Source organism: Sapajus apella, unplaced genomic scaffold, assembly GCF_009761245.1.
Source record: "Sapajus apella isolate SASKATOON/1434 unplaced genomic scaffold, GSC_monkey_1.0 scaffold15, whole genome shotgun sequence".
NCBI lineage: Eukaryota > Metazoa > Chordata > Mammalia > Primates > Cebidae > Sapajus > Sapajus apella.
This window is the reverse complement of record NW_022436955.1, coordinates 2099286-2168196: the sequence shown is the minus strand read 5'-3', so window position 1 is coordinate 2168196 and position 68911 is coordinate 2099286. Positions and strand designations below refer to the sequence as shown.

General features: G+C 53.2%; 3 protein-coding genes across 7 annotated transcripts; 1 reads left to right on the top strand and 2 right to left on the bottom strand.

Annotated features, from left to right (window-relative positions):
* Positions 1-19529: 19529 nt before the first annotated feature.
* Positions 19530-41587, bottom strand: MMP15 (matrix metallopeptidase 15). Its single transcript, XM_032284054.1, has 10 exons — positions 40623-41587; positions 29290-29438; positions 28586-28714; positions 26785-27092; positions 26278-26439; positions 25120-25364; positions 24634-24772; positions 23623-23773; positions 23353-23468; positions 19530-21395 (listed from the first exon to the last, which is right to left on the bottom strand). The coding sequence occupies exons 1-10, from the start codon at positions 40782-40784 to the stop codon at positions 20956-20958; spliced, it is 2001 nt and encodes a 666-aa protein (XP_032139945.1). The 5' UTR covers positions 40785-41587; the 3' UTR covers positions 19530-20955.
* A 4305-nt stretch (positions 41588-45892) lies between these two features.
* USB1 (U6 snRNA biogenesis phosphodiesterase 1) lies at positions 45893-61869 on the bottom strand. Of its 2 annotated transcripts, none has more exons than XM_032284052.1 (7): positions 61667-61869; positions 60588-60754; positions 55340-55523; positions 51362-51415; positions 48548-48653; positions 48108-48191; positions 45893-47052 (listed from the first exon to the last, which is right to left on the bottom strand). In XM_032284052.1, the coding sequence occupies exons 1-7, from the start codon at positions 61762-61764 to the stop codon at positions 46948-46950; spliced, it is 798 nt and encodes a 265-aa protein (XP_032139943.1). In that variant the 5' UTR covers positions 61765-61869; the 3' UTR covers positions 45893-46947. The 2 variants fall into 2 exon arrangements, with proteins under 2 accessions (XP_032139943.1, XP_032139944.1); XM_032284053.1 differs by having other exon boundaries at positions 46915-47115.
* Positions 61870-62584: 715 nt separating this feature from the next.
* ZNF319 (zinc finger protein 319) lies at positions 62585-68545 on the top strand. 4 transcript variants are annotated; one of them, XM_032284048.1, is made up of 3 exons: positions 62585-62852; positions 63603-63780; positions 64697-68545. In XM_032284048.1, the coding sequence occupies exon 3, from the start codon at positions 64954-64956 to the stop codon at positions 66700-66702; it is 1749 nt and encodes a 582-aa protein (XP_032139939.1). In that variant the 5' UTR covers positions 62585-62852; positions 63603-63780; positions 64697-64953; the 3' UTR covers positions 66703-68545. The 4 variants fall into 4 exon arrangements, with proteins under 4 accessions (XP_032139939.1, XP_032139941.1, XP_032139942.1 ...); XM_032284050.1 differs by having other exon boundaries at positions 62613-62852; positions 63608-63780; XM_032284051.1 differs by lacking the exon at positions 63603-63780 and having other exon boundaries at positions 62613-62852.
* The last annotated feature ends 366 nt before the right edge of the window (positions 68546-68911 follow it).

Genomic DNA, 68911 nt, shown 5'->3' with positions numbered 1-68911 from the left:
CCTCCCAAAGTGCTGAGATTGACAGGCCAGCCTAAAGTACCACTTTCAAAGTCATCTTTAAAGGGCCTGTTTACAGTGTTATTTAACACTTATAATTGTGAAGTCATATCCCCAGCAAAAATTACTAAAACTGGGTTAAATTTGCCTCTTTTTTGCCCCAAGTAATTCTTCCGGATGACTGTCATAAACATCCAAAATTAGAATTCTCTGAGGTCATTTCAGGCTATTGTGCCTTCCCCAGATAGTACTTCCTTGTTTAAAATAATCAGAAAACGTCAGGTAATGCAAGACCTTTTGAGAACTTGTGCAAACGGGGACTCCCTCTTTTCTGAGGAATTATTTTCAAAGAGGAAAAAAAAGCTTGCCTAATATTCAGAAATAGCTGGTCTGTTCAAAAGTGTTTGTTGTTTCATTGTTGTAATAGAAAACCACTGAATGTTGGGGGCAGTGGCTCATGCCGGTAATCCCAGCACTTTAGGAGGCTGAGGCGGGCAGATCACCTGAGGTCGGGAGTTCGAGACCAGCCTGGCCAACATGGTGACATCCCATCTCTACTAAAAATACAAAATTAGACAGGCGTGGTGTCGAATTCCTGTAATCCTAGCTACTCGGGAGGCTGAGGCAGGAAAATCGCTTAAACCCGGGAGGTGGAGGTTGCAGTGAGCCGAGACCAGCACATTGCATTCCAGCCTGGGCAACAAGAACAAAACTGCATCTCAAAGAAAGAAAGAAAGAAAAAGATTGGAAATGCCCAAATATCCTAATTGAGTTATTTTATTCAATGGAATACTAAAGAGCCATTTAACAAAAACAAGGTGAATTTATGCAGAAGAGTATAGACTTAAGAGGTGTGGTGTGCGTGTCTCTTTTTGTATATACACAATCTATTTGGAAGGAACTGCAGTCAGTGATAGGACGGGAGTAGTTGTCGAGGTGGGAGGGAGAGTTATACCTTCGCAGATAATTGGGGGCTTTCAAAACATGTTTTAACCCACATACATTTATTATTTATTCAAAAAACGAATTTAACATTTAAAAGACTGGGCATGGTGGCTTAGGCCTTAATCCCAGTAGTTTGGGAGATCGAGGCAGGAGGATCGCTTGAGCCCAAGAGTTTGAGATCAGCCTGGGCAACAAAGTGAGCCCTCCTCTCTACCAAAAAATTAAAAAAAAAAAAAAAAAATTAGCCCGGCGTGGCCCGTGCCTGTAGTCCCAGCTTCTTGGGAGGCTGAGGTGGGAGGATCCTAGGACTTCGAGGCTGCAGTGAGCTGTGACCATGCAGGTGCACTTCAGCCTGGGTCACTGAGCGAGACCCTGCCTCAAATTTTTTTTTAAATTATGAAATATAGGCATTTGAAAAAGAACAAAAATTTCTAACCCAAGACTTGTATGCAATTATTTTGTCTAAGCCCTTAATGGGTCCCATCAAAGCTGTCAAAAACTCCTCCTGCCCCTTACTGTTGAGATAAGGACTAAGGCACGCGACTAACACCGTGGCTGTCTCCTTTGGGGGCTCTGTTCTTAGCAATGGGAGGACCCCCGTGTGAGGAACTTAGGGTTCACCTCTCCATGAGGTCCAGCAGGCCCAGTGTCTAGGGCCTATGATATTTCTAGGGACCCACAAACATGTCGTAACTTTTTTTTTTTTTGGAGACTGAGTCTCACTCTGTTACCAGGATGGATGGAGTGCAGTGGCATAATCTCGGCTCACTGCACCCTCCACATCCCAGTTTCAGGCGATTCTCCTGCCTCAGCCTCCGGAGTAGCTGAGATTACAGATGCTTGCCACTGCACTTGGCTAATTTTTGTATTTTTAGTAAAAATGGGGTTTCACCATGTTGGCCAAGCTGGTCTCGAACTCCTGACCTCAAGTGATCTGCCCACCTCAGCCTCCCAAAGTGCTGGAATTACAGGCCTGAGCCACTGTGCCCAGTCTATAACTTTTTTAAATCAGCTAAAAAATAATAATAATAATTCGGCCAGGCACTGTGGCTCACGTCTGTAATCCCAGCACTTTGGGAGGCTGAGGTGGGCGGATCACAAGATCAAGAGATCAAGACCATCCTAGCTAACATAGTGAAACCCTATCCCTACTAAAAATACAAAAATTAGCCAGGCGTGGTGGCACGTGCCTGTAGTCCCAGCTACTCAGGAGGCTGAGTTAGGAGAATCTCTTGAACCTGGGAGGCAGAGGTTGTAGTGAGCCGCAGTGGTGCCGCTGCACTCCAGCCTGGCACAGAGTGAGACTGTTTCAAAAAAAATAAAAAGAATTCAATGCACCCTGAATTGTTTTTTGTTTGTTTGTTTTGAGATGAAGTCAACTTCTGTCTCCCAGGCTAGAGTGGCATGATCTTGGCTCACTGCAACCTCCACCTCCCAGTTTCAAGCGATTATCTTGGTTCAGCCTCCTGAGTAGCTGGGATTCCAGGCATGTGCCACCACATTCAGCGAATTTTTGTAATTTTAGTAGAGATGAAGTTTCCCCATGTTGGCCAGGCTGGTTTCGAACTCCTGACCTCAAATGATCTGCCTGCCTCGGCCTCCCAAAGTGTTGGGATTAGAGGTGTGAGCCGCCATACCCGGCCTGGGTTGTATTTATTTTGATATCAACACAGTCATAAGATATGATTTTGTTTGTATATGCATACAAAAATTATACAAATTGTATATATTTATAATTTAAACATATATATAAAACATATATTTATAATTTTTTTTTTTTTGAGACGGAGTTTCACTCGTTACCCAGGCTGGAGTGCAATGGCGCGATCTCGGCTCACCGCAATCTCCGCCTCCCGGGTTCAGACAATTCTCCTGCCTCAACCTCCTGGGTAGCTGGGTTTACAGGCACGCGTCACCATGCCCAGCTAATGTTTTGTATTTTTTTTTTAGTAGAGACGGGATTTCACCATGTTGACCAGGATGGTCTCAATCTCTTGACCTCGTGATCCACCCGCCTCGGCCTCCCAAAGTGCTGGGATTACAGGCTTGAGCCACCGCGCCCCACTATAATTTTTTTTTTTTAACAAGGAAGGGCTCATGAAAACAAAATGGCCTAGAAAATCATAACGTGGTTCATGGGCAATTTTTTTCTGCAAAGAGACAGATACATGTTTTAGGCTTGGAGGCCAGATGGTCTCTGCTGCAACTCAGCTCTGCCATTGTAGCAGGAAGCTGCTGTAGACAATATACAAATGCGTGAGAGTGACAGTGCTTCAACCAACCATTTCTATAAAAGCAGACAGTGGTCCCGGTTTGGTCAGAAGACCATAGTTTGCAGCCTCTGTAGCTGGTACTCAGTAAATGCTGGCACAGTATTTGCCGAATGCATGAAGGAACTGGAGAGGGAGGTTGCTAACCAGGTCTGATCCCTGGCCGGCAGCTGAGTTAGGGGAGGGAGGAGATAGGGAATGGCTACTGGGCTGGCAGTTTTCTTTGTGTTTCTCGGTCCCTAATTTCCTCTGTGACCTTGGCAAGCTGTCGCCCCTTGCTGAGCCTCAGCCTCTATCTGGAGGATGAGGGCGGCACCTCTCATGTGCTGGGCAGTGTGGAGAGGATGAAACGTCGTGGAGGATATGGAAGTGCTTGGAATAGGAAGAGGAGATTCCCCGTGGGCAGCGCAGGGCAGGAACTGCCCGCTTCCGGGAGGCCTGGCAGCCTGGGGAATGTCAATTTGGCAGAGGAAAGAAGTGGGTGGGGGCAGCCAACAGTGTGACCCGAAACACAAACAGTCCCCAGAGAGGGGCCGAAACTCAGGCTGGTGAAAACACCCTCGTCAGGTTTCTATCCTGCCTCTGAGCAGGACAGGGGAAGGTGCCTGGTGCCCCAGTGTGAGGACTGTTGATTGGCCCGGACACCTGCTTAAAGTTGGAGTTTGCTTCTCTGCAGCCAGAGTCTCAGCCCCATGGAGGAAGCCCCATGTCCCCGTCTCACTGCAGGGCCACCTGATGGCCTGGTCAGGCAAGCTGTATTGTGACCTGGACGGGCAATCTGGAAGCATTATTGAAATTGGCAACACACCAGTGTCAGGTGTATGACTTAGAAGAGCCCTGGCAAATTACACAGTTCACTCCAGGTGGGCCAAATGAACAACAGAATTTTCACGACTCATGTGGTGTGGGCAGGGTCACCAGACCCTGCAAAGGTTGTCAAGGTACCCACCTCCACCCACCAACCAGCACAGCGGGGTGCCATTGTCACCCCAGGCCTAGAGGGCAAGCAGAGGGGAGACCCCAGTGGGAGCTGCAGCCGGCTGTGGGCAAGAGTCTGCCTGCTTGGAGCTGTGCTCGTGGAAGGCATAGCCACTGCCAGATCCACAGGGAAGCCTCTGTGAAATGGGAAAATACCCTGATCTCCCTCTCTAGCCTTCCAGTCTCCTGCCAGCACCTCCCAATGGTAGAACCCAACCAGAAGCCAGAGGGCAAGGGAGCTGGCTGGGAAATGCAGCCCACAGGGGCCTAGCTCCCAGGACGGTGGAGCAGAGTGGAGATGCATGCAGGGAGGTAAATGGAAGAAAACCTTAGAAAGGCACTTGAGAAGGCATGAGGAGGCGCAGACAGGAAGATTACTTGTACCTGTGTCTGTAATGCTAACAGGAGCAACCAATCGGTGAAGGGAATTGTTTAAAAAACGATTACATCCAAAACTGTGTCAGTCAGGATAGACAAGGTTAAACTGCAGAAACAAATTAACTCTGAAATCTCCACGGTGTAACACACGAAGTTTTATTTGGCTCAGGCTATGTGGCCAGTGCAGGCTGAGGCAGTCTCTTCTATCTCATAATGACCCGCCATCTCAAGAGGCTTCAGGGATCAGGAGACGGGAAAGCCTCAGGGGAAGAGGAGAGGGCTGAAACTCACCTTTCTTCTAACTGCCTTTCACTAGAAGTGACCCTTGTCACTTTTGCTCATAGCCCATTGGCCAGATGTAGTCATTTAGTCCCCTACAAAGAAGGTGGGATACCTTCCTCTATACTTAGGGAGGGAGAACTTGCTACCTTTATCCCTAATAATCTTTATTGCACAAAACAGGTACCAGCTAAAAACAATGAGGTAGGGGCAGGGTGTGGTGGCTCACACCTGTAATCCCAGCGCTTTGAGAGGCTGAGGTGGGATCACCTGAGGTTAGGAGTTCAAGACCAGCGTGGCCATGATGGGGAAACCCTGCCTCTACTAAAAATATAAAAATTAGCTGGTTGCCGGGTGTGGTGGCTCACGCCTGTAATCCCAGAACTTTGGGAGGCTCAGGTGGGTGGATCATCTGAGGTCAGGAGTTCGAGACTAGCCTGACCAATATGGTGAAACCCTGTCTCTACCAAAATTACAAATATTCACGGGATGTGGTGGCGTGTGCCTGTAGTCCCAGCTACTCAGGAGGCTGAGGCAGGAGAATTGCTTGAATCCAGGAGGCAGAGGTTGCAGTGAGTTGAGCGAGATTGCACCATTCCACTCCAGCTTGGGTGACGGAGCAAGACCCTCTCAAAAAAAAAAAAAAAAAAGAAGAAGAAATTAGCTGGGTGTGATGGTGCCACCTGTAATCCTAGCTACTCAGGAGGCTGAGACAGGAGAATTGCTTGAACCCTGGCAGGGCGGAGGTTGCAGTGAGCCGAGATCGTGCCACTGCACTCCAGCCTGGCAAGAGGGCAAAACAACAAAAACAACGAGGTAGATCCTTAGGTGCCGACACGGAGATATCCAGGATTTAATATTGGGTGAAAAGATAAGTTGCAGAACACTGCACACAATGATAACATTTCTGTTAAGCAAAAAAAAATCAATCACAAAACAAATGCTATGCACGTTATGAATATATAGGTACATAATATATAAATGAATAGACAGGGTCTGGAATGATGTATTGCAAACTGAAAAGGGGGTTACTTCTGGGGAGTGAAAGAGATCTGGGTTTCAGCCTTCTCGGTAATGTATTAACTTTATTTACTTTTATTTTGTTGAGATGGAGTCTCTCTGTGTCGCCCATGCAGTGGCACAATCTTGGCTCACTGCAACCTCCGCCTTCCAGGTTCAAGCGATTATTATGCCTCAGCCTCCTGCGTAGCTGGAATTATAGGCGCCTGCTATCGTGCTGGCTAGTTTTCATATTTTCAGTAGAGACAGGGTTTTGGTATGTTGGCCAGGCTGGTCTCAAACTCCTGAACTCAAGTGATCCACCTGCCTTGGTCTCCCAAAGTGTTGGGGTTACAGGCATGAGCCACCACACCCGACCTCTGTAATGTCTTCACTTTAGACACACAGAATGTATGCATATGCCACACTTGAGTCAGGAAGAGTGGCAGGTGCACCCTCCTTGGGGCCAGAGACCAAGTCTGAATCTAACGGCCACTCACTTTCTAAGTGACCCTGGGAAAGTCATGGGGTCCTTTTGGACCTCAGTTTGCCCAATTAGGAAAGTGGGCCAGGTGCTTTTGAAGGTCCCTTTCCACTTAGAGCCCCCGTGACACTCATTTCCCATCTCCTCTCCCCTCTGTCCTCTGTTAGTCCCCAGCAGAGCCCTCCTTCCCTGGTGGCCCCTTGGCATCACACACAGCCCAAGCACCAAGCACCACTATGGGACTCTGTCTGAAATGGGTCTTCACTTGGCCCAGTCCTGCAGGGCCCTGGGGCCTCCCTCCCTCCCAGTCTCTCTCCTGGCTGCTCTGGCAAGATGTTCAGGGAGTCAGCCCCAATCAGAGCTGTGCTGCACACTTCTGAGAATGGCGGTGGGAGTGGCCAGGGGCTGGCACAGCCTTGAAGACCCTGAGGACTTTGGCCTCATTTTACATGTCCCGAAGTGCCTCTGATACGCCAGTGGCACGAGCACTGGGTCACATGCAGCCAGGCTGCAAATCCCCCGTTCATTCCTGCTGCCACGCACTGACCTGTGCCGTTCCTCTACCAGTCTCACCTTTCTCCCTAATCTTCCAGATCCTTCCACCCTGCAGAACTCAGGCCATGAAGCCCTTCTTTAGGGCTTTCTCACACCCAAAACCTCCCTGCTTGCCAGCTGGAAGTACAAATTGAGCACCCTGAGAACTTTGGTCTTCAGTTACGTCTACACGTATTGGTCTTTTGTTTTATTTAGATTTATATATCAAAGTATTTATGCTGTCTCGTTCCATGAAATAACTGAAGCGTCATTTTGCTGATATGTCTGTATAAAAGACCTAATTATAACTAAAAAACAAAACGAGTGGGCGTTTTCCATAGTAAAAGCAGCAAAAGCACATTATTAATAGTTTGGAAAAGATCAAAGAGGGAAGAAGTCCCCCTATTATTCCACTGAATCTAATACAAAATCTAACACTGCCAGCAGTTTTTCTTCCCAATCCTTTTCCTGCTCATTTGCACTTTAAAGATCATCATTGTTCAATTTCTATCCTGTTTTTTCACTTAAAGTTGTATCAAATCTATTTCCATGTTGTTGCATAAACTAATTCCAGAATCACCATCTAAAAATTATTGTATGGGGCCGGGCAAGGTGGCTTACACCTGTAATCCCAGCACTTTGAGAGGCTGAGGCAGGCGGATCACCTGAGGTCAGGAGTTCAAGGCCAGCTTGGCCAACATGGTGAAACCCCATCTCCACTAAACTACAAAAATACAAAAATTAGCTGGGCGTGATGGTGGGTGCCTGTAATCCCAGCTACTCGGGATGCTGAGGTGGGAGTATCACCTGAACCCGGGAGGCGGAGGTTGCAGTGAGCTGATATTGCACCACTGCACTCCAGCCTGGGTGACAGAGCGAGACTCCATCTCAATAAATACATTAATAAATATTGTTGCATGATATTTCTTTTTCTTCTTTTTATTTATTATTTTTTCTAAAAAAAAAAGAAGAAAGAAAGAAAAAGAATTTAAAAAAAAAAGAATGAAGGAGAGGAAGAAAGAGAAAGAGGAAGAGGGAGAGAGAACGGGGGTGTTGCTTTATTGCCTGGGCTAGAATGCAGTCTAAAAATGGGTATGCCTGTAATTGTGCTTAATAATAGAGACATGAAAAAAAATGAGGGAAGAAAATAACAAACAAGCAGCCAACCAATATTTCATTTAAACCTGTAAATAGATGTGATGTGGTAGTGATAAGAGTGTATATTTTATGTATTTAAAGTGGAGAGTTCTATAAATGTTAATTAAGTTTACTTGTTCCGGATCTGAGTTCAAATCCTGGATATCATTGTTAACTTTCTGTCTCATTGATCTGTTTAATATTGATGTTGAAGTCTCCCACTATTATTGTGTGGGAGTCTAAGTCTCTTTATAAGTCTTATATATCTGGGTATTCCTGTATTGGGTGCGTATATATTTAGGATCTTTAGCTCTTCTTGTTGCATTGATCCTTTTATCATTATGTAATATCCTTCTTTGCTTCTTTTGATCTTTGTTGCTTTAAAGCAACTCCTGCTTTTTATTTATTTATTTTTGCTCTCCATTTGGTTGGTAAATTTTTCTCCATCCCTTTGTTTTGAGTCTTTGTGTATCCTTGCATGTGAGATGGGTCTGGATGCAGCATACCGATGGGTTTTGGCTTTTTATCCCTGTCTGTGTCTTTGGATTGGGGGATTTAGTGGATTTAAATTTAGAATTAATAATAATATATGTGAGTTTAATACAGCCATTTAATGTTAGCTGGTTGTTTTGCCTATTAGTTGATGTAAATTCTTGATTATGTTGATGCTCTTTACTTTTTGGAATTTTTTAGAAAGGCTGATACTAGTTGTTCCTTTCTATGTGTAGTGGTTCTTTCAGAAGCTCTTGTAAAGCAGGCCTGGTGGTGATGAGATCTCTGAGTGCTTGCTTGTTCACAAAAGATTTTATTTTTCCTTCGCTTATGAAGCTTAGTTCGGCTGGATGTAAAATTCTGGGTTGAAAGTTCTTTTCTTTAAGGTTGTTGAATATTGGCCCCCACTCTCTTCTGTCTCGTAGGGTTTCTGCTGAGAGATCTGCTGTGAGTCTGATGGGCTTCCCTTTTATGGGTAACCTGACCTTTCTCTCTGGCTGCCCTCAGTATTTTCTCCTTCATTTCAACCCTGGTGAATCTGGCGATTATGTGCCTTGAGGTTGGTCTTCTTGAGGAATATCTTTGTGGTGTTCTCTGTATTACCTGGAGTTGAATATTGTCCTGCTTTGCTAGGTTGGGAAAGTTTTCCTGAATAATATCCTGAAGCGTATTTTCCAGCTTGGATTGATTCTCTTTGTCACATTCAGGTACACCTATCAAGTGTAGATTAGGTCTTTTCACATAGTCCCATATTTCTTGGAGACTTTGCTCCTTCCTTTTTATGCTTTTTTCTCTAATCTTGTCATCTTATTTCATTAAGTTGGTCTTTGACTTCTGATATCTTTTCTTCTGCTTGAGTGATTTGGCTGTTAAAACTTGTGCATAGTTCTCGAAGTTCTCGTGTTGTGTTTTTCAGCTCCATTAATTCACTTATATTCCTATCTAAATTGTGTATTTTTGTTAACATTTCATCAAACCTTTTTTCAAAGTTCTTAGTTTCTTTGCATTGGGTTAGAACAAGTTCTTTTAACTCACAGCAGTTTCTTATCATCCACCTTTTGAAGCCTGCTTCTGTTAATGGAACACACTCGTTCTCCATCAGGCCTTGTTCTGTTGCTGATGAGGAACTGTGATCCCCTGTAGAGGGAGAGGTGTTCTGATTTTGGGTATTCTCAGCCTTTTTAGGCTGTTTTCTTCCCTTCGTTATAAATTTATCCATCTGTGGTCTTTATAATTACCGTCTTTATAATTGGGTTTCTGAGTGGACGTTCAACTTGTTGATTCCCAGCGCTAAAATCTGAGCAACCCACTGTGCCAGCCAAAACAGCGGCGTTATGATTAATGGTGCTTTTCTGACTTTGCACCAAGAATCACCGCACCAAGGCAGCGGCAAAACTGCCTTGCCGGCCACAAGAGTCGCGCTGGCGACCCGTGGGGCCCCTCCGCTGGGAATCTCCTGGTGCGTGAGCAACAAAAATTCGTCTGAAAGTGTGGTGTCCTCTCGTTCTCGGCGCTTTCACTGGGAGCTACAATCCCGAGCTGCTAGTGATCAGCCATCCTGGATCTCTCTCCCTCTTTTTCTTCTTTATGTTTTGAGACATGGTCGCACTCTATTGCCCAGGCTGGAGTGCAGGTGCCATGGTCACTGCTCACTGCAGCCTCGACCTCCCAGGCTCATTATTCCCTCCCCATACCAAAAAACCCCAAACCCAAAAGAGTTAACAACAAACATAGGCAAAAATGTTGATTCAGTGGCAACCAAAGAACTGCAAATAAAACCCACAAAGCATTATTTTTAGCAGTCTCACCAGTTATGTTGCTAAAGGTGATCTCACAACTAGTGGAGAGGATGGGTACTCAGCCACTTCAGGGAGGAATAAAAACAGGTGCGATTTTCTTTCTGGGAGTAATTTGTCAGTGTGGAGTAGAAGCCTTAGAGCACTGTGGGCTGGCAATTCCACTTCTAGGACTCTCTCTGGATGTTTGCAAAAGTCGTTTAGCGAAACAAAAGGAATGCATCTTTTTTTTCTTTTGAGATTGAGGCTCGCTTTGTCACCCAGGCTGGAGTGCAGTGATGCAATCTTGGCTCACTGCAACCTCTGCCTCCTGAGTTTAAGTGATTCTCGTGCCTGAACTTTTGATGTAGCTGGGACTACAGGCATGTACCACCACGCCTGACTAATTTTTGTATTTTTAGTAGAGATGGGGTTTCACCATATTGGCCAGGCTGGTCTCGATCTCCTGAGCTTGTGATCCACCTGTCTCGGTCTCCCAAAGTGCTGGGATTATAGGCATGAGCCACCGCAGTCGGCCACAACTCCAACTCTTTACCACGTGGCCTGGTCCTGGTCCTTTCCTCCCACCTCCACCCTTTTCACCCCCTCCCTGTCTCTTTTCTGGTCCTCAAAACTAGAAAGGTCAGGCCTGGTCCAGCCTCAGGATCTTTGTGCTTGCTCCTCCCTCTGCCTGGATTACTCACCTCCCTAGAATGTGACCTCAGGAAGGAGGGTCTCTGTGTTATTCACTGCTAGACCCCTGGCCTGACCCCTGACATCAGTAGATGTTCACTGGATACATGAAAGGTTAAGAGCAAGAGCTGTGGGGTCAGAAGCAGGTGTGGGCTTGCGTCCCAGCTCCAGCACTGGTTAGCTCTGTGGCCTTGTGCAAGTTCCTTCACCTCTCTGAGCCTTGGGCTCCTCTGCTGTGAAGTATAAGCAGAACTCCCTTATAGGGGTGCGGAAGCATATCAAGCCTGGTGCAGTGTGAGCCTGGAGGATCATTTGTGATAATTATAGGCCTCTCTGAATTTTATATGTAATTGTCCTGCTTCGGGTTGAGGAACTCCAGTATCCATAGAGTGCCTCCACAAAAAGGATGTCATAGGAAATGATCTGTGGGCCGGGTGTCATGGTTCACGCCTGTAATCCCAGCACTTTGGGAGGCCGAGGTGGGTGGATCACCAGGAGTTCGAGACCAGCCTGGCCAACATGACGAAACCCTGTCTCTAAAAAAAAATTACAAAAATTAGCCAGGCATGGTAGCATGCGTCTGTAATCCCAGCTACTCAGGAGGGTGAGCTGGGAGGATTGCTTGAGCCCGGGGAGTGGAGGTTGCAGTGAGCTGAGATTGCAGGACTGCCCTCCAGTTTGGGAGACAGAGTTAAAGTACACAGTGAGTCCTCAACATTGCCAATAGGTTCCCAGAAACTGACTTTAAATGAAAGGAGGTACTGCATGCTATGGGAACTTAACTCTTGTTTATACCAGTCAGCCTACGGTAAAATTGGTTTCGTTATACAGTCTGTTGCTTCAGCTTAACAACTGAAGTTTCCAAGAACCTACTGATGACATTAAGCGAACACTCACTGCACTGTTTACTTGCATATGTTACCATTATGGGCATATGATGCGTGCTCATAAAAATTCAACGACTCAAGTACAAAGCGAAAGTCTCCCATATCCCACAATTTCTCACCCAAAATTTCATGCTATGTTAAATGAAAAAGGTAGGTTTTTCTTCCCCCCCAAAAAAAAGAAAAAGGCAGGTTATAAAAATCCCAATATGCACAGTACGAACTCACATTTAAAAAATAAAATATGGCCGGGCGCAGTGGTTCACGCCTGTAATCCCAGCACTTTGGGAGACCGAGGTGGGTGGATCACAAGGGCAGGAGTTCAATACCAGCCTGGCCAATATGGTGACACACCATCTCTACTAAAAATACAAAAATTAGCCGGGTGTGGTGGCACGCACCTGTAGCCCCAACTACTCAGGAGGCTGAGGCAGAAAAATCACTTGAACCCAGGTGGCAGAGGTTGCAGTGAGCTAAGATCATGCCACTGCACTCCAGCCTGGGCAACAGAGTAAAACTCTGTCTCAAAAAAAAAAATAGTAGCTTTCTCTCTCTCTCTCTATACATATATACACACACACACTTTATTTTTATATGTACATATAAGCATATATATATATGTTTTTCTTCTGAGGATATGCTAACGTGTGCGTATATAGATATATGTTATACGTACATGTGTTAGTATGTCCTCATCAGGAAAAGCCTGGAGGATTTACATTAAATGTCTAGGATGTTTGGTGGGAGAGCAGAGATTGCTGGCATTTTTCATGGTCTTTTTTGACTTTCCTTTTCTGAGACAGGGGGTCTTGCTGTGTTGCCCAGGCTGTAGCGCAGTGGCACAATCACAGCTCACCACAAACTCAACCTTCTGGATTCAAGTGATTCTCCCACTGTAGCCTCCTGAGTAGCTGGGACACATGCCACCATGCCCAGCTAATTAAAAAAAAAATTTTTTTTTTCAGAGATGGTATTTTGCCAGGTTGCTCAGGCTGGTCTCTAACTCCTGGGTTCAAGGTTTTCTCTTGCCTCGGCCTCCCACAAGGCTGGGATTACAGGCGTGAGCCATGCCCAGCCATTTTTGGTGTTTTTGTGGCTTCCTCACTCTCTATGATGGCTGACCACGTTTTACTTGATGTAATGTGAAAAAGCCCATGTGACAGTTAGCTTGATGTGCCCTGCCTCGCCCCACCCCTACCTTCCATCCTTTGTCTACTTGAGCCCCAGGGGCTCTTGGGAAGATCCAGGTGTCCTCTGCTATCTTAAGCAACTGGGGGATTGTGCCAGAGACTCCAGACGGAGCCCTGGTTCTCAGTACTCTTTTGAAGGATGAAGAGATGCATGCTTTGTGGTCCTGGAGTTTGGCAAGCTCCTGAGAAGTCCTAGGTGGCAAATAAAAATGCATGAAGGGAGGCATGAATTTGGAACTCAAGGTACCTTAGGACATCAGTCAAGGCAAACATTTAAAAACCAAATCAAACTGGGGCCAGGCTCGGTGGCTCATGCCAGTAATTCCAGCAATTTGGGAGGCTAAGGCGGGCAGATCACTTGAGGTCAGGAGTTTGAGACCAGCCTGGCCAACATGGTAAAACTCTGTCTCTACTAAAGATACACACACACAAAAAAATTAGCAGGGTAGGGGTGGTGGTGTGTGCCTGCAATCTCCAGCTATGTGGGAGGCTGAGGTAGGATAATCACTCGAACTTGGGAGGTGGAGGCTACAGTGAGCTGAGATCATGCCACTGTACTCCAGCCTGGGCAACAGAGTGAGACTCTATGTCAAACAAACAAACAAACAAACTAAACCAAACCAAAACCTGACAGCTCTCACTGGCTTCAGAAATAAAGTGAGTTTATCAGTACATGAAACTGCAAAGTCTTGGATCCCCGAACCCTTAGGCACAGCTGGATCCAGGGGCTCAGATGGTCTCTTCCCACATCTATGTTCCACTTCAAGGCTCTGCTTTCCTCTGTGCTGGCTTCACTCTGGGGCAGGCTCTCTCTCTGTAGGGGCAAGATGACCTGTTGAAGGCTCCAGGCTCACATCCCAGTAGCTCAGCAATCCCAGTGGACACAGGTTTATCCCTCCCAGAGGCATCAGGAAAAGTCCCAGGGAGGCCCTGATGGGCTAGACTTGGGTTTCCTGCCCACCCCTGCACCAGGCACTGGGGGCTGCTGGCTGGTCCCAGGCCACAAGCCCATCCGGTCACTAGGGGGTGAGCGGCCACCAGGAGGTGACAAGGAGGAGGGGTTGTTCTTACAGGACAATGTAGGGGCCACTGGCAGAGGGAGGGGATGCCACAGAGTTCCTCCTTGCTAGGTGCTTGAAACCCGTGCTATAGGAAGCACAGAACTGCCCTTTATCAGGAAAGCTGAATTACTCACAACCCCTGCCCTCAGTTCTGCAGAAGAACAGATGAGGGGGTCCTCCATGGGGGTGGGGAGGTGGGGGGGGTAAGACAGGGGAGAGTGGGAGGAGAGTCCTACCTAGGGATCAGAAGATACAGTTCAAACAGCGGGTGGCCATGGCCTAATCAACCCCCTCTCCAGCCTTCAGTATCCGCATCTGTAAAGGGAGATTGATTGGGCTGGAGTCTACAGGTTGTAGGACAGTGCTGCATATTTTGGGGTGCAGATGCCCCTCCCTTTCCACTGGCTCAGAGAAATTTTTCCTTCCTTCCTTCTTAGCTCCCTTCCTCCCTCCCTCTCTCCCTCCCTCCCTCCCTCCTTCCTTCCCTCCCTCCCTCCTTCCTTCCTTCCCTCCCTTTCTTCCTCTTTCCTTTCTTTCTTCCACCAAAAATAAAATTCTAAGCCCCTTCCCTCCAGTCATCTGAATGGACTCCCTCCTTTTGGCCAAAGGCACTCCAAAGTTAACCTGAAAAGTTAACTTTTGGCCAAAGGCACTCCAAAGTTAACATTGCTAGGGGCCATGACGGAAAAGGAGGGTGGGGGTGAGTTTCAGTTCCTTCCTCCTTAAACTCTCCTCCCTTTTGGAATTTAGGAAAAAACCAACCAGCATTTAGTATCAACACAGATCTCACGTCTGATAAAAAACTTTTACAGTCTGTTCTCGGAAAGCCTGCTGCCTGGAGGCGTCATCTGCATGATGAAACCTTGGTCTCCACAACCCTTTATTGCAACCCAGACATTCCTTTCTATGGATAATAACTCTTTCAACAAAGTGCCAATCAGTAAAATTGAAAATCTGCGTGTAACTTGGAAGCCCCCACTTTGAGTTGTCCTGCCTTTCTGGACCAAACTAACGTATATCTTAACTGTATTTGATTGACGTCTCCTGTCTCCCTGAAATGTATAAAACCAAGCTGTGCCCTGACCACCCTGGGCACATGTTCTCAGCATCTCCTGACAGTTGTGTCACAGGCCATTGCTCACTCATATTTGGCTCAGAATAAATCTCTTCAAATATTTTACAGTTTGACTTTTTTTTAATCAGTTTGATTTTTTTTAAAAGACAGTCTTGCTGTGTAGCCCAGGCTGGAGTGTAGTGGTGCAATCCTAGCTCACTGCAACCTCTGCCTCCCAGGTTAAAGCGATTCCCCTGCCTCAGCCTTCTGAGTAGCTGGGATTACAGGTGCCCACCATCACGCCAGGTTAATTTTTAGTAGAGACTGGGTTTTACCATCTTGGCCAGGCTGGTCTTGAACTCCTGATCTCAAGTGATCTACCCGCCTTGGCCTCCCAAAGTGCTGGGATTACAGGCATGAGCCACCGTGCCTGGCATCAGTTTAACTCCCTTCCTTAAGTCATTCCTCTTCCTTCCTTCCTTCCTCCCTCCGTCCCTTCCCTTCCTCCCTCTTTCCCTCCATCCTGCCTTCCTTCCCTTCCAGCCTTCTCTTTCTCTCTTTAAGACTCAAGGTCTTGCTCTGTCACTTAAGCTGGAGTGCAATGGCACTGTCATAGCTCACTGCAGCCTCGACCTCCTGCCTCAGCCTCCTGAGTAGCTGGGACTACAGGTGAGCACCACCTTGCTTAGTTTCAGAACCGTTTTAAATGGAGTCCAGTTGATCCCATTAAGAAATCATGCTGTGAGCCGTGTCAAGAGGGGAATAATATTGTTTGTCCAGGAGAGGCCTGTGAGCTTGGCTGTCAGTGGAGGGGAGTTACGAGGCTATTTCTGGCAAACACTGGACTGCGTGAAAGATGTGGGGGCGGGAGGTGTCAGAGGCGCTTGGAGAGGAAACCTGAGCCTGGGGCGGGGAGCCCAGCGTCTGGGAAGAAGGGCTAGTGCCTGAGTGAGGGAGGAGCTGGGGCAGGGCAACCTCATCCCCAGGGCCCAGAGGGGTGAGGCCTCAGCAGCTGGGAGGAAAGAGGGTGGGACAGGAATGTCCCTCCTCCCAGGCACCTGTCCTCAGGCTGGCCAACCTGTGACCCCATCCCACAGGCAGGAAACAGACACTGCCCCAGTGCCCCCCAGGTACCTGCAGTTAGAGTAGGGATATTGGTAACGAACCACCGAGAGCCTTTCACGGGCCAGGAGCTGTTCTATGGGTTTCTAAGCATCAGCTCCACCAAGCCACATGTTGGGACAAGCATGGCTGAGTGCCCATTGTACCGGTGGGGAATCGGCTCAGAGAGGCAAAGGGATTTGCCCAAGGATGCACCCCCACCCTGTGAGTGATGGCGCCACGGTCAGTGTCCGGGTGCCTGGAACGAGGGGCAGGCTGGACTCAGAGCTGAGGAGCAGCCAAGACCCATGTGCTAGGGAGCCAGATGGGAAGGAAACACCCACCTTGAGGAAGTCGGGCGGGAATCTGGGATGGGGAAGCCACACACCGAGTCTCGAAGGGTCTGTGCCATTTGCACAGGATGAGATCTGCAGGGAAGGGTTTTCCAGGGGAAGGAACAGTATAAGGAAAGGCACAGAGGCAGACAAGTGCAGGGGACATTTGAGACGGGTAAGAAGCCTGGCAGGGACCTCTGCCAGCGCTTGTGGGTCATGAGTCCACTTGAGAAGTGAGCTGATGGTGGAACTGCTGCGTCTTAAGTGCAGTAAGCCTTAAAATCCCCGACATTTACCGAGGTAGCCGAGGGGGCTGTCCCCTACCTCCCTGTGTGGCTTCTCAAATTGTTGAGGGTAAGGAGGAAAGTCTGGGAGCCGAAGTCCCCAGAGGCAGGGCTGGAGGGTGTGCAGGGGCTCCTCTGGGACCTATGTGTAGGACCCCACTGTGGCCTGGCCGCTGTGGATGCGCAGGAAGCCGGCATTCCTTCCCGTGAGCCGGAGGAGAATGGCCTCTGTGTGAGCCACAACAAAAAGGCTTTTCTGCCAAGTTGAAGTGGGAGGAAGCAGCCAATTCAGCCCCTGCCCAGGCCTGAAAGAAGGCTCTGTTGGTGCCCCTGGGGTCTTCGATGCATAGAATGTGGGGGAGGGAAGGCTGGTGGGCAGGGGCCACCTCGCCCCTGTCCCGATGCTCCCGCAGCATCAGAGTGGGGTAGAGCTGAGCTGCTTCGCAAGCTGGTTCAGCTGAGTCCTAATCCTGACATGGCCATTTCTGAGCTGTGTGACTTTGGCCAAGTCACTTCACCTCTGAGTCTCTGTTCTCCTGAGTAAAATGTAGATGGGGAGCTTATGAGTCTTGGGATCACAATCACACAGCACGTGCCTGGGGCCAGGCCCTGTTGCCAACACCATGCAACCACCTGGCATCCTCTGCCCACCTCCCATGGGCTACAGCATCAGGGCTCAGGCCAAAGATTTTTTTTTTTTTTTGAGCTGGAGTCTCGCTCTGTCGAGCTGTTGCCCAGGCTGGAGTGCAGTGGTATGATCTCAGCTTACTGCTACCTCCACCTCCCGGGTTCAAGCAATTCTCTGCCTCAGCCTCCAGAGTAGCTAGGATTATAGGCAACTACCGCCCAACTAATTTTTTGTACTTTTAGTAGAGACGGGGTTTCACCATCTTGGCCAGGCTGGTCTTGAATTCCTGACCTCATGATCTACCACCTTGGTCTCCCAAAGTGCTGGGATTACAGGTGTGAGCCACCACGCCCTGCCAAGATGTTTTCGACTCTAGCTGTGCAAACTCAGGGAAAAAAAAGTTATAAGGAAACACGTCAAATTGTCAACACAGGCTGGGGGATTATGGCAACTGAGACTTTTCTTCTTTTTGCTTATCTTTAATGTCTCAGTTTTCGCAGCTGGGAATTAGTAAAAATGTAAAGGAAAAAAAGGGTGCCGAGGGAATGGGGACTGTGAGGGGCCCCAGGTGAGTTTAGGCTACAGTCACATTAAAAAACAAAAACCAAAAAACGATTTAAAAGGTGCACGCCCCTGTTTAATCCTGGGGTTAGACCCTAGGCAGGCCTGGGCTCTGGGCTCTCTGAACATGGGGGAGACAGGGCCTAGCTGCCCTGCCCACCCCTCCTCATGAAAGCCGACCCCAAGGATAGACAGGGCTCTTGGATGGGCCGTGCCTTCAGCCACTGGGGCTCTTGATATTTTAGCAGCGAGGTTGGGGGAGGAAGTCTTATTAGGCAGTTTCCTGAGGAGCTGAAGCCTCTGCCAACTCTCTCCCCTGGCCTTGGCTCTGCGGAAGGGCTTGACTCAAGGCCTTTCATCCTCTCCTCTCATCCCTGGGCTCCTACCCTACACTGCCCTCCACCTGCCCGGTGACCTCTGGGCTTTTGGGTGACCCTAGGAACTCAGGTAGGGGGCAGACCCGGGAGGGACCCTGTGGCTTCTACCACAGGAGAGCTGTCAAGATGGCGGTTGCTTGGAATTCCCCTGTTGCCACCAAGGCCCCTTTAAGTGGCTGTTTCCTAGATGAGCCCAAGAGGCCTTCGAGGTTTCCAAGGGCCAGCACTTCCTACTCTCCTTAGCCGGATTCAACACAAAGAGAGGAAGGGGCAGGACGGGATGAGACCAGTTGTGGGGGTGGGAGCTGGGCCTGGAATGGGCGGAAGGACCCTGCCTGAGGACTTGAGAGGCCTGGCCTGCTCCATGGTGGGGGTGCGACCCCTACTGTGGCGAATCACATTCTTGGGGCCCAGGCCAGTATCTAAGAGGCTTGGCCAAGAGCTTGGACGTCTGGGCTAAGGAGGACCTCTGGCTCCGCAGCCATGCTGACTCAAGGCACGGTGACGCCTCAGTCTCCTGCCCTCCTGGGGTATTACTTGCACCCTGCACAGGCCTGGATGGGATTTTCTGCTTCTCAAAGATGAGAGGGCAGGCCTTGGGTGCCCCCACTCTGAGCAGCATGTGTGGGGAAGGGAACTTTTGGAATCAAAATGGCACCATTTCCCATCTCTCTCTGTGCCCTGCTCCGGGCTCCCATCAGGGTGGGCCTTCAGGCCCACCTGAGCCCAGCCTGGGAGGCCTGGCCTGCCTCCTCCTCCCTGCTAGACAGGGAGGGCATGTGGCAAGCTGGGTTCTTTTCTCAGCAAGAACAAATGGCAAACTAACTCCATACTCCTTCCCTGCTCCGCCCTGCCAGGGTGACCCCAGGTGCCCTGCCTCTCCCTTTTCTGGACTCTCGAGGGCAGCCCTAAGCTCTGCCCCTCCCAAGGCCTAGTTTCCAAGGGTCATTGTGAAGGAGCCTCCACAGAATTGGAACAAGTTCTCCTTGGTGTTGAGGTCAAGCTCCCTAACCTCGCATGGGCTGGACCCCCATCCCCTGCATGCTCTTCCAGCTGGAGGCTCCAGCCCAAGGCCTTACAAACAAGGACACACTTGCCAGCTGTACAATTTATTCAGTGCACATTATTTACAGAAATAATGGTATGGAGGTGGACATGGAACCCCCGCAGCCCCACCCCTTGGCTGGCTCTCTGGTTCTGCAGGGGGTGGAAGCTGCTGGACCTGCACTTGGTGCCAGTGCACGAGAAACCACTCCCAGAGGCCAGAACCCCTTACCCCCAAGGCGCCTCGGGGATCCTGGGTGGCAGACCCCACTCACTCAGGGACATGGGGAAGCAGAGCCAGCTGTATAGTACCATTTCCCACAGCAGCCATGGCCCCCTGCTTGCTTTGGGAAGGAAAAGAGGAAGGAGGCATCTCCGCCCTCAGGGCCGAGCCCAGGAGCAGGGCAGCCTCTTAGGCCATGGTGGGGGCTCCTTTGGGGGGTTCACAGTCTGATGCGCTGCTGGCCTATCCCCAACAGTGTCTCTCCTCTCAGTATGCTGGGGGGACAGGGAGCTGGAGGGGAGGAGCCCCTCATACCCGGTGCCTGGCACTGTGGGCACCCACACAGGTGGGCACCCATCCGTGGACATCCACTGCCCAGGCCTAGGCACCCATCAGACCCCTCTCCTGGGGGCTCAGGACACTGGCAGCTGAGCTCAGGCCTCTAGGTTGGTGGTGTGCATGGGAGAGGGAGGGAGGAGGCGCAGGGAAGGAATGGGGGTTCTAGCTCAGGGAGGTGTCTCTGCTATGGGCGAGGCTGCCGCTACCCAGGGAGGGGCCTTGGCAGACTCCTTTTGGTCCATGGTGAGGCAGGCCCACGGCCCTTTCTCCAGAGAGGGAAGAGGGGTGGGCCCCAGGGGAGGTGGGAGCTGGGAGCTGCTGCCGGGGGTGGGCTGGGTTCTCAGGCCCAAGGAGCCAGGCTCGCTGAGGCTGTGAGAAGTGGGTTGGGAAGGAACCAAGCCTTAACTCAGGCTTGGGGGCCACGGCCCATCTCCCTTCCATGTCCCCTTTGGCCTGGGGCTGTCCCTGGGTGGAAAGCTCTTCCTAAGGCCCAGGCTCACTTGGGAGGGAGGAGACCCGGGGGGGCCAGCCTATCTCCAACTGGGCAAAGGGAGCCTGCAGTTATGGCCCTGGGCTCAGGCTGAGGAGGGGCTGCTCTTCCAATGTGGGCCTCTGCCGAGTCAGAGGACGATGAGGGGGTTCTAATTCCCTGACTGGAGTGGAACTACATTCAGAAAACTCTAAACACCCTGCTCTGGTCAGGGAAACAGGAACAAATGGTTAAGTAAGGTGCCAAAAACAAAACAAAACACTTGGGCATAAATAATGAGGGCAGGGCAGACAGGGTGTGTGAGGGTTGGAAGGGGCCCCAGCCTGGGGGCGGAGGGAGCCCTCAGGAGTCATCTCAGAACCACAGGCGCCGCGGTGGGCCCCCGTGGGCCCCCTGAGCACCGTGAGCAGGAGCCCTGGACGCTCAGACCCACTCCTGCAGCGAGCGCTTGCAGTAGAGCAGCATCCGCGGTGCGCCCTTGCGCTGCATCTGCACCAGCGCATAGGTGAGGCCCAGGACACAGAGGAGCAGCAGAAGCGGCACCAGCACCATTACCACGTTCAAGGTCCGCGCCACCTCCTCCATCTGCACCACCACGCGGCTGCCTCCATCCTTGCCAGCCCCGGTCCCGAAGTCCCCCTCCCCATCGCCCACGTCGCCCTCTGCGCTGTCCACCCCGGGCTCTGCGTCCCCATGGGGGTTGAAGGGCGGCCGGGCCACGTCAGGCCATCGGGGGCCTGGCTCCACATGCTCCTGGCAGCCCATGAAGTCCCGCAGGATGGACTTGGGGTAACCAGGCTCCATCCGCAGGCGGTCATTGTGGAATTTCCAGTATTTGGTGCCCTTGTAGAAGAAGGTGTAGGCTGCAGGGACAAGGAGGCCAAGAGTGGCTTCAGGCAGAGCCCCAACACCAGTGGGACCCTCAAAAGCCAGGACATGCCGAGGGCTTTATTTATTTATTGAGACGGAATCTTGCTCTGTCACCCAGGCTGGAGTACAGTGGCCTGATCTCGGTTCACTGCAACCCGCCTCCCCGGTTCAAGCGATTCTCTTTGCCTCAGCCTCTGCATAGCTGGGACTACAGGCGCCCACCACTATGCCTAGCTAATTTTTGTATTTTTAGTAGAGACGGTGTTTCACCATGTTGGCCAGGGTGGTCTCCAACTCCTGACCTTGTGATGCACCCGCCTCAGCCTCCCAAAGTGCTGGGATTACAGGCGTGAGCCACCGCGCCCGGCCATGCTGAAGGCTTTAAAATATCTTTCTTCTCATTTGCTCCCCTGAGCATTTTCAAATCTGCCCCTTCTCAAATTACAGGAGCCAGACTGAGGCTCAGAGGGTTTTGGGCAAGGGCAGGACTAGAACCTTGGGCTTCCTGACCAGACTGACATTAGCTGGGGCAGGGCCTAGAAGGGTCTTACAGCCTGCTGGGATGGGGGCTGCAGTCAGGGACTCTGCTGCCCCATCCCAGAACTGGCTTTACCTCACACCACAGAGGTCGGGGTCTTGCTCAAGGCCACACAGCACCCTACAGTTGTTCTAGAGTGGAAGGAACCTGGTGCTGCCTTGGGCTGGCTCTCTGGCCTTGGGCACCATGCCAGCATCCCATCAACACCAGGCAGGGCCCAGGTTCCAATTAAGGGGTGAGCACAAGAGATCAGAGCAGCTAAAGAGTACCAAGCTCACACACAGAAGCTGTGTGACCGGCCTGAGCACTGGCAAAGCAGGCAGGGTCTTTCCTGAGTCACCCAGGCTGGGGTATAGTGGCACAATCATGGCTCACTGTAGCCTCGACCTTCTAGACTCAAGCAATCCTCCCACTGCAGCCTCCTAAGTAACTGGGACTACAGGTGCAAGCCACCACATCTGGCTGATTTAAACATTTTTTTGGTAACTATGTTATCCAGGCTGGTCTTGAACCCCTGGACTCAAGCGATCCTCCTGCATCACCATGCCTCTTCAAGAACTGGGATTACAGGCGTGAGCCACTACACCTGGTTGGTTTTTTTTTGAGACCGAGTCTCCCTCTGTTGCCAGGCTGGAGTGCAATGGCGTGATCTTGGCTCACTGCAACCTCCGCCTCCCAGGTTCAAGTGATTCTCCTGCCTCAGCCTCCTGAGTAGCTGGGATTACAGGCATGTGCTACCACGCCCAGCTAATTTTTATATTTTTAGTAGAGACAGGGTCTCACCAAGTTGGTCAGGCTGGTCTCAAACTCCTGATCTTGTGATCTTCCCGCCTCGGCCTCCCAAAGTGCTGGGATTACAGGTGTGAGCTACTGTGACCAGCCCTGGTTTTTCTTAAGTGCACTAGAGACCTTGCTGGAGAAATAGAAGAGGCACAACTCCCTGTCTCTTAGTTATAATGACAGAGACAGGGCTTTCCTTCTAGGTAGATATCCTGGCAGGATTTTCACCCCCTAACACTCTGAGCCAAGCCTGCCCCACTCAGGCTCAAGGCTCCCCTAGGATAGCCTGAGGGCAGCTGGCTTCTGCAGGCATCAGGGCAGTGCTGAGCTCCAGCTCCAACACAGGCAGGACTGGGCTGGAATCCTGACCCTGCACCTTCCTGGCTGTGTGATTTGGCATACTCCGCTCAAGCTTGCTGGTTTATTAGTTTGCCTATCTGTAAAAAGGAGTTCTAACTATGCAGGAAGGACCAGGGTGTCAAGCTAGGTAAGCTCCCAGCCCAGAGCATGACACAGCATGTCCCACATACACACCATCACAACACTGGGTGACATGGGGCAAGCCCTGCCCCATGGTATGTAGCAGGGGGTATGGTATGTGCTGGGCAAACTGGGAGGGGCTGGCCAGGTACCTCCATCATTGCTCAGGAAGGCCCCTTTAGGGGAGGCAGGGATCCCTTGCCAGACGCTGATGGGCTTGGGGTATCCAGGGTCTCCACGCTGCGTCTCCTCGTTGAAGCGCCAGTACCTGAGACCAAAAGCACCAGGCTGTGGACCTGAAGACCCTCATGGGCCAGGACCCATTAATTCCCCACAGGCAGGGGATTCTTTCTGGGTAAGCCTGAGGTTGAGGGGAGCCTAGCTGGGTCCTTCTCCCCTTGAAGAGGGGATGTACTGCTCACCTGTCCTCTTGGAAGAAGAAGGTGTGACCCGTGGGCTCCCACCAGATGGCCGTGTCGATGCGGTCGTAGGGGATGCCCCAGCCATAGTTGGTCAGCGGCTGTGGGTAGCCAGGTTCTAGGTTCGCCTCTCGAAAGAGCCAGTAGTGGTCACCTGCAGGATGGGTGGGAGGCAGAGTGAGGACAGGCTGGGGGCTGAGGGGTGTGTGTGGGAAAAGAATGCTCTTCTGTGCCCACAAATCCATTCACATCCACTGCCATCCCTCTAAAGCACACAAAATCACACTCACACCCTTCTGCACATCTGTAACAACATACACTGTGGTCACCCACGCATCACTGCACTCAAGGACACCTGAGGCACACTTGTTCCCATGAGCACGAGTCACCTGCTCACATCCGCACACTCCCCCATGCCACCCACGGTCCTCGCTTCCCTGTGCAAACCCAACCCTGCACATATAGCTCTGTATGGGGAGGGGGTGCCTGGCCTCTGGGTCTGGGGGCACACCAGCAGCCCTCACAGCGTGTGGCCCAGGGCTCCTTGCTTTTAATGTGAGCCCAGACCTGTCCTCAGGGAGCTCCTGCCTCACTGAAGCTCAGGACAGTGAGGTCCAAGCCCTGGCAAATCCATCACAGGGCGCTGCCCTGCAAGGCCTCATCTCTGCAGACAGACCACAGAAATCCAGCCCCAGAGTGGGCTGGAGGGCACCTGTTCTTATGAGGATGAGGCCGCAGGAGGCAAAGAGGCAAGGACAGAGGGAAGAGGCTGAGCCCTGTGCTGCATGGGATGGACAGGCACTTCGAGGCTGCAGGTCCAACCCTGCCCCTGGCCTCTGTCTTCCTCCCATCCCCGCCTTGCTGCTGTGTCCCCACCCTCCCAGAGTGAGCCCACAGTAGGGGCACTGGATCAGACATGCAATGCAGCCCTTCACTTCCTCTTCCCTTGGGTCCAGCAGGGTCAGAGGTCACGGCAGGAAGGCTGCCCAGCCCCCTAACCCTACCCTCGCTCACCTTTGAAAAAGACAAAACGACCGTCCTGGCGCTCATAGGCAGCACTGATGTCACCAGGCAGACCACGCCAGAAGTGCCCGATGGGCATAGGATAGTTGTCCAGGACGCGGTTGTGCCGGACTCGCCAGAACCAGCGGCCCTGGGGAGGACGTGGTGTGAGCAGGCAGCAGGGCTTGTTGCCTTGGCTGGGAGAGGTGCCGTCCTCAAACTGCCCTTCCCAGGTGAGGCTGGGCCCAAGGAAAGGACACTGAGATGCTGAGGCGGGCAGCGGCTTGGAAAGCCAGGGCTGCACAAGGAACGGGGAGCTGGCACCTGGGCTTGCTGTGTGACCCTGGGCAAGTCCCTCAGCCTCTCGGGCCGCCTTCCTCCCCATCTAGAGCTGAAGGCTTACTGGCTCCCGGGGTCTGCTGAGTGAGGGTGGGACAGGGGCCTGGAGCAGCCAGGGAGGGCAAGGCTCAGGGACAGGCATGGGACGCAGGGCCAGACCTTGAACACGAACATCTCCCCGCGAAGCATGGCCACTGTGTCAAAGTCCCCGTCGCAGATGTTGGGGCCATACTGATCGGGCCGCTCTGTGGCTCGGGGTTGGGCTGGGGGGCCCGGCCTTGGGGGCCGCTCTGGCTTCCCACCTGGGGGTTGTGGCTGGGGAGGCCGGTGGTCGGGCCGGCCTGGCCGCCGTGGCATTACGGTGGGGAGAGGCTGGGTGGGCCGCGGCCGACCATCTGGGGTACCTACAGAGAGGCGGGGGTTCAGAAGTGAGGTCTGTACTCCTACTCAGAACCCTGGGTCCCAGGGCCCCCAGCATAGACCCACCTAGGTGGAAAGTAAAGTCTTGTCCATCAGTAGACTCCTCCCCAACACCCACCTCCATCCTCTGTGGGACCTGGGTCCTCCTTCCAGCCCCTCCTCGACCTCCCCACACTGGGCTTGGGTCACTGTGCTCCTGAGGCTGCCTGCCTGTACAATGTCCCCTTGGGGACATTCCCTCAGGATGCCAGCCTGCTCCAGCAGAGGCTCCAGGCCCTGGCTTCAAGCATCTTGGACTCTGCATTTCCAAGTTGCTGGGGATACAGCAAGGGGCACCCATCAAGTACCCAGTACAGTGGGAGCTGCCAGCCCCGAGGGCTCTGTGTGGGCAGGGTGCAGGCCTTGGCCCACTGAACTGGCCCAGGGGACCTCACTGCTGGAGACTTTCTTAGGTGGGCCCTGGGTGGGAGGTGGCACTTGATCAAAGCCACTGGAAAGTGATAAACCAGCAACACTCGGGGCAGAGCTGTGACAGGCTGGGAGTGACGGTGGGAGAGGGAGGGCGCTGGGATCACCCAGGCACTGGTGGTCTAGTAAGAATACCGCCAAGGGTGAGGAGGAGAGGAGGGTCATGGGGAACACTGGTGCCACCTGTGTCCCTTCAAGGCCTCCAGCCAGCAGCCACAGCCTCAAGTGAGGGCCAGGCCCTGGAGACAGCCAGCCCTGGGTTTTATTCCCAGCACCACCATTTACTCCCCAAATGATGAGGGCAAGTCACTAATCCTCACTGGGCCTCGGATTCCTCATCTCCAGAATGGGGATGGCGGTAGTGCCTCCTCCTCATCTGGCAGGGACTTGAGAGTGGCATGCTGGGCCCGCTGGCCACAGCGCACGCACCGTAGAGATGCTGGATGCCCTGGAGGTCGTCCTCGGGCAGCTGGAAGTTGTCAACGTCCTTCCATTGGTAGTAGGGCGCCATGATGGCACTGGGGTTGTTGGAGTGCTCCAGCCCCAGCGCGTGGCCCAGCTCGTGCACCGCCACCAGGAAGAGGTTGTTTCCTTTTGGGGAGAAGAAGGAGCAGCACGGTCAGCTCTGGCCAGTCCCAGGACCTGACCACCCTGGGCCCTCCAGGCTGAGGCCACAAGAGAGCCTGCCCTTGCTTCCCTCTTGGAAGAGGCTGAGCTCTTTTGGCCTACAACAACCCCATCTGAGAAATGGGTAGAATCATCCCTCTTGCCTCCCCTTTTTGATGGTAGGGCAACAGACTGAGATTGAATGTAGTGATCCCGAGACCAACCCAGGGAACTCTCTCCTCTCTTCAGCGGCCGCTGAACCCACTCAGCACGGCACTGTGCCCAGTCCGGCACCACCTGCCCTGCCCCACCCTGGCCAGCTGTCCTCACCACTCAGGTCAGTGTTGGAGAAGGTCCAGGGCTCATCTGCGTCAAAATGGGTGTCCCCGCCCAGGCCGGGGCCAGGGAAATAGGCGTGGGCCAGAAAGCCACCCGAGCCGTCAAACGGCGAGCTGTCGCCATGGAAGCCAGAGGCAAAGAGTACCATGATGTCAGCCTCCTTCTGCCGCCGAAGCCGGATGTCCTCGTAGGGCACCTCCTGGAAGACCAGGGGCGTGGCCTGCTCCCACACGCGGAAGGCCCTGCGTACTGCCTCCATCGAGTGGTACCAGCCCAGCTTCTGCGTGTAGTTCTGGATGCTGGGGGCGGGTGGGAGATGAGTGAGCGGAGGCGGGGCCAAGGGCCTACTATCGTCTGCTGGCATGTTCCCAAGAGTACACACAAGGTCACCAACAAGCCCATCAGTATCAACTGGCAGTCTGGTTTGATGTAAATCATAAATTGAATTTGTCAAATCCAGGAGATCATGAAGAGATCATTGAATTAAGATTGCATTGTGGCAAATAAGCTGATTTTAAGTAAGAGAGACATTATGTAAATTAAAATACAGGTGCTATGTGGCTGGAGGAAAGAACTAGAAAATGGGATGCAAATGGGTGAGGTTTGGGAAACACAGGCTGAGCAGTTCTGATGTTGAGCTCCAGGGTCAAGCAGACCTGAGTTCAAGACCTGGCTCTAACAGTGTCTGTGTAATCTTGGGTAAGTGATTCAGTCTCTCTGATTTCCAGTTTCTTTTTTTTTTTTTTGAGATGGAGTTTCACTCTTGTTGCCCAGGCTGGAGTGCAATGGTTCGATCTTGGCTCACTACAACCTCCACCTCCCGGGTTCAAGCGATTCTCCTGCCTCAGCCTCCCGAGATGCTAGGATTACAGGCATGCACCACCATGCCCAGCTAATTTTGTTTTTAGTAGAGACGGGGTTTCTCCATGTTGTTCAGGCTGGTCTTGAACTTCCAACCTCAGGTGATACGCCCGCCCTGGCCTCCCAAAGTGCTGGGGCTGCAGGCGTGAGCCACTGTGCCTGGCTGATTTCCAGTTTATCTGTTAAATTAGAAAAGGGTGCGTGCGTGCGTGCGTGCGTGCGTGCGTGTGTGTGTGTGTGTGTGTGTGTGTGTGTGGTGGGGGGGTGCTTTCTTCATAGGGTTCCAGCGAGGATTAGAGGAAGTAGGTTGTAGCCAGAGCCTGCATTTGATGAAGTATGGCGAGGTGTGCTCTTACCCATATAAATCAGATTCAGCACTGTGTGCTAGAGAAGCTTTCGTTAAACCTGAAGGGAGTATTTTGGCTGGTTGGACCTTGAATTCACTCTGGGGGCTTGAGGTCTAAGTGAACACGGGAGCCGCTCTTCCTTGGGAGATGGAGCTCGAAGTGGGGACAGAGCCAGACTGCCCTTGGGGACAACGACATGGCTCAAGGCACACTTGGCCGGGGAGTTTTCTTGCTCAAGGACTCAGCAAAAAGGATGAGAGCCCCTGATTCGAGGATTCTGCAAGCCACTTGCTGCCTGTTCACTTGAGGGATGCCTGGATTCCTCACCCCAACCACCCCTGCCCCTCACCGCAGTCTGTGCTGGGGCAGTAGCCCAGCTGGGCCCAGTAAAGCCAGCCCCTGCCTGCAGGCTGGTGGGAGGTGGGGAAAGACAGAGTGGAAGCAGCTTGAAGGGTCCTGACCTTCCCTTGAGGGAGACTGCCTGGACTGTTGAGGCTAGGCGCCCTGAGGTGGGCTCTGGGAAAGGAAGCCTGAGGCTCAACCTGCCGAGGAGCAGATACCTCCCTGGGCAGCTGAGCCCCTACCTGAAGGTCAGATGGTGGTTGTTCCACTTCTTCCCGGTGAGGGCATAGCGCTTCCGTCGCCGCCGCAGATTGGCTTTCACTCGTACCCCAAACTGATCTGGCACCCCACAGCGGGGCCGCTTCATCCACCTGGAACATGGAAAGAGAGAGGTGAACACACCTGCCTGTTCTGGTGCTGCCTCTTCCAGGCTTCCCAGCTGCCCCTCCTATGACGTGGTGGGGTTAGGGGACTGTCAGCTTCAACTTCCAGTAAAATGGGCTGAGTGCCCAGGAGTGGCTCAGCCAAGGTGAACCCTTCTCTCCTTATCACCCAGTAATGAAGGGTTGCTCAAGGCCTTCTGTCCTGGATACATTATGCTCTGTGCATTGTTTTCAGGGACATGCCTTTAGGTTCATAGCCATGCCTAGCTAGGAATTCCCATCCACAGCACCTGCACTGAGCCTCCACACTCCCTTGGCCATGGCAGACATCACTAATCGATCACTGTGCTCCTTACTGCCAAGGCCTGGATTCTGCCCCTGGAGATTTCTCAACACAAGGCTATTGGTAGCCACTCCAACCAATCAGAATTGGCACAGAGAACCCAACCATTTGCCATCTCTTATCTAGGCCACTCTTTTCTGGAAACCCCATATACCAAGGACTTTTGAGAGCAGGTCAGATGGAGGGCAGGTGCTTGTGGGGTCTGAATAGGGGGACTCACTTCTTGGTCTCTTCATCGAGCACACCCGTGACTGGGATCCCGTAGAAGCGCTGCATCTCTGCGAGGGCTGAGGCCAAGATCTGGGCAGAGCGCATGGTGGACATGTGGCGGCTGGGCTGGGGTAGGTAGCCATAGAGCCGCAGCCAGTTCTGCAAAGAAGCCGCAACCCCGTCAGCAGGTCCTGGCACTGCTACCTCCAAACACGCAGACTGCGCCAACTGCTTCCCACCACCTCCACCACCCCTGCCCTGTCTGAGCCATCCTCACCTCCTGCCCACGTGACTGTGTGAACCTCAGCACCCTCCTCTCTGTTTCCACCTTCCTCATCATCTCCCTCACATAAGAGCCAGAACAAAGGCCAGGTCTGGCCAATCCTCTGCTTAGAACCCTCTGAAGATTTCCCATTGCACAGGAAAAGCCATGTGTACAGGAGCCATAAGGCCCTTACTCCATGACCCCACCTTAGCTCTGACCTTGCCACCACCACCCCAACTGCCTGATGCACTCTCTTGCCAGACAACCATGTGGCTTTCATCCTCACTTTCTTCAGGTCGCTGTTTCAGCACCACCTTATCTAAGAGGTGTCCCCTGACATTATGTTAAAAGGCCCCATTGGCTACCCCTGCAGCCCCTCCTTCCTCGCATGCTTATCACCATCTGATGCACTGTATATTTCACTTAGGTGTTTGCTATTTGTCTTCCCCCATTAGGACGGAAGCCATGTCCACAAGGACGGTCCACAGCAGCTGACCTGACTACTGCACTGGCCCCTCCAGGGTGGGCCCTTACCATGCCAAGGAGACTGCCGGGACCCAAAAGGATTCAGAACCTCTTGAGCCTTCGCCCTTTGGTACTGCTCCTTAAATCTCCTGGAAGGAGTGGACAGATGCAGGAACCACACAGGCTCGAGGCTTGGACAGAAGCCTGAAGCCCGGTCCCTGCTCTGCCACAAACTCTTTATTCTCCCTGGGCCCCAGCCTCCTCATCTATAGAATGGGGAACCATGGGCTGTTGAGGGGGGTGAGGTTTGAGGAAGACAGCCTTGGAAAAAGCTGGTACACAACGGGTGTGCCCTTCTCTCTCCACGGCTCACGTGGCAAGTCTTCTCATCCATCCACCCACCCACCCTGCCAGATGTTTCTGAGCCCCCTCTGTGCCAGCTGGAGGACTAGGCTGAGGCATTCTGGCCTTCAGGAACTTACAGTCTCTCTGGGAGACCTAGCATACCCATAAAGCAAGGAACCTACACCCCACAAGTTGCATGGCTAAGCAAGAGGGCAGAGCCAGGCCGAGCTGTGGTAGAGAGGGAGTTCTGCCTGCCTGCTTCATGTCCTCAAGCCCTCAAGAGCACGCTGACTGCCATGGCAGGCAGTCTGACTTCTCTGGGAGTCTGGGGGTCTCCAGAATGAGAAACTCTTAAGGCCTGCCCCGAGTACTCTGGGAGGTGAGGGCTGCCCCAGGGGTCCAGGGATCAGGGCAGTAGCTGGACACGGTGGTTGCTTTAGGCTTATAGCCATATTGGCCGGCTAGGCCACACGCGCCTATCTGCCTGCCACCAACGTCACATCTCATACCTCAGGCACTTGCTGTCTCATTGCCATCCACTGGCCCAGTCCTGGCACCCGGCCAGGCCCCTGGTGTGGCTGGGCAGGCCAGCTCAGCGGCACCCAGGCTGCTGATAGACGAAGCAGCTGCTGAGCCAAGGAAGGCAGCCTGGAGAAGCTGCTGGGGTTGCAGACTGGATGCGTGGCCACAGCTTGGAGGCCTCTCAGGACCCGGGAAGCAGCCCCAGAGCAATGAGGTGGAAACACAGAGCTGAGAAACCACCAGCTCTGAGGACAGGCAGAGAGAGGCAGCCCCTGGCAGTTTTTGAGATGTGGCTCCACCTCCTTATCTCTCAGTCAGTTACCAGTAAAAGGGGGGTAGCACCAGGACCTGCCTTATGGCCTGGGTTTCTGAGAGGATGAAATGGGAACGTGCACTTTAGTGCCTGACACCATCCTGGGCAGCAGATGGTTCTCAACAAATGTGCAAATGACAGAGACCAGGGGCCCATGTGGTTGTCCCTTGGGCAGGCAGCCTTTGGCATCCCACCAAGAGGGCTGATGGGCCAGGCTCCACCAGGACCCCAGAGTAGGGGGAGGCAGGAGCCCCCCAGGGCCCCTCCACAAGCACTCCTCACCTTTCTGGCCCTGGACGCATTCCCACAGCTCAGTAAGATACTGGCATGTTGTGGGACTCTCCCTGTTCTTCCCAAGCATGGGAAACCATTTCCCAAGTCTCCTGTGCTAGGGGGGTGTGGGGTGGCAGATCCCCCATCTTTAAAGGACAGTTTCCCTGAAGGTGCTTGGGGAGATCCAGACGGCGAGGCCGTGATGCTCAGCCAGCTCTAATGGCAAGGGGAATGCAGCTGGAGGCCGGGGGAGTGGCAGGGGACTGCCTGCTGGCAGATGAGGGCACCTCTACATCACCTATTTGCATAAGGTAAAAATATCTCTGGGAGTGCAATCATGGGCCACTGAGGGGCTGATTAGCAGCATCTGCAGAGTGACAGTAGGGGAGGGCAGGGGAGGCTCAGGCTGGGGCCCCAGGGAAGAAAGCAGGGAGCTGGTCTGTCTGCAGTGAAGAGCTCCAGAGACCAGCAGAGGGGACAGGGCAGAGGAGTCCCTTCAACCCCAGGGCCAGCTCAGGGGTTGCCAGCAGGGTTCCAAGGGCCCTATGGACCTTCCACACAGACAAGCAGTATTAAGTTCCAGGGAAGTGAAGAGCTGCCATCTTGCTATCAGCCAATCGTGCACCCTCAGCCACCCCTTGGGCAGTGGTCAGGGAGTGGGGGGCAGTGGTAGGCCTTGGCGCAGACCAGCCGAGCTTCTGGATGACAAGGCGAAGCCGACAGAGACTGCCTGAGCAGTGAAGGCATGCTCAGGGTGGATGAACGCCAAGTGCCCATAAATCTGCCTGGGTGGCAGCAGTATCACCCATAGGGCTGTGAGCTTCCTCCTTTCCCCAGTGTCCAGGAATGTTTCCCGGCCACACTAAGCAGGAGACAGCTTGGAACACAGGAGGGAAGAGACGGCAGAGGGCAGGGCCGCAAGTGCTGTTGCCTCCAGGTGGGCAGGGTGGGGAGCTTGCTGAGCTGCTCTGCTGGCACTGGGCAAAAGGCGAGGATAAGTCCCCAGGTCACGACCCCTAGTCCCAAAGTGTTCAAGCCCTTGCTGGTCCTCCTGGTGACTGTGAAAACTGTCCCTAATACAAGGAACCTCTTCCTGTCACCTAGAGTCACAGGTGGGGTGAGACAAGTTGGGGAAGCTTTGCTTCTCAGGTGAGGAAACTGAGGCTCAGAAAGTCTGTCAATGGCAGCGTAGGGCGGGATTTGAAGCAGGATTTGGTTTCTTCTGCCACCAAGGCCACTGTCTAATAAATGGGAGGGAAGGAGGGCTCTGGGGCCATGAGGGCCCCTCCCCTCTGCAGCTTGGGGTATGGGCTGCTGTGGGAGGACCCAGCCACTGTGGTCTTCTCAGCTATTTCTTTTTTTTTTTTTTTGAGACAGAGTCTCGCTCTGTCACCCGGGCTGGAGTTGTAGGAGTTCAGTGGCTCGATCTCTGCTCACTGTAACCTCTACCTTCCAAGTTCAAACGATTCTTCTGCCTCAGCCTCCCTAGTAGCTGGGACTACAGGTGTGTGCCAACACGCCCAGCTAATTTTTCTATTTTTGATAGAGACAAGGTTTCACTATGGTGGCCAGGCTGGTCTCGAACTCCTGACCTCAGGTGATGTACCCACCTTGGCCTCCCAAAGTGCTGGGATTACAGGCTGAGCCACCACACCTGGCCAATTTCTTTCTTGACCTCCAGACCCCATCCCAAAGTATTTACTGACACTTCAGGTGAGTGGCATGAAAGTATGGGGCTACCAGGTATGCAGAGGGGAGAAGCCCTCATGGCCCCAGAGCCCTCCTTCCCTCCCATTGGACAGTGGCCTTGGTGGTAGAAGAAACCAAGTCCTGCTTCAAATCCTGCCCTACGCTGCCACTGACAGACTTTCTGAGGCTGTTTCCTCACCTGAGAAGCAAAGCTTCACCCACTTGGCTCACCCTACCTGTGACTCTAGGTGACAGGAAGAGGTTCCTTGTATTAGGGACAGTTTTGACAGTCACCAGGAGTCAGAAGGGGGGTTCCTGGCCCTTGGCCCACAGGAGAGTCCATAAACACAGCACCTGAGTCTGGCCTGGGCCAGGCCACCCCTTCCAGCCCCCAGTGAATACTCACAACCACTCCTGAAAGGTGGATTTGTGATCATTCTCATGATACAGACAGCTAGGTTCAGAGATAGTGAGTGCCTCACCCAGGGTCACAGAGCTGATCTGGGCTAGACCAGGCTGCTTCTGAAGCATCACCAGCTCCTCTTGGTCTCAGGCTGGGGACACTAGGCCTTTCTCAGGAGCAGTGCCCAGCACAGCACGGGGAAGGGTGCCTAATCCTCCCCACACCCAGCATCTCCAGCCGGGTCTGGGCACTGGGCCATGTCAGTCCGCCCTCCCCCACGGGCTGCCAAGAGGGTTGGTGTGAGAAGCCGCTAGATCAATACTGTGCAGTGAGCAGCCGCCACAGTGGGGGAGTGGGGGCAGGGTGGGGGAGGGGGCGAGCGTCTGCTGCTACTGCCCCAGCCGGCCCTTCCAGCTCCTCCAGCACTCAGATCTGTGAAGCTGGCGGGCAGCCCCCTCCTACGGGGCCCTTATCAGACCCCAGGCAATAAGGATACTTTCTACTGGGCTCTGTTTTGCCTCTGTCACCCAGGTTCTCTCTGCAATCTGAGCAGACCCAGGCAGAATTGCCCAGTCAGGCACAAAAGAAGCCTTGTCAAGGCTGCCAGCGAGGGATCCGGCCCCCAGACCTTTTGTGGCCTTGTGAGGTCCTCACCATGCCCATCTCCCCTACCCCGGAGTCTTGGTATTGAGGGCTCCAGGGAGCAGGCCAAGGCTGTGCCCAGCTCTGTACTCCCAGCCACTGGGCAGAGCCCATGCTGAATGGGACGAATCCTGGGGGAGGCAGGGAGCCTGCAGGAGGCAGGGTGTGCACTCCAGGCCCACAGGGCCCACCTGGATCAGCAGACCTGCACCAACAGTCCACTCACCAGCTGGGTGGCCCCAATACCATCAAGCCCAGCCACCCCTGAGGCCTCCATGGACTACAGCTGGACAAAGACTCATCCAGCCTGCATCCTGCAGACAGAGGGCGCTCACTGCTGCCCAAGGCAGCCATGCTTTCTCTGGACACCAATGACTGTTAGCCCTTCTTCAGGCTGAGCGGAAGTCAGCCTCCCAGGGCTGCCCCTTGGTCCTGACTGCTTGTCCTAACAGACCTTCGAGCAACAGAAGATGGCTAGGAGAACTTTGCTGAGCCTTAGTTCCCTCCTCTGCAAAAAATAGTGCCAAGATCATCACTCCAACATACCACGAGGGGTTGAGAGCATAAATGGTGTGACTACCCCCAAGGCCAGTAAAGAAAGGCGGCACCAGGCCGGGCACGGTGGCTCACGCCTGTAACCCTAGCACTTTGAGAGGCTGAGGCAGGTGGATTACCTGAGCTCAGGAGTTCAAGACCAGCCTGGGGAATACGGTAAAACCCAGTCTCTACTAGAATACAAAAAATTAGCTGGGCATGGTGGCATGCACCTGTAATTGCAGCCACTTGGGAGGCTGGGACAAGAGAATCACTTGAACCTGGGAGATGGAGGTTGCAGTGAACTAAGATCGTACCACTGCACTCCAGCCTGGGCAACACTTAAAAAAAAAAAAAAATGCAGGCAGCATCGAGCCAGGTCCTCCGTGGTGGATTGGTCACTACCTTTAGAAGCAGCGTGGTCCACATTTCAGCAGTTCTAGGACACACATGCTTAGTTTGGGCTTAAATCTGCTCCCTCTTATGGGTCTTAAAGCGAGTTGCGGGTCGGGGCTGGGACTCTGGGTGCTGGGGAAGTCCCGCAGGAGAAGCAGGAAGGAGGCAGGCATCTTGAGGTCTGGCCACTTCTTTACCCCACAGCCTTCTAGCCTGCCCCACACTCCTTGACCTGGAGGAAAAAACAACTGGGTTCCCTGGCCAGTGGGCGGGGTGAAGAGGCCTCTGTGTGCCAGGAGTTTGGGGCCTGGCTGGGGGCCAGGCCTTCGTTCTCATCTGGAAACCTCCCTGCAGGTGCTGACTCCTAGATGGGGCTGTCTGCAGGGCAGAGCCTGGGTGGCTGGACAGGTGGGGCAAGGCTGGGTGGGCCTGGGGAGGGCTTTTGGCTCACATAGTTCAGGTGTAACCTCAGAAACCTCCTTCCCAGCAGAATTCTGCCTGGTGGAACTTCCACAGGATGGCACCCTAGGCTCTGACCTGCAGCCTTTTTTATTTTTGAGAGAGTCTTGCTCTGTCGCCAGGCTGGAGTGTAGCGGTGCAATCTTGGCTCACTGTAACTTCCGCTCCTGGGTTCAAGCGATTCTTCCGCCTCAGCCTCTCAAGTAGCTGGGACCACAGGCACATGCCACCACGCCCGGCTAATTTTTGTATTTTTAGTAGAGACAGGGTTTTACCACTTTGGCCAGGATGGTCTCGATCTCTTGACCTCGTGATCCGCCCACCTCCGCCTCCCAAAATGCTGGGATTGCAGGTGTGCGCCACCGAGCCTGGCCAACCTGCAGCCTTTAACCCAGCATGGGGTTGGGAGCTTGGGCTCCAAGGCAGACTGAGCTGGGTTCGAATCTAAGCTTTGCCACTCCCTGGCTATGGAATGTGGGGGTAATTTCTCTTGACTCACAGTATTAGTCTCCTCTTCTGTACAACAGGGTAAGGACAGTGTCTACACTTGAAGAGTTAATACAAAGATTAAATGTGAAAATGCTTACAAAACATCCCTAGGCTGTGTCCAGGACAGACATAAATATGTTGAAAGTGCTAAAAAATAATGCCTGGGCCTCCCTGGGCCCCCATGCCGGCCACTGTGCATAGTGTTTAGTGCTTTGCACGTACATGCAATGAATCTCCCCAGTAACTCCATCAAGCAGACATACTATTGCTATTCCCTTTTTATAGGGATCCTGAGGTTCATACAGGCTCAGCGACTTGCCCAACAGTAAATGCCATTCGCTTCTGTCACTGTGTTTTGCACTATTTTGCATGAGTCTCCTATGTACCAGGCACCATACTCATAAATGCTGAACATGGAGTTGGGCTCTCACCCCTACAGGGTGACAGTCACTCCTAGGGGAAGGACAAGGCAGTGCCAGTGCCCTGGAGGGCCAATCTAGACCCCGGCCTTCATCACCACCAGCTGGTGGCAGCAGGATGTGGGGCATCTCCAGAGGCTGGCGAATGGCTGGTACCAGGGTCTCATCCATGTGTCCTGACACTGGAGGCTGAGTTGGGTCTCTTCCCACTTTTTCTTCCATTCCCACCAGGGCAATGGGATTAGGGAAGAGGCATCCCTCTTTGTCTCTGGGATCCAGGCCCAGCTCCATAACTTCTGGTCTCAGGAATCCCTGGAACCAGTGTCTGTCTGTGGAGCAGCCCTATCTGAACTGTCACTCAGGGCTGTCCAGCCAGATGGTGCCTACTGTGTCTTAGGCCTGGAGCGTTCAGCTGCCCTCAGGGTCCTGATCCTCACACTGACAGGCCGGCTTCTCCCAGGACCTTCTTTGTAATGGAGAAAGATACGAGCAGAGTTCCCAATCCCTCTCTGTCTTTGCTGACTCTGAGAACATATCCCCAGGCCCAAAGCATTGCCCCTGCTGGAGTGTCCAAGCGAAGGAGCTACCCAAACCTTGGGATGATATGGAGGATACCCATTCTCATCTGATCTGGAAAGCAGTGGTGCTCACAGCGACCACCATAGCTAGCCTGAGGTAGATGATGGCAAACTCCCAGCAGGGCAGAGGTGATGATGGCAGGGAACATCTAGACCAAACAATAAACAGGCCACAGAGGGGCAGCCAGAACAAACGGCGTGGGAGGCGCAGGAGGCGGGGCCTTTCCCACGCCTGCAGTGTGGTCATCCTGAGTGGGCATGAGCGATATGGGCAGTGGGCACTGGGCTTTTGGGGAAAGTCTCCTTTTGGGGGTGGGGATAGTGTGTATTTCCACGTTGCTCCTCTCCACATTCATGGATGTCGTTTAAGTACAGACATCTCTTGGGGTGGGGCAAAGGGAGGTGTCTGTGTTCAGAGGCCACAATGGGCAGGTCAGGCCAATACACTGCTCAGACAAGGAGCTTACCCTGAGCTGCTCTCTGCAAGGAGACAGATGACTGGCTGGACCCAAGGGCAGCCCCAACTCAGAAACATAGCACGGGCTGGGTGTGAAGGGTATGGCCTAATGGGATCTTGGTCCCTGGCTGTGCCAATCTGACCAGTTCTCTCTGGGTCTTGACACAGTACAGAGAGGAGGGATTTGCTACTAGCAAGAAAACAGAGTAAAAAGCAGAGACAAGAGGGGAGGGGGGAAGATTCAGTTTTTGTAGATTCTCAATGACAAGACCCCACTGTTAACCCCCTTTTCTTAGCTGGTGGGCACAGATGGCCTCTGTAGTTTTTGCTCCATATTTAAAAGAAAGAGAAGACCAGTGGGACCCCCTGGAGCCAGCATGGAAGTGCTGGTAGAGACTGAAGCGCAGGAGGCCTGAGACTGGGGCTCACCTGAAGGTTGAAATAAGAATTCACACAGACACCCATCCCTGCCCCTGCCTCATCTGCTCAGCGGCAGGGCAGGGGCTAGGAAGATACTCGTGGGCCTGTTCAGGGAAGGTGGGTGGATCTGTTTTGGTGGTGGTGGCACCACACCTGTGAACTCTGGCAGCCTGAGTCACCTCCACAGGGCAGGCTGAGGGCCTGAATTGTGCCTGGGAGGAGGGGGTGGGGGGAAGGAGGTGAGATAAGAGCTCCCCAGTGAACCTGGAGATCCCCAGCCCTGCAGGGCAGGAGAAACAGCAGGAGCAACCTCAGCTGGTGGGAGTCTGGCCTGGAATGGCTACAGACTGGGACCGGACATCCAAAGGAGAATGTGAGATAGGACAGAGCAGCTCAGTAGTGGGCTGGGGCCTGGTGGGTTGCAGGTGTTTGCCAGTTCCTAGCACATGCCAGGTTCCTTGATGTCTCAGCTTCATGTAACTCCTGTGGCTTCCACAAGAGTAGCTCAACTGCCAAGCTACTCCAAGAAGGTCCCAGCCATGACCCAGCTGGAGGCCTGAAGCTGTGTGGATGCTGGGGTGAGGATCAGAGAGCCAGCCCTTCTCTGAGGAAGGGAGGCTCTGGACACAGGGTGTAGGACAGGCCCAGGAGTCTTAGGCCACAGCCAATTGGCAGACAGGCTGGCTGCTGAGGCCATTTGACTCTTTGGGCCCACTTGTGCTCAGACGTGATGGGACTGCAGAAGCAGCCTGTCCCCAAAGCCAAGTGTAGTAGCTGGGACACTCCACCTGTCTCTAGCCCTCTATCTGCATGGCTGCCAACATTCAGGGCTCCCTAAACCTTCCGAGTCTTTTCCAGCCACTGGCCAGGCCCCACCCAAGTTTTTCCCCAGGAGTAGGGCTGCAGGCCAGCCACAACCCCCAGCTTGGGGGCATGGTCTGTGACAAGGCAACCAGGCCTTCTTTCCTGGAGGCCCCGAGCTGTGGGCACTCCCTGAGCTGGGGGACTGGAGTGAGGGTGAGATGGAACTGGAGAAGCAGAAGAGAGAATGAAGCCCCTCCAACTACAGGTCCCTGCACCCCAGAGCTCCTGGCCAGCTAGGGCGCCATTCACAATGCACAGCCATTGAATTCCATCACTGCTTCCTGTGTACAGGGGCCATCCCTAAGTAGATCAGAAACTCAAGGGGTGGGATGGTGACTTGAAATTCTTTGGCACTCCAATCCAGAGTGGCAGGTGGGCCCAATGCACTCTCTGCCCAGTACTTGGTCATAGGCTGAGGGGTAATCCTCACCAACAGGAGCCCCCTAAAGCTCCTGCCTGCCTGTGTGAATGGGGCGGGAGAGGGTGGCCAGACTGGACAAGAGCTGGGCTCCTATCCAGCCTCCTGCCAGGGCCTGGCTCCTTGCAGCTCTCCCTGTCCTGGCTGGGGAGGGAGGGCAGAGCAGGTGGGGAACTGGCTGGGAGGTGTAACTGGAGCCCAGGAGGAATTCCCTGCCCTTCCTCTATGCTTTTATTAAAGTAGGGCGGGGAAGGGCAAGCTTCCATCGGAAAAATCTCCCAGGCAGCCCGGGGGGGGGGGGGGGAAAGCCGCCGCGGGCTGGGGAGGGAGCACCAGCCCAGCTGCAAATAGAAACGGTGCTCAGGCCCACAGCCCGGGCAGCCCAAGGGCACCAAGTCCCGAACTCCGTGCAGAGGAGGCGCCGGGCTGCTTCTTTCTCCCTACTCCCCGCCCAATCCTCTCCCTGCCTATCTGGGGCAGGGAGCAGGGTCTTAGACGTCGGGGAAGAGCAGACCCTGTTCTTACTCTGGGGCAACAGAGCTGGTGCCTTCAGTGTCCACGCTCGGGAGACACCCTGGAGCTGGCGCACTGGCTGGACCCGGCTCTGCGCCGGGATGCCGCGCCTGGTCACCCGCGGGACCTGGCCAGAGCGGAGCCCCAGGAGCGACGCCAGGCGGGCTTCTGGCGAAAAGAGGCTCGGGGTCCACCCTCTCCAACCCGGGTTTCGGCGTAGGGGCGCTGTTGGGAGGAAGCGCTGTGGGAGGCAGGGTCTGTCCTTAGGACCCCGCCCGGGCGTGGCTAGGCTTCCTCACAAGAGCACAAGAAAGTCGCAGAAGTCCGCTGCCTCAGCTGTTTGTACCCCTCCCCCCCATCCCGGCCCGCCAGCACGTTTCGGTATCACCCAGACAGGAGGCCACCTGGGCGGAAGCGCTGTTACCCAGTTGCCCAGCTCCTGCTCTGCCGGTGGCTGCCCGCGAGAGCAGCCCCCTCCCCAATCGCAAAGAGCGCTGCTGCGCGCCAGCCAGGCTCTCGAGGAATCGGCTGCCCGGGAGGGAAGGAAGGAGGGGAGGCAAGAGCTGGGGACCGCGGAAGCGGCTTCTGGGACACAGGCCGAAAGCGGGGGGTCGGGGTGGAGGGTTCAGTTCCCATAACAGGGCTGTAGGAGTAGGGGGGAGGTGAGAGCTCTGCGTCCTCCAGGGTTTGGGAAGAAGAGGTGAGCTGCAGAGGGCGAACTGGGGAGGGGCAGCCTGCCAGGTCCCCTTTCTTCCCCGCCAGGCCCAGAACAGGGGGCACATCTCCGCTCCGTCCACCTCCACGCCCCAGTCTGCGGGCGTGTCTCCTCTCCCTCCAAGCCCCCAACCCGCAGCCAAAGGGCAGGGCAGGGGTCCTTACCTCGGCAAGGACCTCAGCGTCTTCGGCCGCTATGCCAAGGCCCAGGCAGCCCAGAAGCACCAGGAGCAGCGGCAGCAGTCGCGGCCGCGCCGCCGCCTCCCGGTCGCCAAGGAGGCTGCCCGTCCAGCCGGGCCGTCCGGGCGCGCTCCGGTCGCTGCCCATGCTCTCCGCGCCCAGCCCGGCCCGAACACTGCACGCAGGGCTCGCTCGCGCGCCGGCGCCGGGTCCTCGCACTCGCCTTGGAAACTTGCGACGCTCCCTGGCTCGTGGCCCGGCTGGCGCGCGGAGGACCTCGGGCTCCGGTCCCCGCCGGAGCCGCCAAGGTCCCCTCGGCAAATTCCCAAGCCCGAGGAGAAGCGGGCAGGGCAGGTCCGGGCGCGCGGAACCAGCTGGGGGGCGAGAAGGCCGGCCGGAGGTGCCCCCCGCGGGGTCCCGCAGCCTCGGCGCCCAGCGCCTGGGGCCCGGCTCCCGAGAGCGAGCGCAACTCCGGAGCCTTTGTCTGGCTCAGCGCTCCGGCCGCCCGGTCCCGCGGCGCCCCCTGCGCGCCCAGCTCCCTCTGTCCATGCCCGGGGCCGGGAGCTGCCCGGAGCGCGCGCCTCCTGCTAGGGGACTATGCTCGTCGCCGCGCCCGACCGGGCCCGGGTCCCCAGGCAGTCCCGGGAGGAGGCGCAGGGAGCCGACCCGAGAGAGCGAGCGAGCGAGCGAGCAAGCCAAGGAGCGGGCGCCCGACGTCCCCGGCGAGTTCGGCGCGGCTCCGGGCGCTCCCAGCCCTCCTCCTCGCGCGCCGCGGCCGCCGCGCTCTTAAAGGGCCAGTGCGCTCCCAGAGCGCGGACCCGGGCGGGGGCCGGGGACTGTGCCCCACCCGGAGGCTTCTCAAGAGCAGGTGCGGGCGGCGGAGGCCCAGCAGGTGGGTGGCCCCGTTTACTCTTCCCAGACGGCGGGAAACCTCTCCAGCCCACCCCGCGTCACTCCCAACCCAGCGTCGCGGGTGGGGCGGGGGCGACCTCCAACTCAACCCCCCGCAGAGGGAGGAAGCGGGGAAGGCGTGGTCTCCCTATTTGGGAGGAATGAAGACTCCTCCTTCTCCTACCTGGTAGTTAGGGGGATACTGAGGCCAAGGGGGACGGGAAGGAGGTCTTAGGGGAGGGACCAAAGAGTCCAGTTTTAGGCTTAAAAAAAGTCGATATATAGAAATTTGTCAGCCTGAAACCTCTTTTCAAAAGCCCCGGGGTGTCTCTGGCCCTTGAGTAACTTTCCTCAGTAACAAAGTGAGGGTTTTGTGCGCGTCTAGGGCGCGTTGCAGCGGACAAGGGGCAGGTTTAGCAGGGACACGGTTCAAGTGCCGGATCCGCCCCTTGGCTGCCGCTCGCACGTGGGCAAATTAATCTCTCCGAGCCTCCATGTTCTTATCGGGAACATGGGGCAAAGAGTTGGGATTAGAGCGAGGTAAGGCTTCCGGTTCCTGGCCTGGCGCAATAGGTGCCCAAGCACTTTGGCCACTGGCTGGTGCGAATGAAGTGCGACAGTGCGGCCCGACGCGGCGCGAGGCGGGTGGACACACCTCCCTGCGAAGCCTAACGAGCTGGATTTCATTCTATTCCGGAAGCAGCTTGAGGTCCGAGCAAGGACGCCCGGGTCGAAGGTCCGCCGAGACCCGGGGGCCAGGCCAAGGGCAGCCCTGGCGCGGCGGACTGGCCGGAGGGGGTCAGTGGGTGAGGGCGGCTGGCAGAAGGGCAGAGACCGCATTCCTTATCTTCAGACCCGGAAATGGAAGCTGTCCTTACCTGAGGGCGGTTTTCTCTAGAGCAGGCCCTCGGGGCATCCCAGCCTGCCTCACCTCCCGGAAATTGGAAATCAGGAGACCTGGCGGAGAGCCTTAGAGAGGGCGTGTTTTGAACTCTCCTACTAGGCGAAGGTGGAGAGGCTACCGGGGATGTCCTTGGGGAAAAGAAGTCAGAGTTTGGAGAAAGGATCCTGGCAATTTCATCATTTCCACGGACTCACTTCTCTGTGGGATCCCTCATCTGGAAAGTGGGTTTCTAAATTCTCCACTTTGAAATTTGCTTTTGGGAAATGTGCAGTGGTCTTCAGACACGGACAACATGGTTGTCCTTGTTTAACCGACGACATTGCACTCTTTAATGATATTTAGTCTGGATCAGCCAATTGGAAAAAGTTTGAGGCTAGGCGAAGTGGCTCAAGCCTGTAATCCGAGCACTTTGGGAGGCCGAAGCAGGAGGACTGTTTTAGCCCAGTAGTTCAAGACCAGCCTGGGCAACATGGCAAGACCCCATCTCTACAAAGAATACAAAAATGAGCCAAGCGTGGTGGTGCACACCCGTAGGCCCAGGTACTTGGGAGGCTGAGGTGGGAGGATCACTTGAGTCCAGGAGGTTGAGACTACAGTGAGCTATGATCATGCCACTGCCCTGAATTCATCCCAGCTGACAGAGCAAGAGCCTGTCTTAAAAAAAAAATAGTTGGGGTTTATGGGGCGAGCTATTAGTGAGAGGAGCCCAGGAATGAATGGAGCAACATTCTTAGAGGCCCGGGTCAGTCAAGTCTGGTGATTGTTTTCTCCCTGTTGGAGATTCCTCTCTTGGGGTCCAATCCTGCCTTAAGGAAATGACATCCCCTGTGACCAGATCTTGAAGCTCCTAGTTATTGGTTATCCAAGGTGGATTTGCACCTACATCCAACACAAGATGGCTGGGTTTCTACCAGGTCTGGCCAGCAGGGAGCACAGAGAATCCCCATCCTCAAGACAGCACTTCTGCAGACTTGGACACTGGCTTGTATTGGGACGAGAGGCAGGTGTGAGGTAGGTACTCCATCAACAAGCCCAGGAAGAGGGACTGGGCCATTCCCCTGGGGGAGGATGTGGCTGGGGAGTCCATCTGTCCTGAGGATGGAATTTGAGTGCAGCAACTTTGAGAAATGGGCCAAGATCAATAGCCAGTCTTCAATGGAGAATGGAAGGTGGCAGCTGAGGAAGGAAGTAGGAGACTCGCTGAGGGGGATGGGTGGGCAGGCTGTGCCTGAGGAGGTGGCTGGCGGCAGGAACTTGGCGGGCACCCAGACATTGAGTGTGCCTCTGGAGCAGAGCGAGCGCATGGAGTGAGCGCTCCCGCTGACAGTGCAGAAGCAGCCAGGGCTCTTCCATAAGAGGAGATTCTCCATAAGAGGAGAAACCCGGGAGACAGAGGGAAGACCAGAGAAGGCTGCGGTCCCCCCCCAGGCAGGCTGGCCCAAAGAAATGCTCTTGATGGGGATTTTATTGCACTAGGGAGAGTACAAAATCAACACATCTGGCCTGGGTGTCCTCAGATGTTCCCCGCAGGGCAGGGAAATGATCATCTCACGCCTGTTTGGCCGATTTCCACCTGGCACTCTCCAGTGCCTCTCCAGACCACCCCAGCTTTGTTTCCAGGGGAGAGGGAAATTACCTTGGCTTGTTTGTTTATTCCTTGTCTTGGCACCAAGAGTCCCAAGGCCTGCTTCACCTTTGATGGTGCGTTGGGTGGGTGCATCGCCTGAGGAGCCCCTGGAGGGGGCAGCTGGGGGGGGGTGTCCTGGGCCTAGTTCCAGCCCACAGCAACTTTCCTTCACTGAACAGGAGACCTCCCCTACGACCTCAGAACTCTCCTTTTGCAAATGAGGAAACAAACCCAAAGAGGGGAATAACTTGCTGGGATTGCCCAGTTAATTAGAGCTGAGGCAGAAACCCAGGGATCTAGCTTCTGATCCAGAGCTTTTTACAACCCCTCACGCCACTTCGGGACCTGTAAATGAAACAGCTCTGAAACACCATGTCTGGGCTTTCATTCAAAAGACTCCAAGAAAAAAAGGTGTGTGGTGGTAGGCGGGGGTGTCAGGGTAGAGATGAAAGATAATGGCAAAATGTGGATAAGGTTTAAAGCTACTTGATGGAAGGGCTGGAGTTCACACATCTCAGTCCCATTGACTGACTGGTCCTTTCGGGCTTGCTCTGCCCCAGAGGCACAGGTACTTGGGAGGCTGAGGTGGGAGGATCACTTGAGTTCAGGAGGTTGAGACTACAGTGAGCTATGATCATGCCACTGCCCTGAATTCAGCCCAGCTGACAGAGCAAGAGCCTGTCTTAAAAAAATAGTTGGGGTTTATGGGGCGAGCTATTAGTAAGAGGAGCCCAGGAATGAATGGAGCAACATTCTTAGAGGCCCGGGTCAGTCAAGTCTGGTGATTGTTTTCTCCCTGTTGGAGGTTCCTCTCTTGGGGTCCAATCCTGCCTTAAGGAAATGACATCCCCTGTGACCAGATCTTGAAGCTCCCAGTTATTGGTTATCCAAGGTGGATTTGCACCTACATCCAACACAAGATGGCTGGGTTTCTACCAGGTCTGCCCCAGTACCAAGAGGGCAGACCTTGTCTGCTTCACCAAGCGCCCGGTTCAGGGCCTGGCACAGGGCAGGTGTCAGTTAAGTGCAGGCTGCACAGCCAGAATTGCCATGTTGCTTGCAAGCCAGAAAGTATGCCTGGCATCCTCCTCCTCTCCAGAAAAACCAACCTACTGATGGGTCAGAGTCAGCAGATCAGCATGGCGGAGAGCAGGAACAAGGCACAGAATGTGCCTGGGTCTTTCAGTGCCGTGTCTGGGAAGCTGCCTCAGGAAAGGCAGGGTTGCAGGGGCCACAGTGGGAGCCAGGGCAATAGGCCCCTTTCCCTCAAGCCCTGTGAGCCCACCCAGATGCCAGGCCTGACCACGAGGCGGTGTGTAGGGCTGGATCAGGGCCACCCCAGCACAGGACTTGAGGTTGGGCTGAGGCTGGATCAGGGCTGCCCCAGCACAGGACCTGAGGTTAGGGCTGAGTATGGCCCTTCCTTGTGGTTTCTCATGTAAGTAAGTCGCTGAACCTGTTCTTGTAACAGCAGACTAGTCATTCCTACCCTGTTTATCTTTCAGGGGGACACTGGAAGACATGAGAAGGTTCTGGGAAGCACTCAGTGTCACAGCAGAAGGCCTCAGTGTCTGCCTATATCGGTGAGGGATGCGGGTGGTGACCCCTGCCACACGCCTAACCCCAGGCTAGATGTGCCATGTGAGAACTCTGTCTGTAGACCTGGCAGGTCGGGTGACCCCTCCCTACCCTCATTTTACCGAACTCAAGGCCACCTTGGAAGTCACAGCAGAGACTTCCAAGAGCCCCTCTAAACTGAGACACAGCTTGACAGGGTAGGAGAAGATGAAAGTCATCTTTTCACTGGGTTAAATACAAGTAGTCCAAAAAAGATCCAAAATAAAAAATGCAATTTTTATTTGTTGAACATAATTTAAAACTGTAACATAAGAAGATTTCTGTATCCATCACCAGAAATACAGAAGACACCTGGAGAGGACTGACTGTCCCTTTGCCAGGGGGAAGGTTTGATGAAAAAACCTGCCTCCACGTTGCCCCTCAGAATGCCTGCAGCTGCAGCGGGCGGGAGGCAGCAGCAGGAGGAGAACCTGGGCTGTGAAAGGCTCCTCTGCCTCTCTGGGAAAGCTGCTGGGGAAGCCAGAGGTCACAGTGCATTGGAGGCCTGGCTTTCAGCCACTGGCCAGGCCAAAATGAAACATCTGCTAGTCTCCCAGGCACCTTGCTGGAGGTGAGTGGAAGAAAGGAGTAGAGAAAACTGATGCTGGACCACAAATTATCACCCTGTATCTTGGCCCTGAAGTGGCCCCTGCTGGCACAGAAGCAGGGTGGAAGTAAAAGTAAATTAATAAAAGTGACACTGTTCAAGGAGAGAGGCTGACAGACCCACTGAAGCACCCCATGTCCTTGCTTGACCAGGAATAAGTCAGGGCATGATGATTTAAAAAACTCTGATCTGAGGCCAATGGCATTGAAATACAAATTGCTGAAGCGGGGGAAGTGGGAGAGGGAGTGAAGGGCTGTTTGTTAGAGGGACTACAGTGGAGATTCTGGCGAGTGTGGGTGGGTTCGCCAGTGACCCCAATATTTTCTTTGCAAAACACCAGAGAGTAAGAATTAGGATGCCCAGGCTGCCCTCTACTGGCAGTTTCTGGGAAGGGCCACAGCACAGCAGCACCCAACCAGCAACCCACAATAGCCAAGTAAGGAGAGAGAGGAGAGAGGGAGAAAGAGAGAGGAGAAAGAAGATAGGCGAGAGAGGGAAATGATCAGCACTCAGGGAGGATGAGGAGGGGCTACACCTCCTGCCAGGCTGAAAGCATGGCTGGGGCCTCCTAGTGGGAGGCTAGAAGCATCTCCATCGATTTTAGGGGGTTCCTCCATCTCAGCCTGGCCTGCAGAGGGGCTTGGAGGAGGAAGACCTCTGGTGCTCACTTCAAAGGCATCGAGAAGAACTTGTTCCCAGACTTGCAGCGGACTTGCTCAGTATGCATGCGCAGCAGCACCTCAGCATCTTCAAACCCATCCACGATTGCCTTAAAACAGCAGCCAGGGGAGGACGGTCACATTAAAGGGCATCTGGGACCCAGAGGTTTGCACTGCAAACAAAACCAGCTCACCCAACTTCAGAGGCTGGGCGAGGCTGAGGCTGCAGGCTCCAGGCTCTGCATTGGCTATCTTGTCTGACCACTTCTGTAATCTCTGAGATTGGTCTTATCATCCCAATTTGACAGATGAGGACACAGACGCTCAGAGCCCTGGATTACAGAAACCAATAAAACCAGGCCTGGGACCCAGCTCTGCTGGAGCCCAAACCCGAGCTCTCTGTCACCTTCAGCCACATTAGGCCAAGAGCAAGGCAGCTTCTTGATCAGAGACCACAGCTGCATCCAGCCTGCACATGTTTGGTTTGGCTTGCAAAATGTTTTTTAAACATCCAAATTAGTTGCTGACATTTGAAAACTGACAGATTCCATGTAAAAATCTAGGTTTCTGGCTTCTCTTATAAAGCAGAAGTGCTAGCAACTCTAGGCCTGCCTTCCTGCATGGCCACACTCCCTACGGCCTCCCCGACCAGAGGTGGGGTATCAGCCACCGCTTACCACTTCATGCAAACAACTCCTAGGGTGCAGATGGGAAAGTGAAATCTTTCAGCTACTTATCAAAATTTGATAGACTCTGGGGGCTGGATGTTCCTTACGCCTGGCACATTTTACTGATTTCCAATGCCAGGCCCAAGCCTCTGACCTCTGGGGAAGTAGCTAGGACTTCAGGGGAAGCCTGCAGCTTCCTCACAGATCAGTGTTCTAGGGCAGTGCTTCTCAAAATTCCCTAGAGATCTTGTTAAAATGTAATTCTGATTTCTTATGCCTAGCATGGGACCAGAGGTCTGCATTGCTAATAAGCTTCAGGTGATGACGCTGCCGGTCCAGGGGCACACCTTGAGTCACAAGGGAAGGTGTTGGGGTCTCCTGCCATGTCATTTGCTTCCCAGGGATTCAGGTTTGGGTGCCTCATCCTCCCCACTCCAGCATCTGTCCCGTCATTTCCGGAGTTCAGCATCCTCTGTGCTCCTGCCCTGGGAATTCACCTGTAGTTCCTGCAGGCACTGCCCCTCCAGCTGGAGACGTGCATCACCCACACACCAGGCCAGGCTGAGGTGGAAAGAAGGGTCCTGGGGAGGAAAATGAGAGGCAGGAGGTCACCCGGACGCCTTGGCAGGCCCTGCCATCACAGCAGGTCTGTGACAGAGCTGTCATGACGTCCCTGCTGGATCCCTGTCCTGCCCAGTGGGAGACAAGTTTCTCAATGTTGGTCCCAAGCACCCTCCACAGACAGACAAAATAGCCCAGGACTGGTCTCATGGACTGAATGCCCCCTCAAAGCCCTGGCCTCCCAGGGTGTGCATCCTCTGAAGGCTGCCGTTTGTAGCACTCACACAGGAGGGAGGTTCTGAAGGGTCTTTGGTTAAAGAGGGTTTTATTCTCGTTAGAGATGGGTCAATGGAGAAGCAGCAGCCCCATTCATTACCTGGTAGAAAGTGGTAAGGTTGAATTCCTCCATGACTCTGTCCACCTCTGAAACCAGGTCCAGGAACTGGGCATGCCCTGAAGTGACCTCGAGCCCAATAAAGGTCCTGGGGAGAGGAAGACAACACAGGCATGAGATGCAGCCTCTGAGAACACCTGCCATCCGTGCAGCCAAGGAGGTGCCAGGCAGAAGGCCAACCAAGAGGCCTGGGCCCTGGGCCTCACCCCGTCTCCCTGGTATGCTGGTTTTCCTGTTCTATGAACCAATTCTCTCAGTCCTCAGATTCTCTGTCTGTAAACCTTCCTTTCCCAGTTCTATACACATCTCTCCTCCCTCCCCTGCATCAAATAACCCTTACAGGAATGCCTTCACCCACCACTGCCAAGTCACAAACCCAGAAGCTTCTGCACCCCCATTCCCCATTCTCCATCACTATTCCAATTGCAAACGACTCCTGTCCTCAAAGAAATCTCTTCTCAAGGACTTTGCTCTCTGGCATCTGCTACCCCTCCCATAAGCACTCAGACTCTCTCTCATCTTTAGAAACTCTCCCCTGAAGCCACGTCTTCAGCAGTCCCCATCCCATTCTCAGTAAAACTTCTCAAAAAGATGATTTGTCCACCATCACTATCTCTTTCTTACCTCCCACCTTCAACACACTTTGCTGGAAGGGCTCTTGTCAAAGTTGCCAACAACCTCCATGTTACCAAATCCAAGGGACACTTCACTGTCCGCCTCTTACCCGTTCAGCGGTATCTCACACAGCGGACTTCCCTCCTTGAAACCCTGTTCTCTCTTGGCTCCCAAGACACCACCTGCTGTACAGTCCTGGTTTAATCTTACTTCCTGCCTCCTGCTTCAGTGTCCTCTGCCACCCTCTCTCCTCTCCAGCCTCTCTGTGGTGAAGGAGAGATGGAGCTCTGCAGTTCTCACTGGCTCTTCTCCATCTGCTCTCCAGGAGGCTGATCTCACCCAGCCCCGCTTTCTCATACAGGCCAACACTGCCTACATTTCTATCTCCAGCTGGTTCCTGTCCTGAACACCCAGTTGTGTCTGTGACATTTCCACCTAGGGGTCTGACAGGCAACAAAACCTAACAGGTAGAAACGCATAGGTACAAAGCAGAATTTTTGATTTTTATCCCACCAGCGTCTCCTATCACAGAAAATGGGGCCAGCTGTTCTAGCCTCAAACCCAGGAATCGATGTTTATTTTCTTCCTTCACATAAACCCAACCCATTGGTAATTCGGCTGCTTCTGCCTCCAGTGTATCTCCAACGTGTCCACCTCTTGGTCTTGCACGGCCATCACCCTAATCTAGGCCACAGTGGCCCCTCACCTAGACAATGACACCTGTCTCCTTTCTGGTCTCCCTGCATCCACCCTTGCTCCCTTCTATCTTGTCTTGAGACTCCACAGTCACAGACACACCATCTAGCCAGACTGCCATCCCCAGGTACAAATCAGAGCATACCTCTCCTCTGTTCAAATCCCTCCAATGGCTTCCATGATACTGAAAATTCAAACTCCTTACTTGACCTTGCAGACCCTGCGTGGGCTAACCCTGCCCATCTCATCTCCCATCCTTCTCCTGCATGCTCTCTGGGTTCCGCCTCACTGGCCTCCTAAACACACTGAACTCTTCCCTGCTTCGGAGTCACTTAGTTTGCTATGTCCTCTACTTGAAGCTCTTGGAACAGCTCTTTCCAAGACTGGCTTCTCATCCTCAGGTCACCATCAAATGCCATCTCCCTGGCCACTTCCCTGGTGCCCTCCTGGACTACCCCCTCCCTACCACTGTATCACACCACAGTTATTAACAAACACTCTCATTACTTACTATCTCTCTCCCCTCTGAATATGAGATTGAAAAGAGCAGGGGCTGTGTCTGCTTCTTCACTGCTGAATACTTAGCATATGGTGAATGCCCGGCACAAGTGGGTGCTTAACGAACTTGGGCAGCACGGACTAAATGAATGAGTAAATAAGGCCCCTTTCCGAAGTGCTCAGAGAAAGTGGCCCAGTGAGTGGATCAGACAGGAAGGCTCGCTTTGAAGCTGGGATAATAATTTCTTCTACTGTTCATCTAACACTTTAATACTTTTAACTTTTCAAAGGCCTTGGGACTCATTTGAGCCTCACAACTGCCCAACAATGGATGTTGGGAGGTGTGTACTGGTGTGAAAACGAAGGTCACAGAGATGAAGACCTGGGCCAAATGCCACAACTGGGATGGAGCTGGGCAGGAACAGGTTTCTGACTTTCACAGGTTTTCACTAAACCAAGATGCTTCTCTCAGTCTCTAGGCACCACCCCCCATGTGGCTCTCCCAGTTATTATTATTATTATTTTTTTTTTTTCAGACAGTGTCTCACTCTGTTGCCCAGGCTGGAGTACAGTGGCGCAATCTTGGCTCACTTTAACCTTGACCTCTAGGGCTCAAGTGATCCTCCCATCTCAGCCTCCCAAGTAGCTAGAACTATAGGCACACACCACCACGCTCAGCTAATTTTTATATTTTTCATAGAGACAGGGTTTGGCCATGTTGCCCAGGCTGGTCTGGAACTCCTGAACTCAATCTATCCACCTGCCTCAGCCTCCCAAAATGCTGGAATTATAGGCGTGTGCTGCTGCGCCTGGCCTCCCCCCATTACTTTTCTTAATGAAAGGTTCAGATCTGGGGATAGCTGCCTTTGTAGTCAGAGCTGGTTAAAAGCAAACAAAAAAGGGGACAAACAAGTCCAGAGGCAAAGCCCTTGATATTTGCACCAAAGAATCTTCCTCTAATAGTGACTGGGGGTTGGGAGGACCCACCTGGTTTTCTCTTGATTGGTGTAAATCTTTACCTGGTTGGCAGTAAAGAAGAATCTGAAATTTAGAAGACCATATTTCAGAAAAAAAGCAGAAAAAAGTAGCTTATGTTAAAAAAAAAACAGCACTTTGAAAATATAGTGAACTCATTTTGCACTTAATATTATCACCCCATTATGCAAGTGGTATCCTGAACCCTAAAATATTAGAGCTGGACAAGACCTTGAAATCACCCAGTCCATGAAACACACAGCATCATCCAGGTGCTAGTAAAAATTTTACTTTGTTAATTGCCTTTCATCTTGATAAACAATTTGAGACTATCTCAACTTTACTGATGGGAACTGAGAAAGCCTTATTGATCAAGTAGGTGATAATAAACCACTTAAAGGCCGATTCCTTTCTTGCAGTTTTTTAAAAAAAACAGACAACTCCAATTTCATCTAAGCAATCATGAGACCATTTCCTTGTGTGTCAGCACTGAGCTCAAGCCTCTGCACACATCCGCTTCTTGAATCCTCACACAACTCTGTGAGCAGGCCTACAGTTATGCCCATCTTACAGATAAAGAAACAGAGGCATGGTGAAGGTGAATCTGGTGAGCCAGAATTTGAACCTCAGTCTGCCTGTTTCCAGAGTCCTTGCTGTCACCTATGACCCTTTGGTGAGGGGAAGTGGGTCTCTGTTGGTGTGAAAACGAGACAGATGCCCCCACCCGCCCACCCATGCCTCAGATCAATAACATAGGAAGAGTCAGGCTCAGCCAGGTAAGTGCTTTGACTTGGACAGGTTCTGCCTGTTGTTCTCTGAGATACTCACAATCTCACCGTGGAAGGTCCTGTCACAGAAACAGATACTTTTACAGCCCCCAGGCCAAGGGTCTCACCCCCCATCTGAGGGAACATAATATACCAGCATGCTGGGTAGAGCCTCACAATCTGTCCAAGGGCAAAAGTCAGCCAGCCAACTCTGTGCCTCTGGGGAAACTGTAAGGGATCGCAGAACCACCAGGAGCTCGGATAAGCGCAGCTTTTAGGAATAGTTCTGCAAGGTATCTGACAGACATCCTGGAGTGGACATTGGATGTCTGTGCCTAACCAACACCCCTTCTCCTGGTCACCTCATGGTGCAGGATGGCTCTCCCTCCCTACTCCAGAGGCAGGCTGCCCAGGCCTAGCCAAGCAGAGCTTAGCATCTCCTCAGTCACAGCAAGAGTCAGGGGTCACCTTTGCCTCAACCAGATGATCGAACTCGAAGAGACCACACCTGGCCTGGCTTCACTCATGACACAGAGCGGTGACAGATCCCTTCCTCAGAGGGAACCGGCCCGGGGGTCCAGGTGCTGTTTTCTAGTCTCCCAGTGAGCAAGGGAACCAGCCACATATACATCCCACAAAGTCCATTCTGCAATGGACTTTGGGCAGTTTTCGGAGGTCCCAGCAAGGAACTTGTGACCAGTGAAGGAACCACTGTATGCAGGGGAGCCCAGGCCGTGGCTTCCCGGCAGGGGCACAGTTCATGCCATCTTCCTGGCGCAGGTGCAGCGTGCCAGTCAGTCATCAGCCCTAACACAGCCGCACTCCTCCTTCATCCAGGGAACAGAGCTTCCGCAGGACAAGGGAAGCATTCTGTGTGGAAGGGGGAAGGGACTGTTAACTCTTTACTCCCAAAGAAAGGGTACAGGAGGCAGGTCAGACCAGTCAGTCATTCCTGTGACTTGTGCTGAAGCCAGTCAGAGAGGGGGACTGTTTTCCCAGGCTGGTACGCCATCAGCCCGGAGATGCAGTGGCTTCTTTTGTCACTGCCATCTGACACCTTCTTGTCACCCTGGTCCACTCATGCATGAGCCAGTACTACCTCTGAATCTTTTAGTTATACCAGCCTATGAATTTCTCTTTGGTTTAAGCCACTTTGGGTTGGGTTTCTGGCACATGTGGTTAAAAGAGTCCTGATAATATACTTACGGCTCAATAAGTTTGATAGTGACAATCCAAAGACGGCGAGTGCTGGACTAGGTTGAGAGACGAGTTTCAGCCCTGATTCCCTGGCTGAGTGACTGGACTGAGACAAATCCCATCCTCCTCTGGGCCTCAGAGGGGTTCAACTAACTGAGCAGTTTCCCAGTTGGGCAGTGACATCCTATGGAATTCCTGGGCCTATGGCCCGCTGACCTGTGGGAGTGCAGCTTTGGCTAGAAGATTTCTGTTTATTTCCATCTTACACAGCCACATACCAGGCTTTTGCGCAACACCTCATTTGAAGAAAGGTTCTGCTGATAAACGCAGAGTCAGAAAACCACCAGCTGGGCGGCTTCTTAGGCTCCTTCTAGTACCAAGAGAAGAGGATCCAGAAAGATATTCTTTGTGCTCCCTCGACCCTGCTCCATGACTCAGCAAGCATCTATTTGATGTCTACAGTGAGCACAGCACCTGGAACAAGCTGCGGGGTAATTCAGAGAGAAGCCACAGAGGAGTGTGAGCTCCAGGAGGGAAGATGGACACAGGAATGACTGCATATGAGGGGAGTGAAATGACCAACCAGGATAAACAACCCCAGGACCGAATGAGCTGCAGATGGAGGGATTCTGCAGGAGATGCCAACTGGGAGAGCCTCAGTAAAAGAGCAGGGTTTTGATCTGGACCCGTCCAGGAGGAGATGCATTTCTGGCAGGAAAAATAGTTATGAAATAATGCAATAGGTAAGGGGAAAAAAAGCTCCAGGCTGGCAGACAAAACCAGAAGTGGGGTCTGGTTCTATATGTTCACCAAAGTGGTGTGCTGAGGGCACCTGTGATCTCCTTTCACCCTCACAAGCCGCCAGTGAGGTAGCTCATCACCACTATGACCTGTTTGCCCTATCATTGTGAAATGGTAACATATGTGTTGGTCTCAGCCTCTAGTTTCTGACACAGAGATCCTAAAACCTGTGTCATTTCCTAAGCAGTGGGGGTGCCAGGAGCATCTTTTCATCTATTGTTTGGTCTGTGACCCTTGGCTCCTGACACAGAGCTCCTAATCCTTTGGAATTTCCTGGGTGACAGAGGTGTCTTTTGTTCCAACAGGCAACTCTTGGTGGGCTCCTGGATGGGGGCTGATCACAGAAAGAGCAAGGCATGATTAGAAGCTGGGAACTTTCAGCTCCACCCCCATCCTCCTGAGATGGGAGGGAAGCTAGAGGCTGCGTTAACAATCAATCATGCCTACATGATGAAGCCTCCAGAAAAATTTAGAACTACAGAGTTTGAGGAGCTTCCCTTGGTGAAAAAGAACACATCCATGTGCTGGGTGGGGGTGCACCCCCAACATAGGGTCAGAAGCTCCCATGCTGGGGACCCTTCCAGACCTCGCCCTAACTGTCTCTTCATCTGGCTGTTCATGTGTATCCTTTAATATATCCTTTGTAATAAACTGGTAACCTAGAAAGTGGATGGTTTTCCTGAATTCTGTGAGCTGTTCTAGCAAATGATCAAATCTGAGGAGGGGTCCATAGAACCTCTGATTTGTAGTGAAATGAGACGGATGTTGTGGGTTACCTGAGAACTCAACAATACAGATGGTGTCTGACATGGAAAGCAGTCTTGTGGGACTGAGCCCCTAGCCTACGAAGTCTGCCCTAACCCTGGGTTATTAGTGTCAGAATTGAGTTAAATTGTAGGACACCCAGTGGGTGTCTGGAGAGTTGGATAATTTGCTGGTGTGGAAAAAAACCCTGCACATCTGGTCACAGAGGTGCTGGAAATACTGAGAGAGAGTTTACAGAGAAAAAGGTGGCTTTTCCTACAGAGCAGATAAGGCATCAGGAGTGTCAAGAGCTGCCACGGCATGCCCAAGGTCACGGAGGATGAGAAGTACAGCAGGCAGCCCCAGGAGAGGGGCCGTGTTCTATCTTTAGGTCTGGCCTGCTTGCTGGGGTAATGCCTGCAATAGCTCAGGAGAGAAGCCGTGGAGGAGAGGGAGCGGAGAGGCGGAGGGAAACACTCACCTCTGGAAGGAGGCCACGCGGGCTTTCAGAGCTTGCACAAAGGGGAGGATCCAGTGGTGGCGCAGAACCACGCTCTGGGACAGGCTGAGGTGGAACGCCTCCATCCTTACCAGCCGGGGGACGTATGTCTGGGCATGTGGCAACAACACATCAAGCAGATCCAGGAACTCCTCCTTGGCTTCATCTGGAAGGGAAGAGTGAAGAAGGTGGGCCTTTCTCTCAGCCAAGGTGCCATGGTTGAATGAAGAAGCCCAGAAGGCAGAGGGAGGTCCTTATTACTCTGGGTTTGGGAAGAAAATTACTTGGACAGCAGCCTATGTCTATGTCTTCTCATAGCATTTTAATAGGTATTTCTGGGAAGTCCCAGCTAGAGCAATCAGACAAGTGAAAGAAAGAAAAGGAATTCAAATTGGAAAGCAAAAAGTCAAATTATCCTTGCTTTAGGATGATATGATCTTATATTTGTGTTTTGTTTTTGTTTTTTTTGAGACAGGGTCTTACTTTGTTGCCCAGGCTGGAGTGCAGTGGCTCAGTCTCAGCTCCCTGCAAACTCGGCCTCCTGGGTTCAAGCAATTCTCCTGCCTCAGCCTCCTGAGTAGCTGGGACTACAAGGATGTGCTGCCCCATCTGGCTAATTTGTATATTTTTTGTAGAGATGGGGTTTTACCATATTGGCCAGGCTGGTCTTGAACTCTTGACCTCGAGTGATCTGCCCACCTTGGCCTCCCAAAGCGCTGGGATTACAGGCATGAGCTACTGTGCCTAGCCTGATCTTATATTTGGAAAAGCCTAAAGCCTCCATCAAAAAACTATTAGAAATAAATTTAGTAAAGTTGCAGGATACAAAATCAGCATACAAATCAGCATTTCTACATGCCAACAATGAACAATCTGAAAAAGAAATCAAGAAAGCAATCCCAATTACAACAGCTACAAATAAAATAAAATAAAATAAAATAAAATAAAATAAAATAAAATACCTAGGAATAAACTTAGCAAGAAGTGAAAGATCTCTACAATGGAAACTATAAAACACACAAGAAATTGGAGAGGACACAAAAAAATGAGATGATATTCCATGTTCATGGATTGGAAGAATCAACAGCGTTAAAATGTCTATAATACCTAAAGCAATCTACACATTTAATACAATCTCTATCAAAATATCAATGACATTCTTCACAGAAATAGAAAAAAAAAATCCTAAAATTTATATGAAACCACAAAAGATCCAGAATAGTCAAAGCCATCCTGAGCAAGAAGAACAAAACTGGAGGAATCACATTACTTCAAATTATACTACAGAGCTACAGTAACCAAAACAGCATGGTACCGGCCTAAAAACAGACATGCAGACCAACGGAACAGAATACAGAACCAAGAAATAAATCCATACATCTACTGTGAACTCATTTTCAACTAAGGTGCCAAGAACACACACTGGGAAAAGATAGTCTCCTCAATAAAAGGTGCTGGGAAAACTGGATATCCACAAGCAAAAGAATGAAACTAGGCCCCTATCTCTTGCCATATACAAAAATCAAATCAAAATGGATTAAAGACTTAAATCTAAGACCTCAGACTATGAAACTGCTACACATTGGGGAAACTCTCCAGGACATTGGTCTGGGCAAAGATTTCTTAATTCCTGGGAAGCACAGGCTACCAAAGCAAAAATGCACAAATGGGATATCCTATCAAGTTAAAAAGCTTCTGCACAGCAAAAGAAACAATCAACAAAGTGAAGAGACAACCCACAGAATGGGAGAAAATATTTGCAAACTACGCATAGAATAACCAGAATATATAAGGAGCTCAAATAACTATAGGAAAAAAATCAAATAATCTAATTTAAAAATGGGTAAAAGATCTGAATAGATAGTTCTCAAAAGAAGACATACAAATGGCAAACAGGCATATGGGAAGCTGTTCAACATCACTGATCATCAGAGGCAAACAAATTAAAACTATAACGAGCTATCAACTCACCCCAGTTAAAATGGCTTTTATCCAAGACAGGCAATAACAAATGCTGGTGAAGATGTAGAGAAAGGGGAACTCTCATACACTGTTGGTGGGAATGTAAATTAGCACAGCCACTATAGAGAACAGTATGGAGGTTCCTCAAAAAAATAAAATAGAACGACCATAGGACCCAGCAATTGCACTGCTGGGTTTGTACCCTAGAGAACAGAAATCAGTATCTTGAATAGATATCTGTACTCCTGTGTTTATTGCAGCACTATTCACAATAGCCAAGATTTGGAATTAACCTGAGTTGTCCATCAACACACAATGGATAAAGAAAACGTGGCACATATACACAAAGGAGTACTATTCAGCCACAAAAAAGAATTAGATCCTGTCATTTGCAGCAACATGGATGGGAACTAGAGGACATGATGTTACGTGAAATAAGCCAGGCACAGAAAGACAAACTTTCCATGTTCTCACTCATTTGTGGAAGCTAAAAATTAAAACAATTGAACACATGGAGATAGGATTATTACCAGAGGCTGGGAAGGGTAGTGAGGGTGGGGGCAGGTAGGGTAAAGAATGAGGATGGTTGCTGGGTACAGAAATATAGTTAAATACGCCAGGTGTGGTGGCTCACTCCTGTAATCCCAGCACTTTGGGAGGCCAAGGTGGGCTGATCACCTGAGGTCGGGAGTTCGAGACCAGCCTGACCAACATGTAGAAGCCCCCGTCTCTACTAAAAATACAAAATTAGCAGGGCATGATGGCACATGTCTGTAATCTTAGCTACTCGGGAGGCTGAGGCAGGAAAATAGCTTGAACTTGGCAGAAGTTGCGGTGGATTGAGATTGCACCATGGCATTCCAGCCTGGGCAACAAGAGTGAGACTCTGTCTCAAAAAAAGTTAAATACAATAAATAAGATCTAGTATTTGATAGCACAACAGGTGACTACACTCGACAATCATTTGCTGTACATTTTAGAATAAGGGAGTACAAATAGAATCTTCATAACACAAAGAAATGATAAATGCTTGAGGTGACGGTACCCCATTTACCCTGATGGGGTACACTGCATGCCTGTATCAAAATAGCTCATGTACTCCATAAATATATACACCTATAATGTATCCAAAAAATTAAAAATATAAAAAGTTAAAGTTTTGTAATTTTTTCTTTAAAAACTAGGCATTTCTGGTTATAGAAGTAACACATGCTCCTGAAATTCTGTCACCTAAAGCAATGGTCTCCAAACTACTATGATCACACAGCCCATTAGTAAAACAAGTTTGCATGTATATGCTAATAAACATATATTTATAAATTACAAGTGTGTGCTACTCTGTAAAATTATGTGTTATAAAACGTGCACTCTCAAAAACAGAAACCTAAAAAGAATGAGATAAAAAGAAACACATTAGGCTGGGCACGGTGGCTCACACCTGTAATCTAGCACTTTGGGAGGCTGAAGCGGGCAGATCGCGAGGTCAGGAGATCGAGACCATCCTAGCTAATACGGTGAAACTCCATCTCGACTAAAAATACAAAAAAATTGGCCAGGCGTGGTGGCACATGCCTGTAGACTTAGCTACTCAGGAGGCTGAGGCAGGAGAATCACTTGAACCCAGGAGGCGGAGGTTGCAGTGAGCTGAGATCACCACACTGGACTTCAGCCTGGGCGACACAGCAAGATTCTGTCTCAAAAAAAAAAAAAAAAAAAGAAAAGAAATACATTTAAAAGTTCTAATAATTTTCTCCCACACCCTAAACCGTAGTATTATCTTGACCTCTCCCCTAGCGGGCATATGCCCCACTTTCAACACCAACTTCCCTAGAGATGAAGACAGTTAAACTTTGGCGCCTATTTCCACTGCTTTTTCTTAGTGCATATACTAATGTCATTTGTTAAGAAAAAAAAAAAAAAAAAAAAAAAGAAGAGAGAGTATACCATTTAAATGCTTCTGCAACTAATTTCTACATATAACATTACATGTTGGACATCTTTCCCCTCAGTATAGAGAGGCCAAGTTCATTATTATTGCTCCATAGTAATCTATTAATCAGAATAGATTTGCATTTCTCTAATCAGTCTACTATTGATAGACAGCATGATTCGAATTTTTCACAAAGAACACCACAATAACCACCCTTGTATGTTCACGTTACTTTTTTTTTTTTTTTTTTTTTTTTTTTTTACCAAATATGTGACTGCAGCTGCATGATTAACAGAGTCTTGTATACCCAGTATCCTACTCAATTTGCCCAAATCCCCTGGTGGATAGGCAGCATAGAGAATCATATCATTCTCCTTGTGCAAATGGGGAAATGGAAGTTTCAAGAACGTACCTGACCTAACACAAAACCTAAACTTACTCTGTCTACTGTGCTAACTTGACATAGATGATCTGATTTAACATTCATGAAAGTCCTAGAAGATGAGTATTACTACTCTCCCCATTTTATCGATTTATTTTATTTTATTTGAGATGGGGTCTCACTCTGTCACCCAGGCTAGAGTACAGTGGAGCGATCTCGGCACACCATAGTCTCTACCTCCCAGGCTCAAGCCATCCTCCCACCTCAGCCTCCCAAGTAGTGGGGACCATAGGTGTGTGCCACCATGCCTGGCTAATTTTTTAGTATTTTTGGTAGAGACAGGCTTTTGCCACATTGCCCAGGCTGGTTTCAAATGTGTGGGCTCAAGCAATCTGCCTGCCTCCACCTCCCAAAGCGCTGGGATTACAGGAGTGAGCCACTTGGCCCAGCCAGCATTACCCCCATTTTAGATATGAAGAAACTGAGGCTCTGAGAAGTCTAGTATCTTATAAAGGGGACCCAGAGTAGTGGGCAGTGGTGTGAAGTCTGACTCTGAAGCCTGGGCATTTTCTGCCTGCCACCTGCTCATCAGGGCTAGGGTGGGATTTCAACCTTGCACACCCAGTATACCCAGGGTCCTCTCAGAAATAAAGTGCCTGCTGTACCCTGGCATTACCTTGACATCCTGCTCCAGATTCTCTTTCGGTCACCTCCTCATGAGCAGGGAGAATATTATATCCAGAGTTAACATATATTTCAGGCTATGAATTCAAAACCAAGATGACAGAAAAATCCCTAATTCTTGAAACCTGCTCTTTCTCTGTTACGTCAGTGACTTTCCCACCACCAGTGCTAAGTTTTTGGTTTCTTCCTTTTAGTTGGGGCCAGATTCTGCCCTTCAAGAGGCATCTATGGGTCTATGGGTCTTGGCCACTTGCCTTTCACACCTCACTCACATGGTATATAGACGTGGGTGGCCCAGTTGCCCCGCTCATGGGGGAAGGTGCGCACCCGTCCCCCGTGTTTGGCACTGTCATCTTCAGGCCCCTCCTCGGTGCCGGGGAACATGTTTAGCACACTGTCAGGTACTGGAAACCTCTGCCTGGGAAGGGGGGTCTGGCCACTGCAAAAGGAAAAAAAGACCAATGAGCACATTTATCCTGTTAGCACTGTCTACCTTTGTGCATACCATAGAAGTTGTAGCCCCTTATATATGGTGGCTCTGAGTGTGTTCCCAGCCCGGTGCTGGAAGCAGCTTCTAGAGAGCCAAAATTGTTTCTCCAGTATGTCTCACTGGGGTCTCCAACTCTGAGGGACAGACCTTAGCAGGGCGCGAGGTCCCCATGGGAACAACGGGGCATGTAGCAATGTGGCTCAGGAGTCACATTCCCAAGCTGGACAGGCTGTAGGTGAAGTAGCACTTTCTACCTCTGCGATCTTGGGCAGGCCATGTCCCCTTTCTGGGCCTCAAATGCCTCATCTGAAAGTATATGTCTACCTGATAGAGCAGTTGTGAGATCAACTGAGCTACTGCTTGTAAAGCACTCAGCAAAAATAAGGCCTAGCACTTAAGAACCTAAGCCCCAGGAAGTAAGAAAGGCCAATGGCTTTGTTCACCGCTGAATTCCCAAACCCCAGACTGGCACGGAGTGGGAGGGACCTCAGTGAATATTTACTGGATGAATGAAAAAGCTCTCCCTACACTTTAGCAAGTATTATTATCGCAAATGTATTCACATCAGGAAACAGACCTGATTTGATGGTACGTGATGTGTGCCGGACTATGGAGTGGGCCAGCCCGGAGGCTGAATCCGAACCCATGTGGTCTGGCTTCCCAACCTGGCCCTAGCCAGGTGGGGCCACTATGGGGCTTTGTCTGGGGGTATCTTCTGGATCGTCCTTTCTCCCTGCGTCCCCCTTTCCTTCCCCGGAGCTGCCCCGCCCCATCCCTCCCCACTCCACCCCCAGACTCTAGGGTCGGGTCTGGGTCTAGGACGATGCGCAAGCCCTCCAGAGAGACTTCCTCATTCCTCACCTACGGTGGCTCCCATCCCCCGGCCTGGTCCGCATCCCGTCCTCGGACTCATCCTCGGAGCCGCTGCTGCTGTAGCCCACCAGGGGCGCCGCGCTCATGGAGCCTCATCCGAGACGACCGAGCACGTCCTCCAGCAACCTCACCCGGCACCCGGAGTTCCGCTGTGCCGGAAGCGCCCTCCTAGGGGCGGGGCCTGGGCTGGCACCGCCTCGGGGCGGGGCCAGGCGGGGCCGGCAGGGGCGGGACCCGGCAGGACTGCAGCTGAGGCTCAGCCTACCGACTCCACGCTGCCTGCCGGCTGCGCACGCGGCGCTGGCCATTTGCCCCGTTGCCCCCTTCCGGCAAACCCCAGCTTTCATGTACCCATTTCACAGATCGCTCAGGGCCCTCACCTTTCTTCCCGCTGCTCTGTCTGCAGCCACCCGGGACCAGACTTCCCAGACACGACGGTCCCGCGTCAGCGCACTAGACCCAGCAGAGACCCCTGCCTGCCCCGATCCCGTCCAGGATCAGAGGTGCGGGAGCGCCCTCCTCAAATCGGACCAAAGTCCGAGACCCTAGAAGCCCAGCTGAGGAGTTGGGGTCAATTGCGGAAGACCAGAGGGTCTAGAAGGCCCCTCCTCTCCCGCTCAGAGCCGGGCCGAGGGCGGCCCCCGGGAACTCTCTCCCCTAAGACCGAGAGGGGTGGCTGGGAGCAGAGCGCTCTTCCTCCGTTAGCCAAGGCGTCCAGGCCCGGAGACTGGAGAAGCGCCCGGAGCACCCGGCTTGTCCGACCCGGCCCGGCCGCGGGGTCCCCGGCAGGGGGCGGCCTCGCTCCGCGCCGCCCGCTACTCCTGCAGCCGCCGCCGCCGCCGCCCGGGATGCCGCTCCTCCCCCGGCCCCGCCTCCTTGGCCCCCGCGCCGCCCGCCCGTCTGCCCGTCTCCGCAAGGCCATCGGTCCGTCCGCCCGCCCTCCCGGCTCTCCTCGCCCCGGCCCCGCTACTCCGGCAGCGCGCGTCGCTTCCTCCGTTCCGGCCGCCGCTAGCCCGTCCCCCGCCCCCGGTCCGGCCGCCGCCGCTACGCGAGGCCGGGGATTGGCAGCGCGCGTAGGCCGCGCCGCCGCGGATGGAGCCGGAATAAAGGGGCGGCCGAGGGAGCAGCTGGTAGCCGCTCGCCCCGCGCCTGCCCTACAGGCGGCCTGGAGCAGGTGAGCGGCGGGGCGCCCGGGGCCGCATCTGGGGGCTACCCCATTGCCCGCCGCACCCCTTCCCCTGCCTGCCCGGCCGCCCCCCCAACCCCCGCGCCCCTTAGCCACGACCTGGCGGCCTCTTGAGCTCCTGGGCGGCCCAGGCAGGGTCTCGACGCTCAGTGGCTTCCTGGGCCAGGCCTGCAGCCCTGGGGCCTTTCTCCAGCCTGGTCGCCCTCGGGGCCCACCCTCGGGTCGCAGCGGCCTGGCCATCCCGGGCGAGGGCTGACAGGACGCGGCCCAGCTGGGCCTGCAGGCAGGGCCGGCGAGAGGTGATCAGCTTTCATTTGGTTTCTCCGGGAGGAAGAGCTGGGGTGGGGCACAGGTGGGGTCCTCCCCTGCCTCTCCTCGCCTCCTCTATCCCCTTTGCGGAGTGATCAGAGAGGCTTCCTGGCTGCACCTTGCTGCAGGAGGGCCGGGGTGGGCGGGGTGAGAGGGGGGCTGCAGTCCAAGCCAGAGGACATTGACCCTGACAGCCATTCGTGCCAGAAAAAAGCAAACAAAACAGTGGGTTGGCACAGTGGACCTAGAGGCGTTCAGAGAAGCCCACCTTCCCCCGCTCTGTCCCGGGAAGGCTTAGATAACCGAGTGGTAGCTGCACGCTTAAGTAACTTGCTGCCTCCATCCAGAGCAGCCGCTCCTCTCTTCCCTCCCTTCCACAAGATGCTGAGGATGACCGCTTTTAGCCTGACTCTTACGTTTCTTTGGCAGAGCAGTTAGAGGCCAGGCTGGCCTGTGAAGGCATCTCCTTCCTTCTTCCTCTGCTCAGAAGAAAACTTACAAACTTTTCGATGTAAGAGGCAGATGAGCTGGGAACCTGGAAGTGGGTTGCATCTGACTCTGAAAGTTCCTCCCTCTCGCTGGCATTACCTTATGCTGCCACAAAGTGGTGAGTTAGAGATTTGCCTGGGCTGGGTGGGCTTTATCTTCCAACGATTACCCAGAATGTTATAGACTTGGAGTAAGGGAATGGAGTTGTCTCCAGAGAGGTGATGAGAAGTGCTCTGTGGTTAGCATGCTGCATCCTGCATTACCAAGGCAAACCAGACAGTTTCCTACATTTTCTGCAGGCCTTGACACTATGAGACTCAGAGGATTTGGGAGTGTGTCTGTGTGTGTTCTGGGAGAGCACTAGAGTGAGGAATTCTGCTGTGTGGACATCAAGCCTGGGTGGCTCTGTGGCCCTCTCATCTAGCCCCCATCAGCCATAGGCTCCGGTTCCTGTAGGGCCACCCATTCTGTCTGGTGGAGAGAGAATGGGCTTGTGGCCAGGGCTAGTTGAGGGGGTGTGGACAGTCCCTCATAGGGGAGGGTTTTTGAAATGGTCCTTGGTTCCATGTAGTTATCCTAAATATTGACTGTAAGAGACTATTTGCCACTGGGCTCTCAGACCTGAGAGGTCTGTCCTCCTCACTCAGGTTAGTGACAAGAGAGGAGCCACAGGCCTCAAGGAGGACTCTGTATTATAGGCCGATCACCCCAGACTCTCACCTGTGAGTCCAAGCTAAAGAGGGTTAGCAGGAAGCTGGAAGAGACTTGTGGAGGCTGGGATGTCCTGGCCCAGGGGCGGGGCACTGAGGTGGGTGGGGTGGAGGCCGCTGCCATGCCCTCTGCCTGGAGGAGCTGAGCTGGCTGCATACCTCTCTGCTCACCTAAGAAGGGAGCAGTCCAGCTGCCCTGAGCACCTCTGCCTTCCCCAATGAGTGGTTTGTGATGGTGTGGTGAGTGTGGGCAGGACAGGGAGAGGGCCCAGGAAACTGCTGCTTGTTCCTTCCTCGAGCTCACACTTTCTCTCTTCTCTACAGAACGGATCACTGGGGAAGGCAGAGCCTCCCAGGCACTGCTGGGACCCTCCCTTGAAGAGCCCCCATGTCCTGTAGACAGAGATTTGTAGTCTGTCCGCTTGGTTACTGACTTGAGCTGTCTGACCAGCCCCTCTTCTGTGCCTTGTTTGAGGTCCTTGTCCATCTCTCTGATCTGGCAACTTCTCTGTCTGGGTTGGGGCACCCGAAGCAGGAAACTGAAGCCATTACTCTCCAAACCCTGTTTCATCTTCCCAAGCATGTCGGAGAGCTGGCAACAGCCGCCACAAACGCAGCCGCAGCAGCCACAGCCACCGCAGCCTCAGCACCATGCAGAGCCACCGCCAGCCCTGGCGGAGCACACGTTGCCCCCAGGTACCGCGGAGAACCCCCTGGGCTGTGCTGTCTATGGCATCCTCCTGCAGCCAGACCCGGGCCTGCAGCCTCCACAACACGCGCCCCTGCAGGCAGCAGGAGAGCCAGGACTCAAATGCGGGGTGTGTGGTCACGACCTGGCTCACCTGTCCAGTCCCCATGAGCACCAGTGTCTGGCGGGCCACGACCGCTCGTTCCAGTGTACACAGTGTCTCAAGATCTTCCACCAGGCCACTGACCTGCTGGAGCACCAGTGCGTGCAGGCTGAGCAGAAGCCCTTCGTCTGTGGGGTCTGCAAGATGGGCTTCTCACTCCTCACCTCACTGGCGCAGCACCACAGCTCCCACAGCGGCTTGGTGAAGTGTTCCATCTGTGAGAAGACCTACAAGCCAGCCGAGGCAGCGGAGCCGGCCACCACTGCCGCCCCGTCGCTTCCCGCAGCACCTCCGCCTTCCACTGTCACCCCTGCTGAACAGGCCGACAAGCCCTACAGCTGCCCCATCTGCCAAAAGCCCTTCAAGCATCTGTCTGAGCTCTCTCGGCATGAGCGGATCCACACGGGCGAGAAGCCCTACAAGTGCACGCTGTGTGACAAGAGCTTCAGCCAGTCGTCCCACCTGGTGCACCACAAGCGCACGCACAGCTCCGAGCGGCCCTACAAGTGCGCGGTCTGCGAGAAGACCTTCAAGCACCGCTCTCACCTGGTGCGCCACATGTACGCGCACTCGGGCGAGCACCACCTGTTCCGCTGCAACGTGTGCGAGCTACATTTCAAGGAGTCGTCGGAGCTGCTGCAGCATCCGTGCACGCCAAGCGGGGAGCGGCCCTTCCGCTGCGGCGAGTGTCAGAAGGCCTTCAAGCGGCCCTCGGACCTGCGGCAGCATGAGCGCACGCACAGTGCCGAGCGGCCCTTCAAGTGCGACCTGTGCCCCATGGGTTTCAAGCAGCAGTACGCACTGATGCGCCACCGGCGCACGCACAAGGCGGAGGAGCCTTTCAAATGTGGCCTGTGCGAGAAGGGCTTTGGGCAGCCCAGCCACCTGCTCTACCACCAGCACGTGCACACCCTCGAGACACTCTTCAAGTGCCCCGTGTGCCAGAAGGGCTTCGACCAGTCGGCCGAGCTGCTGCGGCACAAATGCCTGCCTGGCGCAGCAGAGCGGCCCTTCAAGTGCCCTGTGTGCAACAAGGCCTACAAGCGGGCCTCGGCCCTGCAGAAGCACCAGCTGGCCCACTGCGCGGCGGCGGAGAAGCCCCTGCGCTGCACGCTGTGCGAACGCCGCTTCTTCTCCTCTTCTGAGTTTGTGCAGCACCGCTGTGACCCGGCCCGCGAGAAGCCACTCAAGTGCCCAGACTGCGAGAAACGCTTCAAGTACGCGTCAGACCTGCAGCGGCACCGGCGGGTGCACACAGGCGAGAAGCCCTACAAGTGCCCCAACTGCGACAAGGCCTTCAAGCAGCGAGAGCATCTCAACAAGCACCAGGGCGTGCACGCCCGTGAGCAGCAGTTCAAGTGCGTATGGTGCGGGGAGCGCTTCCTGGATGTGGCCTTGTTGCAGGAGCACAGCGCGCAGCATAGCGCGGCCGCTGCGGCTGCGGAGGGCGCCTACCAGGTAGCTGCCTGCCTGCCCTGAGTCCGTGGCAGTGGCCTCTACCGGCCTGACCGGAGTAGGCACTGTCGGCCCAGCAGGCCTCACGCAGTCTAGCTCCTCACAGCTGCCTTGTACCAAGGTCCCTACCCAGCTCAGTGTTCTGAGACCTCGGGAGTGAGGACACAGGGGTACCAGGCAGGGAGAGGATGTGGTGCTGGTATTCCTGGCACCAGCAGGCAGTACGGGCAGCCAGATTGCTGTGGCCCATCCTGATTCCCCAAACCTCTTTTCCATCACGAGATTCGCTTTCTTGAGAGCCATCAGCCTCCCTTATTTCTGGAGCACTGGAACCAGGCTGGAAGTCAAGTGGCCTCTCTCTGCCCCAAGAAAGGTGTGATGCCAGCCCAGCCTTCCTGTATCTTTCAATCTAATTAGCAACCACATAGGTTAGGAAAGCAGAGGCTCATGGTGAGGCTGGGACCCCAGAGGTGGGCTAGGTGTAATGTTATCAGTTGCTGTTGGGGGAGAAGGCCAGCTTTAAGACATAGTCTTGGGGACCAGGAGGGCAGATGGTGAGTCACAGCCCTCTCTCTCTGCTCCAGCCAGCGGTGATGTGTCCCCAGGTTTCTGGCAGGTGAGATGTGCAGGGTGGGTCTTGGCACTGGGTCTGCCTGGAGACCAGTGGGCCCAGGGGGTAGGAGGAAGCTGAGAAGTTCCTGTGACACTCTCAGCCAAGGGACAGTGCCATCCTTGGGGACAGGAGGAAAAGCAGCCTGTCTGTGCTACGGGCAAATCCTCAGGTTTTGGAAGTGCTTCTCCTACCTTTGTAGTGTGGTTCTGAGCTGTGGTGGGGCATGTGCTGTGCTCTCAGCAGACAGAATTGCTGGTATTAAAGGCAGGGATGGTTAGCCCACCTGGGGATGTGAGCAAGCAGGACCAGGCCTAGGATCTCGCCAGCAGATGCCAGCAAGTGTCCTCCTCTGAATTGTGCGAACCAAAGTGTCAGGGACTTGGGGCACAGCCCAGATCAGCTCACCCCAGTTCCTCTTCAGAGCCAAGACCAGGCCAGGGTGGGGACCTCCCAGTGCCCTCCCTAAATCAGTGTGACTGCCGACCTGGACCCCAGGGGTCTGGTGTTGCCAAAATGTTCTGTGCAACATCCAGCTACTTTAAAGGCCAGAGTGTCCTTTGGGTCCTCCTAGAGTCCCCCTAGGTCTCTGGCTGCCCATCAGGCTCATGGAGCAGAGGGTGTCTCAGGCATAGGGAGGAGAAGGAGCAAGTGGGTTAAGGAAGTCAGTGGGGGGCCTGGCACATGGAGTTGACCAACACTGCCGGTGACCATGGCCCTCCTGGAAGCCCAGAAGGACCTTTATTATTAAAATAATCATTTCAAATCCTGCTCTGTCCCCTGCCCTCTTCCAGCCCCACCCCTCCCTGGTCTTGAAAGAAGGACTAATCAGTGGGCACATCAAGGGCCCAGAGGGCAGGGAGATGCCACCGTGCTTCTCTGTCACTGTAAGAAGGCTGACCAGCCATGTCCGCCTCCTCCGTCTGACTGAGTTCCTTCCTGTGCTCACAGGGAGGGGCTGGTCCTTCCCCTCGGTGCCGGCTCTCTGTCACAATGCCTCAAAAGACACAGAACCCAGGCCTACAACCGTCCCAAATGCTAATTCTTTTCCTTTCATTTTGCTTTCTAAAAGCAGTTTGTTATACTATTCATAACATTGTAGAGTTTAATTTCATGTCATTTTGGATCTTATATAAAAATGTGAGGATTTGGATTTTTAAAAAGAATGACTCCATTTTAGGTAGCCACTTTTGATGTTAATATATAGTGAGTCCAATGTATGCTTTAGAAGTAAAGACATTGACTGTCACAGACCAATGCACTGCCTGTTCTGCTCCTTCTTCCACAGGGGAATGCTGGGCATGGAGAGGCAGAGAGGGGCACAGGCCAGAGTGGCAGCTTGGGGACTGGGGCATAGGGCTGGGTTTGAATCCTGAGCTTTGAACATTCTGGCTGTGGGGCCTTGGGAACCTCTTTGGCACTCAGTTGCCTTATCTGTAAAATGGGGAGGTTCACCTTGCCTTGCTTGGCTGTTGTGAGAATTAAGTAGGGCCCTATAGAGAGTCCCTGGTGCGGATGCTTGAAGAGGCTGACAATGCCAACCGCAGGACACCTGGGGCCCTCGGGAATGAGCCCGAGCCCTCTTGACTTCCTTCAGGTTTAACCACAACCCCCAATGTGGGG

Coding starts and splice junctions, on each gene's coding strand:
- MMP15 (XM_032284054.1), bottom strand. CDS start 40,784: ATGGGCAGCGACCGGAGCGCGCCCGGACGGCCCGGCTGGACGGGCAGC. Junction 27,093..28,585: donor AACCACCATCTGACCTTCAG/GTAGGGGCTCAG, acceptor ACCCGCCCCCAG/CATCCAGAACTACACGCAGA. Junction 24,773..25,119: donor GGGAGATGTTCGTGTTCAAG/GTCTGGCCCTGC, acceptor CGTCCTCCCCAG/GGCCGCTGGTTCTGGCGAGT.
- USB1 (XM_032284052.1), bottom strand. CDS start 61,764: ATGAGCGCGGCGCCCCTGGTGGGCTACAGCAGCAGCGGCTCCGAGGAT. Junction 51,416..55,339: donor CGCGTGGCCTCCTTCCAGAG/GTGAGTGTTTCC, acceptor TCTAAATTTCAG/ATTCTTCTTTACTGCCAACC. Junction 48,192..48,547: donor ACCTTACCACTTTCTACCAG/GTAATGAATGGG, acceptor TTTCCTCCCCAG/GACCCTTCTTTCCACCTCAG.
- ZNF319 (XM_032284048.1), top strand. CDS start 64,954: ATGTCGGAGAGCTGGCAACAGCCGCCACAAACGCAGCCGCAGCAGCCA.